We start from the raw sequence: 72,089 nt of genomic DNA on the forward strand, positions 1-72,089 counted from the left end.
GCATATTTTTTATGATTGATAGTAATTAGTTTATATAATTCCTAGTTTTTTTTACGAGCTCATACTTCAAGAAACCTTACTTATTTTGTTTTATCTTTTGATTCATGTATATTTTATGTACAATTTTAGTTTTAGTTATAATTGTTAATATTTAAACCAACAGATAACAGTTTTAAACCAGCATATTCTCCCCCTATTTGTCTTCACAAATAAAATAATGGGAGGGATAAAAACAGAATTAAGAAAGAGTTTGAGGATCAATAATACCCAACTCATTTCTTAAGAAGAATAACCTGTTTGCATTAGAGTTTTCCATCATTGAAAACCAACATAAATCAGTGCATATAGCAACACCATTTTAGCAACAAATATGTGATACCATATCAGAATTGCAGTAGAAATCTGTAGTGTATAAGACTTATGGCAGTAGCAGAATTAACGTACTATAGTGCCCAGAAATTACAACAAAGAAACCACAATTTCTCCCTCTTTCTTTACTTCATCCAACAGTTCTCCTTTAAGGAAGACATCAAAGTATTGCTTTATCAAGTTCCAAATTTGAAAACTAAAGGTACTAGCAATGCCAACAACACCAACACTGCCATGAATACTTCTTTTCTACATTTGTAGGATAGCAGTTGGGAAAAACCTTGTTGAATATTTTCAATTCCATATTGCAAGCATACTAGTCCAAATCTCCACCATGAACATGACTCATGTTTTATACCGACCCATCACAACATAGTACCGATACAGGAATGACCTAAGAATAACAAGTTGACCTTCATTAACATTTGTTTCTAAAGCCTTACATCTTTATCCTCAATATCAAAAGCCATCTGCTTCGCTGCAGCAAGTTCAACCTCATTAGACTAAACTCCAAATGCAGTACCAACATCAACTTGTTGTTCCAAGAAAATACAAACCTGGTTGTTTATGTATCATCCAGGTTCATATTCTTGGAACAACTGGATGATTATGCGAAACAACCAGTTGAAATTCTGCAACAAGATGATCTGCCAAAAAAAATTGGAGAATTAGAATTTGGATGGAGAGACCAACTTGAAAATAAACCTTTTGAAGTGCTCTATTGCTAGTACTGCATATGGTGTGCACCCTAGTGAGGTTGAACTTGCTGCAGCAAAGCAGATGGCTTTTGATATTGGGGATCTAGGAACAACATGTTGATTGTGAGAAAAAACCAGTTGAAACTCTGCAAGAAGATGATCTACCAAAAAAGTATGGAGATTATGAATTTGGATGGAGATACCAACTTGAAGATGAACTTTTGGAAGTGCTCTATTACTATTACTGCATAAGAATAAAATAGGAAAAAAATGGAGGGAAGTTAAAGAGAAAAATCTTATTTATATATAATTAATTGTAAGTAATTGATAATGTAAAAAATACAATATACACGAAAATTAACATCATATATTAGAATTTACAATTCAAACTTGAGAACTGAAGGTACCAACAATGCCAACAACACCAACACTGCCAGGAATACGTCTTTTTGACAACAACGATTCATAGTCACTGCAGAATTCCCCGAACATCCACAATCAATCAACAACAAAAAGGACAACACTAATTTTCACTCAACAAAAGATAAAAGTCAAAAGAGAGAGAAAAGAAACAACACAGACAACAACATGAAAAAAGAGCATGTGCCAATACGATTGTAAGTTCTTTGATTGAACTAGATAAAATGGTAAGAAATGACGAAATCAAATGAAAAACTGATCAATAAATCAAATATAAAATTTTTCATTATAACAAATGAAAATTGCTCCCTCACTTATTCAAACTGTGAAAAATAAAAGAGATGTTCGATGGGTTTATAAAGCCTTCAGTTTAGTTTTAAATTTAAAGATTTTGAACTTTTAAAATTTGAAAATTCAAAATTTTTAAATTTAAAAATTTTGAAATATGAAATTTTAAAATTTCAAAATCTGAAGAGATTCAAAAAGGCATTAGGGTTTGAAAATTTGAAAAATTTAAACTTTATAGATTTTGAAATTTTAAGTGTTTCAAAACAGTTTTAGAGTTTAAAAATTTAAAATTTAAATTTTTTTAAAAAAATAGAAAATGACGCAATGCCCTCAATAATGGAATAAAATTAAATATTAATATAAGGATAAAATAGAAAGAAAAAAAATTAAAGAAAATTAGAGAGGAAAATATTTTGAAAATTTAAATTTTTTGTAAATTTAAATCTTTGATAATTTAAAAATTTTAAATTTGAAGTGTTTCGAAAAGGTTTTAAGGTTTGAAAATTTGAAAAATTTAAAATTTTTGTAAATTTAAAAAATTTAAAATTTTTGTAAATTTAAAAAATTTAAAATTTAATTTTTTTTGAAAATATTAAAATTTGAAATTTTTATAGTGTTTCGAAAAGAGTTTAGGGTTTGAAAATTTAAGTGTTTCGAAACGGGTTTAACATTTGGAAATTTAAAATTTAAAATTAAAAAAAAAAATGACACAATGCCCATAATAATGAAATAAAATTAAATATTGATATAAGAATAAAATAGGAAGAAAAAATTAAAGAAAGTTAGAGAGGAAAATATTTTGAAAATTTAAAATTTCAAAATTTCAAAATTTAAAAAGTTGAAAATTTTAAAAAAAAATTAAATTTTGATTATCTAAAAATTTGAAATTTGAAGTGTTTCGGAAATGTATTAGAGTTTGAAAAACTAAACAAAAAAGACTCAATTAAAAAATAATAATTAAAAATCAATTAAAATAGTGAAATTTATTGAAACTTAATTAATCTATATTTTATAATTATTGTTATTTAAATATAATATTTTATTATGAAAAGTAGTTGTTGAATGTAGGTAAAAAAAAGTATGTGGGAGAAAAAATATTTTTTCTTTCATTAATGTTGTTTAAGGTTTAGAGTTTAGGGTTTATGTATGAAGATCGCGATGTTACTATCAACTCATAAGCTTAAATATGGGACAATCACTCACATGAGAAAGAGAGGAAAATCATGTGGAATGAAGTGAAAGTACTAAAATGACATTGTTTTATTTCTCTATAACAATGTTGAGCGCGAAGAAGATTTTCATAGAGAAATTTCTAATCTAATATTTTTATCAATTAAAAAAACAATTTGTAAATCACATCTATTACATCAAACACAAATTTTTATAAATTGTTTCTAAATTTATTTTTATATTTTTACTTTCTTTTCCACTCTCTTAAATCCATCTCCAAATCTAAATAAAATCTAAATGAATAAGAAACCACAAGTAGTGAATGAAAGTTCCACACAACCCGAGAACCATTATATTAGAGAGATGCATATACTGTAGTGCACATCTATTGAAACCCTGCATAAAAGGTAAAGAAGGTCACAACATGTGGACACAGTGCTAGGTTTGTCCACAGGGACCCAAATACCTCTCACATTGCTTTAAGCTTCAAATAAATAACAAATATAATTTTTTAAGGAGCCTTTGCAACAAACATACAATGTGTTTGAAAGACAATGAAAAAGGATGCATGATAAAACTTCTCTTCTTCCTTTCGCATTCACCACACCTTGCACATAAAATGTCAACTCTAACCCTTTTTTATTATTCTTTCTATAAGCTGCCACATTCCCAGTATGCCCAATTTTTGAATAAGGTCCCATGAATTGGGATCTGCATATGAAAAATTCAATTTCTTGGAACTTACTTGTTCTCTATTATCACTCCCCATATTCTTGTCTAAATTTCCATCCACTGTTAATGTCTGAAAAGGATTTGTTTCAACTACAATTTATCCACAATCAGAATACTGAAGTCAATCTCCACACAAACATGTGCAAATCGACCATATGTCATACTAGGACATCAATACACTAACCTAATCCAATAAAACATATCTAAATCTGTAGTGTCATGGTCTTGCCTGATGTTGCATACTAATAGAGCGTTCGTCGAAACTCATCGAAAAGTTATATTAACACAAATAAAAAAATTATGAATAATTAACCTTTATTATTGAATTAAGTCAGTATCAAGATTCAATAGATAGGGTAGATGTTTTGAGAGAATTCACCACAAAGGAAGACAAATTACATACTAGCTAAGAATACACTTATTCTTGGTTACACTAAATGTTCTAGATTTGAAGTCTTGTTTGAAACAAAACCAATGATATTTTAATTATTGCTTCTTAAGTAACGAAAAAACGTGGACAAAACATGATTTTTTTGAAAGGTATAAAATATAAGTTTACAAATTATCATTGTTATTAAAAAATTAGAATAATGAAGTATGATATATTTTAGACATTAAATTGTTATAAATTATTTTCGATACCATTGAATAATTTATTTCAGAAAAAGTACAAGTTACCTACCATAATTAGATTATATGTGTAAAAATTGAAAGTTGTTGCATAAAAATAAATAATTTTAATATTCAAAATTCTAAATAAATACAAATCTTAAATATTTTATGTTCTATTTAAATAAAAATCTAAAATATATAAAAATCTTAAAATATTCAAAATTTAAAATCAATACAAATATTAAATATTTAAAGCCTTATTTAAATAAAAATATGAAATATATAAAATTCTTGAAATATTCAAAATCTTAAATAAATAAAAAAAAAATTAATGTCCTATTTAAATAAAAATATAAAATATATAAAATTCATAAAATATTCAAAATATTAAATAAATACAAAATCTTAATATAAAGTTCTATTTAAATAAAAATATGAAATATATAAAATTTCTATAATATTCAAAATCTTAAATAAACACAAATCCTAAATATTTAATGTCCTATTTAAATAAAAATATATAATATATAATATTTCTAAATTATTCAAAATCTTAAATAAATACAACTTCAAAATATTTAATATCCTATTTAAATAAAAATATGAAATATATAAAATTCCTAAAATATTATAAATTTTAAATAATTAAAAATCCTGAATATTTAATGTCTTATTATAAAAATATGAAATATATAAAATATTTAAAATCAATTATAAGGATTTCAAACTTAATAAAAAAATAACAAAAAAACATACATTTCATAAATATATATAAGCTTATAAAACTATTATCCTTCCCTTAATCATTACGAAATAAAATCGAGTCCTTACAGTTGGTTTAAATAAAATTTTAATACAAAACAAGTGGTTGTAAATTATAACAATAAGTGCTATTTCTTAAGTAATTCACAGAATAGCTTCTAAAACAATATTTGTGTATGTTTCATCTTTGTATATCTACTTTTAACATGTCGTAATGATAAAGAAATACATGATAAAGTATTTTATGAGAAATGATTGATCTAAACATTTTTTTTTACAATAAATTTATTTTGTTTTGATTAGATAATAAATTTGAGAAAGTTAATTTGAAATTATTTATGGGAAAATTGTGAGGAAGGTGAGATTGTTTAGATTAAAATAAATAAAATAAAAATTGGAGACAAAATGTATGAAAGTTTTTTTTTAGTTATGTGATGAATATGATTGAAATTTTATATTTTTTTAATTGATTTTTTTTTACAAATTTATAATTGTATTTAAAAATAGTTGAAATATAAAATTTGATTTATTTATTAATATATTTAAGTTATTTGCAATTAAAAGGTTGACTTTGAAAAAAAATACGTATGTGAAATTGTGGAAATATAAAAAAAATTATATATATTTTTTCAATTAGAAATAAAATCTTAATATTTATAATTATAAAAAAAATAAAAATTTAATATTCGTAATTATAAAATATATCATAAAAAATTTAAAAATGTGATAAAAATTTAATAAGTTAAAACAAAGTTAATCCATAAAGTGCATACGTAATAAATTTAATTGTTAAAAACATAAAAATATAATTTATTTTTATCATAAAAAAATTTAAAATTATTTATGCATAAAATCCATTAAGATTAAAACATATTTTATACTACGAATATTTTAATTAAAAAATACAACTGATTTAACAACAATTTTTTTTATATTATATTTAAACAATATTACCTTTTATATTTTTTTATAACTAATATGTTTATTATATAAATTTATTTCTTATTATGAATAATTATATTTACTCGATTATATTATAATTATATTTTTATTATTGTTGTTTGTTTTTATTAATAATATTATTAAATTATTTAATTTAATTTTAGTTTATAATATAATTTAATATAATTTTATTTATATCATATTATATAATATTATGTAATATATATATATATATATATATATATATATTACAAACCTAACATATAATAATTATATAATTATATATTAAGTTAATAATATAATCAATTATATATATAACCAATTATATTATATATATAATAATTAAGTTAATATATTTTAAAAATAGTTTAATATTTAAAATAAAGTTATTATGTTTAACTTTTTTTAAAAAATTTACTGATACATGAACATATTGATAATCGGGTGCCAATCAGTGCCTTCTCGCAGCTCCTTAATAGCGTACATCTATATAACTTATGATGGTGATCACATACTAGTGGAAGCTGTTACATTCAATTTGGTGGAAATAGTACATCTACAATGGACACAAGAGTACATTGCTCTGCATCATTGCTTAAGATAAGCATACCAGAGGCAAATGTAGGAAGGCAGATATAGCTGACGATGAGGAGGAGGCATAAGAACTAAGGTGGCAGTTATGGTATAACTGCAGAAGTGGGTTCGGTCTATGTAGGTTCCTGGTTAGTTCGTGTGTAGTTCTGGCAGGGCGCGAAACTAATCACTTGCATCAAGTAATCTCAGGATTCTGACGTACTATCTTCAGCTATAAGTTGCATATTTGAGACGGGCAGGTGGGCTAGAGGGTTTGGTAGGGACTAGTGAGGAAGGTCAAAGTTTTAGGAAATAGAGGCTTCCACACGGAGAACTCTGTTGTTGTAGAAAAGACCAATAAGTTTTTTCTGGGGTACCTTGGACATAAGGCATGTAGCCCAGCTCTGCCCATAAAGAAACCAAAAGCTTGAATTAGCGTGGGACAACATCAGCACTTTCTCGTTTGGTCCTTTGGTCTCTTGGTTGCATTGGAGATTGTCATGAATTCAGTGCTAATGAGTTGGTTGTATACATTCGGATACATCACTCTGGCAAGGAAGTACAACTTGGATTATGGCCCTATTGGTAGATAACATATTTCTAAATCTGTAAAAGTAGGCTGGAAAATATGTGCGGAGTGTTTTTTTTTTCATCTATGGTAATAGTATAGCGGATGGGGAATGTGGCTCACCAAAGGGAAACATGTTGCAGCTGAGTGTATGGCTTCCTAACGGTTTGACGGGCTGTCTAAAAAGAACGTTTATCTATGGAGCAAGATAGATGAAAGATTCTGCATATCAGCAGCCAAAAACAACAGTTGTTAGCTAATTTTATTTATAGTTTTTGGAGGTACAGTTCTACCCAAATGTGCAAGGAAGTAGAATGATAGTTGATGTTGTAACGGCTCCTTATTTCAACTGCCAAGGATCAAATAATTCTGGAGATGGATCTATGTTGTTACCACATGCGCTGCGGAGGGTGCAAACATCTAGTAGGTGGAGTTAGCTATAGTGAACACATAAGAAGATGCTTGGTTGGGACGGATGAAGGAAAGGTCTTTGGGCTTGTGCTATGTTGCTGGGCACAACCATTGAGGGGTTGTGATCATGCTGTATCAATTTCCATCAAATTTTAAATGGTCTGGCCTACACATGAACTCTGCAGGTTTTTCCTTGAATCTTAGCCATGTTAGCCTGAGGCCCAGTAGCAAGTTTTTCCCTATCTTGTGTTTTAGCGTTGGGTTTTGGGGGGAATTACCTTTACAAGTATGTTAAGGTTTCCGTTTTGGTGCTGAATTTCTATACTAGGTAAGGAAAAGGGTTGGATAACCTTAAGTGTTCCTTCTTAATTTTATTAATTCATTGTTGTTCAAAAAAAATATTGATAATTAGGTACCAGAATATTCTTATAAGAGATAATCTATTATTTTAAAAAAATCATAATCAATTATATAATCGATATGTAAAAAAAAATATATTTCAAAAAAAAAATTGTTTATGTATAAGTATAAAAGAGAATTAATTATTTCTCCAATTTTTTTAAAATTAATTATGTATTAAAAATTAATTGGTTATTTTTTTTATGTATTAGCATTATAACGCATATCATAAAAAATTTTATTTAAAAAAAATTATTATCTTTTAAAATAATAATAATGATAATAAAATATAAGTATTAATTCGTGTTATAAGTGTCTTTCTTTACAATTTCAAACTAAACAGAAAAAATCATTTTATGTATAAAAAAAAGATTTTTTTTAGTAAAGCAATTTGATAAATAGTATTCACCTAGAAACAACACATTGTGAGATAGTAAAACCTCGTAGTGGTGGAGTGTATTTGACCTTACAGTTTTTATTATCAACAATAACAAATAAATAAATTAGAACTACTTCAGGGGTGGTTCAACCCTTATACATATTACACACCACCAATTCCAACGACAAATTGTCAAAACAAACAAAACAACACCTTGCCCTTGCTTAACCTAAAAAAAAAAACTTCAGGAAACTAACCTCATGCACTCCATTGGTTCCAAACACCAATAAGAAAATGAGAATGAAACTAACCTGGAATTTGTAGAGACCCAGGACCAAACCTTTACTTGTACCAACGCAAAAACTTCAGACGCATCAACCACTCCTCTTTTGAAAATTATTCTATTCCTGTGACTCCAGATTCGCTAACCACCCCTACCCATATTGTGTTCCAAACAATAAGACTCGTCTCAGAAGGTAGAATCAACCTGAACTGATCGAAGTTAAACCTCGGCTCAATATGAGCCACGAACAGAACCCCAAGCCATCTGTAGCATAAACACCAAACTCGCCAAGCGAAACTACATCCAAAGAACAAATGGCTACAAGACTCTTCCTCCTTCTAGCACAAAACGCACCTCAAGCTTTCTAACTGCACCCCTTTTCTACTAAGATTTACCTTAGTAGCAAGCTTGTTTTCTAACACCCTTTAAGCCATAAGCACTGCGGAAGGAACAACCTTGCACCTCCATAACTTACTAAAAACCGATGAAGGATCCGCCTCATTATCCTTCCTGACAAGGTTGTATGCAGAACTTACTGTAAAAGATTTGAGACCCCCATCCTTCCAAATCCATCTATCATCCTCTCCTGGGACAACCCCAACCCCAAGCAGAAGCTGACTCAACTGCTCCGCCATCGAATTCTCCCACTCAAAGAAAGACCTTCTTCAAGCTAGTTTCCAAACCCATCTTCCATTAGACCAAGACCCACACTCCAACAGTTTTGTGTCTTTGTTAGAGCTAATAGAGAACAGTCTTGGATATACATTTTTCAACACCTCGCCCTTCAACCAACTATCCTTCCCATCACCTACTTTCCACTCAAAACTGTCTTCGAAACTTCTCCCCCAACCCTTTGATGACCAAACTTCCTTCAAATCTTTCCACCAAAGAGAGCAACTCCTATCTTTACCTCTCCCAGAAATCTCCACCCACCGTACTTAGAAAATAGAACTTCCTTCCAAAGACCGACCTCAACCGAACCCAACCTCCAAATCCACTTCCCCAGCAAAGCCAAGTTAAACAGCTTTGGATCTATGATTCCTAGCCCCCCGAACTCACGAGGCTTACAAGCCAAGCTCCAGGAAGCCCAAGCAATCTTCCTTCCGTCTGCACCCATCCCCAGAGAAAATCCCTTTGTAACTTGACCAACTTCCCTGCCACCCCAGAAGGTAATTTGAATAACGACATAAAGAATAACGGAATGGAAGAGAGCAAAAACCTCATCAGACAAATCCTCCCAGCCATCGACAAACTTCTTCCCTTCCACCTGCTTAATCTCGCCTGCACTTTCTCAATCACCCCGTTCCAAAAAGCACCGCGCTTATGACTCCCTCCAACTAGCATACCCAGGTATATAAAAGGAGATACCATCGTATCACAGTTAAGAATCGTTGTGAAACGCTGAAGTGTGACCTGGTCCATCCCCGTCCCTCCGATCCTACTTTTCGCAAAATTAACCCTTAACCCAGAAGAGAGCTCGAAACACTGCAGGATCGCCTTGATATTGAATACACTTTTGGTATTTGCTTCGTAGAAGAACAAGGTGTCGTCCACATATTGTAACATATTTATCTTTACTTTATCCTTTCCAACCTCCAAACTGTCAATCAACTTCTTTTCTTTTGCCACCCTTGTCACCCCAGCTAACCCTTCCGCCACAATGAGAAAGAGAAAAGGAGCAAGCGGGTCGCCCTGACGAAGACCCTTTCAAGGAAAGAACTCCCTAGTTGGACTCCCGTTCACCAGGACAGACACCGATGCTGACTCCAAGCATCCCTTTATCCACCGAATCCAACAGTCGCAGAAACCCAACCTCCTTAGCATATAGTATATAAAGCCCCATTTCACCGAATCATAATCATTCTCATAGTCGACTTTAAAAAAGATACATCGCTTTCTCTTTCTCTTGTAATCCTCTAGAACCTCATTTGCAATGAGCACGCTATCTAATAAACCTCTTCCTTCAATAAACGTCGACTGTCTTATATTAATAATTTTTCCAATCACCTTTTTCAAACGCAAGGAAAGCGCCTTAGAGATGATTTTGTACAAGCAACCTACTAAAGAAATAGGTCTAAACTCCCCCAACTGTTGAGGATTTTCAACTTTTGGTATCAAACAGAGAAATGACGCATTTGATCCTCTTGGCCAACAGCCAAAACCAACAAAATCTTTTACTGCTGACATCATATCCTTCTTCAAAATGTCCCAACAAGATTTTATAAAGCCAAAGTTAAACCCGTCTAGGCCTGGTCTTTTTGAACTATCACACCCCCAGATCGCTGCCCAGACCTCTTCTTCAGAAAAATCATTGACTAACAAAACATTGTCAGCTTCCGAGATAGAATTGAATCTAACCTTATCCAGTCTGACCTGACAAACATCGTTCCTAGCGAACCTTTCTTCAAAGTACTTACAAACCTTATCCTTTACCTCCTCCTTATTATCACACCATTTGTTATTATCGAAAACTCCACGCAACTGGTTCCTTGCCCTCCTCCATTTTACCGTTGAATGAAAAAACTTTGTATTGAGATCCCCCTACTTTATCCATCTTTGTCTTGCTTTCTGAAATAAAATTGCCTCTTGTTTAGCCTTGAACTCGGTAAGTTTAGCAAAGAGAGACTTTCTTTCATCCCTTTCTGACTCTACTAACCCATCTTCTTCATCACGAGTGTCTAATTCGTCTAACCTTTTCTAGATTTCCTTACTAGCCTGATTCACGTCTCCGAAGACTTCCCTGTTCCACACCTTTAAGTCTACTTTTAGCCTTCTCAACTTTTCTTTAAACACAAAAATTCCCCTTTCTGTCACCTTGTAAGAACACCAACTCGAGCACACGAACTCCTTAAACTTGCTATCTTTCAACCACACATCCAAACATCTAAAAGGTTTCGGACCCCAATCAACTGAGACTTCCTTCAAAATAACTGCACAATGATTCGAGATTGATCTATTTAAGACGAATTGTTGAATGATTCAAAATTATAAAAAAGATTATAAAAAAGTGGTTAAATTTTCCTTATTCAGTAATAAAATTACGTCAGTTAAAAACGCCACTACTTACGAATATTATGGTGTCAGAATCTTCTTCAATGATTGTAAATTGCGACAGTTATAACTAACACTACTTATAGATAAAAACCGCCACTACTTACACTATGTTTAAAGTGGCGGGTGTTGCGGCGGGTAACATAAAACCGCCACATTAAACTTTGTGGCGGCCAGTTCTATGGCGGTTTGGAAAACCGCCACAAGCGTATATTGTGGCGGTTATAAACGCCACTTTATACGAAAAAAACCGCCACAATATACACTTTTTTTTGTAGTGTCCTTAGAGACCAACACCCTGTCAATCCTGTTTTTAACCAAACCATTGGGCTTGAACCAAGTAAACTTCCTGCCCACCAACGGAATATCTACCAACTCTAAACTTTCGATGAAATCATTGAAACCCTTTATTTATCTAGAGTAGTCAGAAGACGAAACCACACTTTTCCTTTCCTCCTGCCTTCTTATAAAGTTAAAGTCTCCAATGATACACCAAGCCTTTGATAATTGACCCTGTCTGAAACCACTAATCTCGTTCCACGTCTCTTTCTTCTCCCGTAGAGAACCTGAACAGTAGATATTCACAATAGTTACGTGGGTTCCAATGCCCCTCTTCCAAACCCCTTCTAACACAGAAAAATTCCTACCATTTACAAAGCTGGACAACTGAAATGCCTTGTTGCTCCACATCGTAATCACTCCACCTGCGCTGTTAACAACTTTGTTTTCCACCCATTCCACTTCGTTGGTTCCCCAAAGTAGACACACCTTTTCCCTACTAAATTCCGAACATTTCGTCTCTTGTAAACACACCATGTCCATCTGCTCCCTGCTAATCAAATCCCTGACATAATTCCTTTTAACTACCCCGCCTACCCCTCTAATATTCAGACTAAGAATCTTCATTGACAAACTTACTCCTTTCTTTCCACATCTTTCTCGTAGTCACTCCACCTTGATTAGATAACGAATAGAGACCATTTAAAACTACATCTTCTCGACCAGGAAATGAAAATCCTGCTTCTTTCCCTACTCCCCAAACACTTGCAACCACGTTCTTATCAGTCTTCACCCAAAAAATCCTGTTACAATTCTTAATCGCACTGTCAGAAGGGAGTAAAGAATTCGACGAACTGCCTGTTTGGTAACCCAAAAAAGCTTGGTCTACTATGGGATGTTTTCCTTCGACTTCTCCAACCAAACCTGGCAACCTGCCCTTCAAAGAAACAATATTGCCCCCGCCTTCCACACCACCTTCCAAACCCGTCCCCAACCCTGCTGACAACCCTCCTGGAGAAACAGTTCTCCCACACTCCTTCGAAGTTGGGACCTCGGGCCTCCTCACTTCCTCCCCATCTTCTAACTTATGAAAATCTGCAAATCCGTTACCAATCAATCTGTGGAAAACTGAAGGCTTTGAATGGTCTTTTAAATGTGTTCTCGAACACCCAACAACTCCTTCTCCAACCTCCCTGGCCCCGGACTGTTCTGATTCGTCCATTAAAGATCTTGTCCCTAAAGAATCTTAAACCCTACTCACAAAACCCGTATGTTCCGAATCGAGCCCAACTACAACGTTCTTGTAACCACCATCCTGGAAGCACTTACTCTTTAAATCCCTTCTAGAACTTAAAGGTTTCGGAAGTGTAATTTGGTCATTAAATGCCCAAACCTCTTATTTCCCACTCACTGCTCCTCTTTCCAAACATCCAATAAAAGGGGAGCATTTCTTTGAAATAGAATAGGGCCCACGGTCAGCATGCATCACGCCTTGCGCGTCTTTTACGTAAAACGATGCTCCTACCCTTTCGGAGACACTCCCTATTGAATGACTCTTACTGCCCTTATCCGCGCCTTCTCCAAAAGCTCTCCCTTCCTTTTCATTTGCTGCCTTGATCTCATTGGAAATATTCACTGCAGCATTGAAAGTTGATTCCACTTTCTCTTTCATAGAAGAACTAGAAGAACCGTGCCCAATCAATGATTCCACTTTCTTATAAGAGCTAAGAGAGCCGCGCACATTCAATGACTCTCTTAAATGTGCTTGAGCAACTACCCCGTGCAGTTGACGCTCCTTACCAAGAAAATTCGGATTCAGCTTGCCCTGGACCGTCTCTTCATTCCCCAACCTTCCTCCTCCGACGGCGCCCACGCCACCTTCTCCGGCCGCACCAAATTCTGACCCCACTGAATCACACAAGCTAGCCCCTAAGCTTCCTTCGTCTGAGCTTGCTTCAGTGTCTACCTCTGAGCCACCGCCATCCCATTTGCCAATACACATCTCCGGGAAGCTCACCTCTTCTTCGAAGGTCACCTTACACTGGCAGCCATTGATAATAAAATCCTTCTCCATATTGATAGCGGTGTTTACCGATGTTTTAGCCCTAACACGAGCGAACTCCAATGTTTCTCTCTTCTCAGTTGCTTCATCAATCTCCACCACCTCCCCCACCACGGCCCCTACTTTGGAGAAACTCTGATTGCACCACAACTGTAATGGAATTCCTCTGCAGCGTATCCATTCACAACGTTCTTTCAGTACAAAAGAACCATCCCACGGAGTAACCGACGAGAAAACTTCATCAAACCAAGATTTGTTGTTTGCTATGATCTTTCGCAGACTCCCTTCTTCTTCACATGAGAGCAGAACAAATCTTCCTCCAAGATATCTCAACTTGACTAAGCTGAATCCTCCCATCACAAAGCTCTCCTTAATCGATTGAAAGCATGGAATCTCCTTAAAACTACCAACGTAGCTTCCTTCTAGCCAAGAATCTTGTTCTACCTCCACTCTTATATGATAAACTGTCTCGTCCCTTGTGAACTGCTTGCATTCTCACCTGTTCCGTTATTGACTACACCATCTGAAACAACTTGAGCAAACGAAAACTGCTCCGTCTGCTTCCCCTTCACATTCCCCCCTTCCCTAGGATGCGTTGTGTTCAGCTTTGAGTTCCACCCGAGCCTTGACCCTTCATTCCTCTGCTTCCTTGGTCCATCCTTCCTCTGATATTTGGGAAGGTTCACCTGCAGCTTGCAAGTGCCAATCCAGATTGCATCCAGCTCTCTTTCCAGAGAAAAGACGTCATTCACTCCCTGAAACCTTACAAAGCCAAACTTCCGGTTCCTTGCATTGAATTTTCTTGAAACGAAAACGTCCAGAAACCTTCCCCACCTTTGAAAAACCTTCCAAAGATCTCTCTCCAGAAAATGTTCAGGGAAGTTAGTAAAGAAAAAGGAAGTGTCCGCTATTGACTGATATCGCTCCCCTCCCTCGCCGGAAAACCTCACTATAGGGTTTCACAATGCCTCCTTGACCTTATAGTAATTAGGGAATAAAAAGGTTTGGGAAGCATTGAGAGATTAGTATAAAAAGGTGATTCATTATTTGTGTCTGTTTCCACCGGGGAGGAGGGATGAGGGAAGAGATATTTTTTTTGTTTGTTTCAAGGATTTTGAGGGTGGGGAAGTGGATGGGGAGAGGGTGGATGATTTTTTTCATTCTTCAACAAAATATCCTTGTGCATCCATTTTATTACAATATACAAAATTAAATATTATATAAATTTATTTATTATTTATAATTTCAAAAATATTTAATTATACTATTAATAAAAACATAAATATAAATAATGAAAATAAAAAATAAGATAAAATTATAATATCAACAATATATATATAGTTATATATAGTAACAAATGAATATAATAATAAATATTATTTTCATAAATTTTAATGTATTTAATAAATTTATTTCAATTTAACACAAAAATATTTTTTATTATATTTTTTAATTTTTTATTAAAAAATATAAATAATTATGGATATTATTAAAAACATTTAATTAATTCAAACCTAAAAAAAATCATAATTCATTATTTAAATATTTTTTAATGACAAGGATAAATTTGTAAACTTACAATAAATCATCCTCACAAATCCACTCTATTATCTCTCAATCCAAACAACCTCACATATCCTTACATATTCTCTCTAATCCTCACAAATTCACTCTCCCTCATCACAAATCCCCTCCTCAATCTAAACAGAGCCTAAGTGTGTGTTTGGATTGAGGAGTGGATGTGTGTGAGGATTTGAGGGAGTGGATGTGTGAGGATGTGAGAAGAAAGTGAGATATGTTAGAGTAGATGTGTGAGAAAAGTTGATGGGAGTTTGTGAGTGATATGATGGTTGTGAGGGAATTTTTTTTTTTTTTAAATTCTTAAATGTTACTTTACAAATTTATTTTTGCCTATTAAATTTTTTTAATAATAAAATGAGTTATTTTTTTTTAAAAATAAACAACTTTTCACATATTTCGTAGATTTAAAAATTAAAATTAAAAAATAAATATATATATTAAATATAAATAGATATAATTTTAAAATTATAATTAGAAAAATAATTATTCAACAAATTAAATAAAAACAAAACTTGAAATAATTTCTTAAAATATTAAATATGCATTGTAAAATTAGAAAATAAATAAGATCTTATATAAATAAAATATAATATTTTTTATTATTAAAAACCCTATAGTAATAAAAAATAAAAAAATACTAAAAAAATATAACGTAATTAACAATAGAAAATATTTTCATAAAAAACTATTATCAAATAAATTACTAACTCATAAACATAATAATTATAAAAAATATATATTAATATAAACGCAACAACAAATTAAATAAAAAGAGAACTTCAAATAATTTCTTAAAATATTAAATATATATTAAAAAATTGAAAATAAATCACATCTTATATAAATAAATAAAATACTATTTTTTAATATTAAAAACCCTTGCAGATGAATGAGGGTAAATTCGAAAATAGCACATGATGATGTAGCTTTCTCTCTACATCTCTTTATTTTGAGGGGAGAAGATATTTACTGTTCACAGGTATATCCTCTCCTCCTCTTCACTGCAAAACTCTGGATCCAAACCATTGATATCCTCTCACTTCTTTCCTTGTGAACAGTACATCCATGGGAGTCTAAGACTCTGTTTGGATTAGGGAGAGGATGTGTGAGGATTTGAGGGAATGAATGTGTGAGGATGTGTGAGGATTTGAGGGAATGAATGTGTGAGGATGTGTGAGGAAAGTGTGAAGAAAGTGAGGGTGTTTGGATTGAGGTATGTTAGGATGGATGTGCGAGGAAAGTTTATGGAAGTTTGTGAGTGATGTGATGGTTGTGAGAAAATTTTAATTTTTTTAAAGGTGTGAAATGTTACTTTACAGATTTACCCTTGTCTATTAAAAAAATTAATAAAAAAATGACTTGTTTTTGTTTAAAAATGAACAACTTTCACATATTTCGTAGATTTAAAAATTATAAATAGAAAAAATATATATGTTAAATGTAAATATGTATAATATAAAAATTATAATTAAAAAAAAACATGTATTCAACAAATTAAATAAAAACAGAACTTCAAGTAATTTCTTTAAAATATTAAACATGTGCTATAAAATTGAAAAATAAATCAAATCTTATATAAATAAAAAATATTATTTTTTAAAATTAAAAACCTTGTAGTGATGAAAAATAGAAAATACTAGAACAAAAGAAAATATAACGTAATTAACAATAGAAAAAAATCATAAAAAATTATAACTCATAAACATAATAATTATACATAGAAATATATTAATATAAACACAACAACAAATTAAATAAAAACATAACTTCAAATAATTTCTTTAAATATCAAACATGTGCTATAAAATTAGAAAATAAATCACATTTTATATAAATAGAAAGTTACTATTTTTTAATATTAAAAAATCTCACAATAAAGCAATCCAAAAAATACTACAACAACAAAAATATAACTTAATTAACCATAGAAAAGGATTTCATAAAAAATTATAATAAAAAATGTTTAGTATTGTTGATGCACATGATCCAACCCAGGTAATATTTTCAATGTTAATTAGATATAGTATATTCTTTTCTTTAAACAAAATTAAATCCAACGACATTTAATAAAATATCTTATTAAAACTTGAAAAATAGGTATAACCTGATTTACTCTAATAACTAATATATAAATGGAAGATTTTATTTAAGTATATTTTTTTACACTAGTTTATCATTATTTACATAATTTATATTTTATAAAATAATAAACAAACTTAAAACTTCCTTAAAATTTATGATGATTTGTTTCTTCATTTTAAATATTATATATATATATATATTTTAAACATTGTACAATAATTTTTTTTTAAATACTAATACATTCAAATGAAGCAGTGTGACACATTTAAATGAGGATAAATTTGGAAATAATGGATGTTGACATGACTTTCCCTTTACATAGATGATATTTACTGTTCACAAGTATATTCTCTCCCTGCACACAACCATAAATCCAAATAGCTGATATCCTTATCACTTCTTTGCCTGTGAACAGTACATCCATAGAAACAAACAGGGGATAAAAGAAAATCTTATAAATAAGTTGAGAAAATTAATACCAATATAAGAATTGAAAAATAACTTTGACTTATATAAAAAAACAATATTAATAATACCATAGGTCAAAATAATAAACTTTGCTAAAACTAAAAAGTCCATCTAATACCAACTAAAAAAATCTCTATTAATATCAACTAAAAAATCATTTTTAACACGGAGAAAAAGAATATTATTGTTGTTGAGAAAATAATTAAATATTAGTTAAAAAATAACATTAATTCACGTAAAAAATAACTTAAATTATAAACAAAAAATAACAATAACCATGAAACTTAATGATATCCACACCTTAAATTGAAAGGATAGTTTGAAATAAGAGACATAATAAGTATAAAAAGAAAAAAAAAGTTAAAATTATATGATTGTAAAATACTCAATATTTTTTAAGATTTTAGTTTTTTGAAGTTAATTAAATAAATTATTTCATCAAACAATTCAAATTCTTTAAAAAAATATATTATACTCTTATAAATACTTAGTATGTTTTTTAAATTAAAAAGGTAAAAATGTACTTGTTGTAAAAAATGTTTATAATAAATATATAAAATGATGTACAATAAAAATATATGTATTTATAACTGTGATAGTTATAAATATGACACAACATAATTTTAAAAAATATTTAATTATTTATTTATCTAATTATAATTTGGAAGATTATAAACATATGAACACTCATGTAAAGTACGCACAACATTGGAATGGTGAAGGCCATAACGGTTGGACCAGGTTTCAGGTTTCAGGTTTCGTATAACATAAATTAAGAATAGAGAAAAAAATCAGCTATAGTTGGATAGGTTTGAATTTAAATTTTTAAGTATATTTTTATTGATCATTAGATCTAGTTTTTACATATTTTTTTTTATCAATTTATTCAATTGAAAAAAATTGTAACCACTTCCCTAATAGGGAAAAAAAGATTACAAGTTGGGCCTAATATTACAAATTTAACAATCCAAATTTAAAATGGATGGTAACGGGTTATAGTCATAGTCAAAGTAAATCGGTCCAATTGAGGGATCAGCTATAAATATACACATACTATATTTTCTCTATTTTATTTAAACACTTGCGGTTTGGTTTGGTTTCATTTTGCGATATTGCTCTCTTCTTGGTTGTTAGGGTTTTATTTGTCTCCGCAGAACGAGAACTAGGGTTTGTGTGAGGCAGGAATGGGCAGGTATCGAAGCCGTAGTAGAAGCTATAGCCCTCGGCGTCGAAGCAGGACCCCACCGCCACCGCCACCGCTGCCGCGCGGTCGCAAGCGCTATGTCGACGACCGCTATGGTGACAGCAGGTCATACCGAGACCGCCGCTCACCTCTTCCTTCCGGTTTGCTCGTTCGCAATCTCCCCCTCGATGCCAGGTCCTTTCTTCTTCCTTTCTTAAGGCTCTTTTTGAACTCATTCATTACCTGACGTCATACCTCACATTTCATTGCTCTTTATGCACCAAATTTATGTATATCTATAATCCCTAATTTATAATGGTAATATGGAAATCTAATACCATATTTTGGTATACACATTGTTTGGCCTGATGCACTTTAATTGCTCTCTCTAATTTCACATATTTTGGGAGAATTGTAGATTGGATATCCTATAAATTAAATGATTTCTTTCGTGTACTTCCCACTGCGAAAAAGAGACTGAACCAATGGGATTTTTTGGGGTAATTTTTATATTATTTTATATGTAAACCGATATAGGAAGGAGAAAATGTTCGCGAGGTTATATATGCCGCTTTGTCAGGAAGTGTTGCAACACCCACATTTCAGTGCCTGAGCTCTCATTTTGACTCTTTGAACTTTCTTTCGGTGCTAGCGAACACGCATTCAATGACTATTTCACGACCCTCTTTTACAATTATCCAATTAAAGTTTGAATGTGAAGGGATTCAAGAAATTAAACTGAAGTTTTATTGTTTGTGTTGCAGGCCTGAGGATCTTAGGATCCCTTTTGAGCGCTATGGTCCTGTGAAGGATGTTTATCTACCCAAAAATTACTACACTGGGTATTTTTGTTTTACCATCAAAATAATATGCTTTTGCTAGGCTTGTTACACACTTGTTTAATACATTGCTTTCACAGGGTATGTTTGGATAAGCTTCTACATAAGTTCCTTCCCCTAGGGGATAAATAAGAAAAATCTTTGAAATTAACTACTCCTTAAGATAAAATTGACTCGTGCACGAGTTAAATTTTACAAACTCTCGTGTAGTTTCTTTAATCTGTATTCTTAACTTGTGCCTAATCTAAATTTGCTCATGTAGAAGTCAAATCCATTTATTTTCTTCTTATTTTACTTCCCTGGAAGGGCTTATGGGAAACTCGTCCAATTAGATCCTTAAATATTATGCATTTTGTTTTCAGAACATTGAAATTTTATCGAATTGATTTTGTAGTGAACCGCGAGGCTTTGGATTTGTGAAATATCGATATGGTGAAGATGCAGCTGAGGCAAAACAACATCTTAATCATACTATCATTGGTGGACGCGAAATAAGAATTGTTTTTGCTGAGGAAAACAGGAAAACTCCTCAAGAAATGCGTGTTAGTTCTCGAGGAAGGTGTGACTACAGTTTGACTTGCTAATTTATCTCACTGTTGTAATTATGAATGCATCTTCAGTAAACTTCTTGTAATGTTTAACATTTCTTTTTGTGTTTCTGTTACAAGTTCTCGACATGGGGGTGGTAGAAGGAGAAATCGATCTAGATCCCCACAGCGCCGATATCGCTGTCAGTACATTTCTATTTTAGTTTCATAATGTGATAATTATCAAATTATATATTTTGTTTAACCTTTGTGCTTGAGCTCTTCCTTGTTTTTTTATGTTATTATTTCTCTTAATTTTGCAGCCTATTCTCGGTCTCCATCACCTGCTAGGGATGATTCAAGGTATGAGTTTTACAAAGTAACCGTCTAATTTTCATTTTAGTTTTTTTTTGAGCAAATCATAGTTTTGGGATATTTTTTTGCCTGAACTAATATCTAGTTTTCACTAAAATGATGATGGTGCTACATTTTATGGTATTTAGGTACTGAAATATTATTAATAGGACTTCAGAAATACTTTCATTTCTAAGCTGTGACTTGTGAATGTTTTCATTTGAGCTGCAATGTGATAGGTTTCTAATCACAGATGAATGATATATCAATTAGATATTTGATCGAATTATGGTCGAAGTTGGTCACCAGAGATTTAGATGGTCGAAGAAGAGTTTGCTTGCTGATTTTTGACATTATTTTATACATTCTTGCTGCCTGAAACCGTTTCAGGTTTTGTGTAATTAACTGTCTTTAATATACACCCAAAATTTCTCTTTGATCTGGATTTGTTCTCTATTATAAACAGTTTTGGTGCCATGGCCTCTACTTTTATGTTGTTTACGTTGCACAATGTAATGAAACTATTGTGTTATAGTTTAAGTAATTGATGTATTTCATTTGTTTTGGTGTTTATTTGCAAGTATCAATGCTGTCCTCAATCTTATTGAAATATCTTAATAGTACACTTACTGAGTTGGTTATTATGTTTGTTTACTAATTGAACAGTATGTCTAGGTGTTGTTTGTGTCTCTGTACTGATTGACATTCAAAGTAGCTAGTTGATTTATATTGATGTTGATAATTCTTCTACTTCCTCCAGCTAGAGTATAATTTCCAGGTTTACTTACAATTAGAACGGCTCCCAGTCATTTGACGTTAACAACACTCCTTTAATGTGTTTAAATGAATTGAATGATATCTGCTTATGGTCTTCTTTATGCAGATAATAAAGTGAAATGGAAGACTTTAAAGATGGATTAATAAAGATTAACGAGTAAAGAGGCTTAAAGAGATGCGCTACTTTGCTTATGTATCTATCAAAGTCTCCATAAGAAATATCGATACCAAATTTGCATAATTGTGCCAGTTGCATGGGCTTTCCCTACTTTGTGGTATTTGGTTTGTGCCTGAAGGAATGGTTAAAACGAGTACTCTTTTGATTCCCTTGTATAAATTTTATGAGGAAGATTATATAGTTTAATATCTTGTTTTGCGTATACTATCCAGTTAAGAAAGAATATAAAGCTTATAGTTGGCCAAAGAAAATCACATCCTCAAAGAATGGAAGCCAAAGTTTATACCGGTAGATGTATGATGACATTGTGCAAGAAAGATAGTTGTGATTTTAGAAAGTTGGAACAAAGAGAGCTATGAAGTTACCAGATGCTGATCTTGCAGTACATCATAACTCTCAGTGTTTGGATCCAAGTGTTATATATTTGTCCAGAAACTATTGAAAGGTACAGGTAAAGGTCATATTTTGGCTAATTAGATTTTGAAGAGGAAGTATTATTTCTCTCATAAAACAAAATAAAATTTTGGTTTTCATTTGAATCTCAGTGCTGGGATCCAAGTGTCATATTTGTCTAGAAACTATTGGAGAGGTAGGTAGAGGTCATATTTTGGCTAAATTAGATTTTGTAGGGAAGTGAGTATTATTTCTATTGTGAAATAAAAATTGAAAGTATGGTTCGAGTGATTTTCTGATAAATTTTATGTATTCTGGTGTAGTTCCATATCTTCAGATCTCGATTGGTTTGTGAAATGTTTATGGTTGGTAATTATTTTTCATGTGGGGTATATGTAGTTGTATTCTTTTGGCCGCACTTATATTACCTATGATCTATAACTAAGATTCCACACTGATGTGTTGACTTGACATATAGGGATGACAGGGGTAGGGATGATTATTATTCTCCTGAGCGATCAAGATCTTATTCTAGGTCTCTCTCCCCTAGTGGTGGGAAGGACTACAAGAAGTCCCCTCGTCCCAGGGAGAATGGTCGAAGTCCTGATGACAAGAAGGGTCAGACGCCTAGCAGATCCCAGAGCCCTAGGGGTAATGATCGCAGTCCATCAAGGTCTCGTTCACGGTCATACAGGTATGAATTTGAAGAGTATTATTGATTGAATTTGACATAATTGCAAGTATAATCAAATGAAATTTCTTTTAATTAAAATATGGTCGTTCAGTTTAATGCATTGAAGATTTTTTTTGAAAACGTAAAATTGTAGCAGGTCATATTTATATAAATAAGGCTCCGAGTTCTAAAGATGAATTTACCTTTAATTCATTCTTTTGATTTTAGAATCGAGCTCAGTTTAGAGATTTTAAGTGCTTTATCTTAAACATTGGAGACAACACCACATTACAGTTTTTGTGTGTAGTAAATGCATAATAACATTTGAGTTAACAAAATAACAAAGGCCACTACCTCCTTCCGAGGCTGATGAACACTTGTCATTCACTAGTTAAGTTTACTGATGGTATAATTAGTGTCTCGTGTCAGGATGTTTGCGAAGTTTTGTTTGAACAAACGATAACTTGTACAATGACTTGGATTTGTAATTTAATTATCGTTGAAATTCTAGTACAATGGTTGATTAGTTCTTTCTCTTTGTGCAGTCCACGCTGAATTGCCATCAATCGGATAGTTGAAGGTGGTCAATTCCGTCTTTCTGTGACCACATACTGTAGCTAAAAACTATGCCATTTTGAAAGATGCAAATGTAGCTTAGAAAAGACTGTGATGTGTTAATATTTAGGAGTCCGTTGGCGATAACTATCAGAAAGTAGTTTGGTTTGGTTTGTCGTTTTGGATGACTCGGATTAGACTTTGTCGTCAGTTTCAAAAATTTCAGACATTTGTTCATGAATCGTTTCTATATTTATAATATGTTTGGTTCATTTTTTTATTACTTAAAACTATTTGAAAGCTAAAAATTTGAAGTTTGTAGTTTTTGGCTTAAATTTTATATTAATTTTAAAGCTGTGTTTGGTTGAGGGAAAAAAAGTTGATTAAATTTACTAAATTGAAACTTTGTTGAGAAATCTATTTACAGATTGTCGAGAACTTATAGTGTAGTGTTTTTTGTTTTATTTATTAAAATCGTCATAACACCTAAATTTGTAGAGAGTTTTGATTTGGGTTAACTGGACTGTGAGACTGAGTATAGACAAGCCATTTTGTGAGAATAAAGCGGCTGTGTATTTTTGTGACTTTATAATTGGAAAAACTGGTAGAAAGATGTTTGACTGTATCACTCTGAAGAAGGAAGAAGGATATGGTGTGGGTTAGGTTGTTATATGCCCATGCTCACTGAGCATTTTTAAATTTCTGACTGGTTATTAAACCGATTGATATATTATGTTGATCATTGGTCAAACGGTGGGTTCGTAGTTAAACTAAATAAATTGGTATATATACATAAAAAATATATAGTAAATTGTGTGTATTCACAAAATTGGACACAGCGATAAAGTTTTTCTAGTCCACAGTTCTCAGATCAAATCCATACTAGTGCACTTTTTCAATGGAGTCTGATTTTTTTTTTGGGGTCTTTAGGTTGAAGTGTTAATCAATGATAATTGGCAAATTCAAATCAAAGTGATCTGTTCTTATCAACTCAAGATAGGACTACACCCACGCTATAAATTTTGCAAGCAAATAATCATTCTAAGTTTCGTACTCATTTAGGGAACAATTTTCTTCATCTTCCAGTGTAGGTTAAGGTACTCTACTTTTCATGGCATAATACCAATGTACGATGATAACGAATACGCACAAAGGATCCAAAAATAATTATTTGAACTAGTTTTGCCATGTCCTGTTCAGCCCATAAGGTAGGTTAGGATGAGTCAACTTTCCTCTACTTCCTTTTTAAGATTTATTAGGAAATAGTGATTGTGTTAAGATTTTTGAAGCTAGTTTCACAATCAATTTGATTTAAAAATGGTTTCAGGCATAGATTTTTTTAGATTGATGTTTTATTTATTTTGTCTTATTTAGTTATGATAATTTATATTTAGTTATTGGAACATACTAAATACATCCACAATAGCAAAAAATAAAAGAAAAAAGGAACAATGAATATAAATGTTAAATTAGAAATTTTACATTTCAAACACATGTATCACACTACTTTATTATTATTTATAGAACTGTTATAGTACTTAGTTAATAGTTTACTAACTATCTAACTAACATGTAATATTGACTCAGTTATCTACAACACTTTTTCTTAATTCATAGGAGTAATAAACCACAATCTCACCATCTCTCTAATCAACTTAAATTTGTTAACTTTGAGAGCCTTTGTTAAAATATTAGTAACTTGTTCATTGATTTGTGATATTTTAACTCCAATTTATTTTCTTAGTAAGTGAAATCTCATTTCAATATGTTTAATCCTTCTGTGAGCAATAGGATGTTTAGCCAAACTTATAAATGACTTGTTGTTTACTAGTATCTCCATAGATTCTTTTCTTTCAATTTTCATTTTTGTCATCAAGTTCTCAAGACACAAGTCTTGACAAGTTTCTATTGAGGTTGCAATGTATTCAACTTCACATCAAGATAATGTCACCACTAACTCCTTATTAGAACATAATGAAATAGGTGATCCACACACTATAAACACATAACTTCTATACTTTTTCCTGTCACTTTTATTACTACTCCAATTTGAATCACAATAATTAAATACTTCATAATTGTTTTTATTATGTTTTAAAATCAACAACCCATATCCTAAAGTGTCCTTAATATACCTCAATATTCTCTTAGTTACAAGCCAATGTGTTCTTAGTATACCTCAATATTCTCTTAGCTACAAGCCAATTAGAGAACCTTTGATGAACTATATACCTACTAATCAGCCTTATTCCATGAACTATGTTACTTCTATTGTTGCATAAAAATATTAGCGAACCAATAATTTTTTTATACAAGATTGCATCGGCTATCTTGTCACTTCCTTCCATCTCTAATTTTATACCACAACCATATATTGTTTGTAAAAAACTACAATCTAGAATATGATTTTTTTTAATATTTTAATTGCACGCTTTTTTTAGTGCATGAAAAATTCATCATTAGTAAATACAAATTTTATTCCCAAAAAAAATAGGATAATAATACCAGATTGTCATCTCAAAATGCAACATAATTCTCCTTTTAAACTCCTCTATTTTACAATATTACTGTCAATAACTAATAAGTCATCTAATAACTAATAAGTCGTCTATATAGACGCAAATCATCAAATCACTTATAATAACTCTCATATAAACTACATAGTCTATTGTACACTTGTTGCAACTCAACTGCAAAAGGAAACAATCTATTATTGTATTCCTTGTTCGAAGTGCAAGTTTTAGCTCATATAAAGCCTTCTTCAATTTATACACCTTATCTTCATGTCTTATCATTACAAAAGTCTATTTGCAACCATTTTTGTTTTATATTTTTATTTTTTTAGTTGGTTTTACCCCCATTTAACTCTAGTAGGCCTTTGGTTTGAGTTAATTTTTCTCTATTTTCCTTAACTCCTCCTCCATTGTTACCTTCCATTTAGGCTCTGTATTGGACCAGAGCGCTCAGGGTTCAGTGATCGTTGGTCGGAGCTTAGCATCTGCCCAAGATAGGTCATCTCGGCTTTTGGGCCAAGTTGATGGGCTAAGTGGTTGGGCTCAAGATATGTGTGTTAATTTTTTTTGTATACTTAACGTAACCCTTCGTGCGCAAGACCTAGGCGGTCAACAAGGGGTAGTAATGGACATAGTGGTGCGCTTAGTGTGTATGAGTCTAGTGCGAGTAAAACGCTTTCTCTAAACCTAAGCTCATGTGTCTTAGGGCACGATAAGTTAGGTTGCATGTATAGCATAACACCACGCTGAGGGTGGCTACGTAAAATAGATTGGACCCTTGATGCTGGTACATGAGTTGGTACCCTGGTGGTTATTCTGTTATGATTCTATGAATTCTAGAGAGGAAAAGTTTTGTTCGGTTGCAGCACCAAGAGAGTGGGCCCTTGAACAAAATATTTTCTTTTCGAGTACGCTTTCAGTTGAGATGATATTCTCGTGATAGAAAGCTGTTACAAGAGGTAGGCTATAAAAGGGACCTGAGATCCCAGGTTAAAGGGATGCTGTTACTAAGAATGAAACTAGTTACTTATTGTTTCTTATAAAGCCCTGTATTGACTTGATCGTCAGAGTGCAATAAATAGGTAGGCCCCCCTCTATCTCAACGAAGCCGCGTTCCAACGTACCAAAGAAAAGAATAAATTCCAGCAGAGATAGATGGAGTCAGAGCTTTTCTTCAGAGTCAATCGGCGAGCGGGTCAACCGGCAAGAACATCTGGCGCCCACCGTGGGACCCGCAGTTGTGCTCAAGCTTTTAGGTGTGATGAGGAATACGAGGCAAGATCCGGCATGACCAGAAGGGAGTGACAACCCCACCATACAACAACTCTTGGAGACCGGTAGTGCCCTTCAAGAGACAGTGGCGACATCCAGGGTTGACCAGGAGAGGCTCATGTGGGAGGTTCGAGCTGAACAGGTACTTAGGCAAGACCATTTCAGGGCAGAGCTAGATGCGTCACGAGCAAGCAACGAGGAGCTACGCAAAGCCAACGAGGAATTGCATAGGGACCTACAACGGTTGGGAGAGCGCTCCACAGGAGAGCGAAGCCCAACCATCCGAGCAAGGGCTCGCCCCATGCCTTTTTCACATGCAATCATGAACGATGTTGTACCTACTAGTTTCATGATGCCTAAGATTTTTTTTACAGGTACAGAAGACCCGGAAGCCCATCTCACAGCATTTAATGCCCAGATGATGATATCGGGAGGAATAGATGCTATGCATTGCAAGATGTTCATGGGCATGTTCACAGGCACATCGCTACAGTGGTTCATTGGCTTCCCAAATGGCCACATCACCTCTTTCAATCAGTTTTCTGCATTGTTCAGGGAACAATTCATCGTCAACCGAGCTCAACTGCCTGTCCCTTTTGACCTTTTCGGGGTGAAACAGAGGCAGAGAAAACCTTTGAAAGATTTCGTGAATAGGTTTGGGGCATTCGTGGTAAAACTCCATACCCAGGACAAGGCTTTAATGGTCCATGCTTTCGGGCAGGGGATCATGTTAGGGCCAGTGACTCATTGATCAGAAACCGGGCAAGGACCTTCAGGGAGATCCGACGACGAGTTGTTGCCCACATCGTCGCGGAAGAAGCTGTAACAGTAAAGCGCGGGAGCACGCACACAGGGCAGGCCAAACCCAGAGAAGGCGGTTGAGCCCAACCAATGAGAGTGCATGAAGTTGTGACCGAGAAGAGGTGAGACACCCGGCGAGCACCTTATGCGTCGAGAAAGAACCAGTCTAGGTCAAAAGCAAAGGACGACTTGCCTTTCTGACCCAAGTTCAGAATGACTTACAAGGAGCTGCTGGCTTCGCCAGGTATGGCAGACAAGTTGAGGTTCCCCCCGAAATCTGATAAGAATTTGGGGTCACACAAGGAGATCTGGTGTGATTTCCACAAGGCCTTCGGGCATGACGTGGAGCGTTGTATAGCCCTCGACTACCAGTTAGCAAGACTGGTAAAGGATGGGTTCTTGAAGGAATATTTAGAAGGGAGCCAGGAAGGATCGAAGGAGGAGCTACCATCAGGGGACCAAATGCACGAGGTGCCTGTCCATGGCGAGATTAATACCATCTCAGGAGGATTTTCAAGAGGAGGGTGCACCGCCTCTAAACGTAAGAAGTACGCAAGGGAGGTGATGACGGTAGAGGCGCGAGAGCCTGATCAGTCGGCCGAGCCCTACCTCTACTTTACCAAAGCTGATTTGAGAGACGTAGTCCCACACAAGGACGACCCAGTGGTGATCTCGGTCGTGACTGTGGGAAGAAAAGTACACAGGGTCCTCATCGATTAGGGGAGCTCGGGCGACGTGATGTTTTGGGTGACTTTCAACAACTTGCAGTTGTCGCCCGACCAGCTGAGACCATACAATGGTTGCCTGTTCGGTTTAGATGGGGACCAGGTGGAAGAAAGGGGACATGTGGAGTTGAGGACGACTTTCTCAGATGGCACCTCATCTCGCACAATTAGTATTAGGTATTTAGTTGTTAATGCAACTTCGGCTTATAACATGATTTTGGGCAGACCTGCCTTAAACAGGTTAGGCGCGGTAGCCTCAACGAGGCACATGAAGATGAAGTTGCCCTCCCTTGAGGGAAGGGTAATCATTATCAAGTCTGACCAGAAGGCGGCGATGAAGTGTTATGAGAACAACCTGAAGAACAAAAGAGGAATATGTGTGGTCGTCGCCCAACCACAAGGATGTGAAGGGACCAGCCGTGTAGAAATCTCCAGTGAGAGGCGACCTGAGCCTGCAAGTGAGGTTCAGGAGAAAGAGATTGAAGGAAAGAAATTCAAACTCGGCACTTCACTGTGCCAGGAGATTCAAGATCAGGTCACCGGGGTAATAACGAGACACTTAAACGATTTTGCATGGTTTGCCTCTGACATGGCCGACATCGACCCTGACTTCTTGTGCCACCGAATCATGATGAACACGAAGGTCAGACCCGTGATACAAAGGAGAAGGAAATTCAATGATGAGAGATGCCTGGTCATCTGGGAAGAAACCTAAAAACTTCTAAGTGCTGGCCACATAAGGGAAATCCAATACCTTGAGTGGTTAGAGAACGTAGTGTTGGTCAAGAAGGCCAATGGGAAATGGAGAATGTGTGTCGACTTCACAGATCTGAACAAGGCTTGTCCCAAGGATTCATATTTGCTGCCTAACATTGACGCCTTGGTGGACAACGCTTCGGGTTGCCGACTTCTTAGTTTTTTAGACGCATTTTCGGGGTACAACGAGATCTGCTTGCCCCCTGCGATTAGAGCAAGATTGCGTTCACGATGGAGCTCTCCAGTTACTATTACAAGGTCATGCCCTTTGGGCTGTAGAACGCTGGCGCAACCTACCAAAGACTGATGGATAGGATTCTCGCCCCTATGATTGGGAAAAATGTGCAGGCATACGTTGACGACATGGTCGTCACCTCAGAAGAGAGAGACCAACATGTTGCTGATTTGGAGGACTTATTTGCCACAATAGCTAAATATGACCTAAAGTTTAACCCAAAAAAATGTGTATTCAAGATAAAGGTAGGGAAGTTCTTGGGGTTCATGCTCACTAAACGGGGGATAAAAGCAAATCCCGATAAGTGCGTGGCGATCATAGGGATGAGGAACCCTACCACTGTAAAGGAAGTACAACAGTTAACTGGGGGAATGACCGGCCTATCCTGGTTCTTATCAGCAGGAGGAGATAAGGGGTATCTTTATTTCTAGTGTTTGAAGAAGAACAACCGCTTCGTGTGGTCTTGCGAATGTGAAGAGGTGTTCTCAAACTGAAGGAGTACTTGGCTAGCCCGCCTGTCCTTTGTAAGCCGCTGCCAGGTACTCCTCTTCGTCTCTACTTTGCAGTTACAGATCGAGCGATCAACTCGTTCATCGTACAGGAACAAGATCATGTTCAGAAGTCCATATACTTCGTGAGCAAGGTGTTGTAAGGGCTCGAGGTACGCTATTAGGCCATCGAGAAGGAAACCTTGGCAATTGTATTCGTAGCTCGGTGACTCCGTCACTATTTCCAAAGCTTCACAGTGATTGTCCTGACCGACCTTCCTATTCGCAAGGTCCTCCAGAAACCTGACGTAGCAGGTTAGATGGTACGCTCGGTAGTCGAACTGTCCGAGTTTGACGTACAGTACGAACCTAGGGGGGCTATCAAGGGCTAGGTTTATGCTGACTTTGTGGTGAAACTTTCCTCAAAAGTCCCTCAGGTAGACGGTGGATATTTCCAGTGGGTTCTCTCCGTGGATGGATCTTTTAACCAACAAGGTAGCGGAGCTGGTATAATCCTAGAGGGACCAAATGGATTGCTGATCGAGTAGGCCCTTAGATTCGCTTTTAAAGCCAACAACAACCAGGCTGAGTACGAAGCGCTGGTAGCTGGAATGTTGTTAGCCAAAGAATTGGGTGCTCGAAGTTTATTGGTAAATAATAATTCATTGTTAGTGACTGGGCAAGTCACAAGTGAGTACTAGGCCAAGAATCCGCAGATGCCTCGTACTTAAGGTATGCCACACTCTTAAGGGAGACTTTTCCCGTGTTTGAATTAGTGCATATCTCGAGGGAACAAAATGCTCGAGCAGACTTGCTGGCCAAACTCGCCAGCTCAAGCAAGGGAGGTCGCCAGAGGTTAGTCATCCAAGAGACTCTGAAGTCACCTAGAACCACTGCAGGTTGTGTGGAAGAGGTCCAACACGTGGGGGCTTTGGAGGTTGGAAGAAGAGGGCATCGATCGTTGACACAAGAAACGCTAAAGGTGCACAAGGTAAGTGCTTATGGCTTGTCGGGAGAGGAATCGTTGGACGTCTGTCAGGTCGACATGGGTGAAACTTGGATGACACCATATCAATGTACCTTCCTGATGGCATGCTCTTGGTAGAGCCTGTGGAGGCTAAGGTAATCAAGAAGAACTTAGGCAGGTATATCCTGGTAGACAAAAAACTGTTCAAACATGGCTACACTCATCCTATCCTCACCTGCATCAACGGGGATTAGTGTACGCGCATCGTGGCAGAGCTCCATGAAGGCATCTGTGGAAGTCATGTCGGGGACGGGCTCTCTCCCTGAAGGCTGTTCGAGCGGTGTACTATTGGCCGACCATGAGGGAAGACTGCATGAAGTATGCACAACGATGCGAGGAATGTCAGAAGCATGCTGATTGGCATCATGCACCCCCAGAGGATTTGCGATCCATACACAACCCCTGGCCTTTCCACAGCTTGGACCCATTCCCACTAGTGATTTGTTAGATGAAGTATCTGGTGGTGACCATTGAGTATTTCATCAGGTGTATAGAAGCTGAACCAGCTGCGCAGATAACTGCCTACAGGGTTCAACACTTTGTGTGGAAAAATATTGTTTGTCGTTTTGGGATCCCAAAACGTTTAGTGTCTGACAACGACACCTAGTTTGCGAGTCAGTAGCTGTGCAAGTTGTGCGCAGAGCTCGACATCAAGCAGGTGTTCGCCTCGGTAGAGCATCCTTAAACGAACGAACAGGTCGAGTCCACCAACAAAATCTTGCTCAGAGGCTTGAAGAGGAGGTTGGAGAAGGCTAAGGGGACTGGGCAGAATAAGTACCTCGAATCTTGTGGGCCTACCACACCACTACACAATCCACCACGAAGGAAACGCCCTTCAGTTTGGTATATGGATCAGACGTCATGATCCCTATGGAGATCCAGGAGAGCTTGTCGCGATTCCAGAACTTTGTGATAGAAGAGTCTAACGAAGGGAGGAAGGTGAACTTAGACCTACTCGACAAGGTGCGGGAGCAAGCACGCGTCAAAGCTGAAGCCTTGAAGAGAAGGGTGGAGCAGAAGCAAAAGTCCAAGCTCAGACCTCGGCAGTTCCAAATTGCCGACCTGATGATGCGAAAGGCTCACCCTTACCAGTTGGAGAATAAGCTCCCAAGTGGACTGGCCCATTCCGCGTGGTAAAGGCACTCGGAAATGGAGGATACAGGCTCGAGACTTTAGAGGGTGGAACTATACCCCGAACATGGAATGGGGCAAACCTTAAGTTTTATTTCAGTTAATATATCTTTGTCGATCTTTATGAACAATTTGAATAACTAAGGGGACACTCTTTTTCCCTTACGGGGTTTTTTAATGAGGTCACCCAATGAAAAATTATTCTTGGAAGATGATTTGCCAAAATACTCTGTTAACGCACAATAGGGCGACTTGACCGGTAATATATTTGAGTAAGCACAGTGTGTGTATGATTGACAATTAAACAAGGCCACCTATTCCTCTAGTAAGATTCTGGGGCCTAGGTGACTTGACGAGCATGCTATTCAGATGGGGAAACCTTTTCTCAGTAAGATTCTGAGTTTGGGCACCCTGAATGGACTCAAAATTATTTAACCGAGGGCCGGTAAGACAACCTACCCCGGTATTGAAGAGTAGACTTGGTGTGTAAGCCAACACCCAAGTCAGATACTCCAAGTAATAAAAATTACTTAAGAGTAGACTTGGTGTGTAAGCCAACACTCAAGTCAGATACTCCAAGTAATGAAAATTACTTAAGAGTAGACTTAGTGTGTAAGCCAACACTCAATCAGATACTCCAAGTAATGAAAATCGTTAAAGAGTAGACTTGATGTGTGAGCCAACACCCAAGTCAGATACTCTAAGCCACTAAAATCCATTCAAGGGCAGACTTGGCGTAGAGATTGGCTCCAAGTCAGATGCTCAAGTCACCCCTAGCCTTGGGGAAGGATGTGTGAAGAAAGCGAATAAACTTTCCAAGTGCATAAGTCCTACGCGACCAAGTCGAAAAACCTAATCCCTTGCTCATGTAGCTAATCAACGCTCGAGAAAGTAAGACATCCTTTACGGCTAGAAGGTATGGGTCGTCCATGAGATAGCTCCGCCAAAAGGACTATGATTTACCATGCTGAATCAATGTATCACATTGATAAGGTGGTCGGTTATATTATCATCAGTTGATTAAGTTACAATAGTCATGTTTACTAAAGCATGCATTGTTGATACACTAGTCGAGGTGTGACAAAGATAAACGAGTTAAATAAATAAAGGTACTGATACATACAAAGGTTTAAGAAGTTGTTAAAAGAGCTGCAAAAGGCAGTTGAGTACATGAAGACTCAAGACTCTACTCCTCCTCATCCACTGGTCGCCCATCTACCACAGTCTTTCCCAAAGCAAGTTGGGAGAAATCTATTTCAGGGTAGATTCCTGAAGCTTGGGCGACGACATCCTCAAAACCTGGCAGGTATGAGTTGGCAGCATCGTCAGTAAGAGCCTCCTTGACCTTCTTCAGCTTTTCATCCTTTCGGACCAGCTCTTCGCCCCTCTTGGCCAACTCTTCCTTCAACCTTTCCACCTCGGTCTGGAGCTCCACGTTCTTGTTAGATAATTCCAAGACCTCCTTGGACTTTGCAGTCAAGAGAGCCTTGGCTTCTTGCTGCGACCTCTGAAGCTCCTCATGAAGCTTAACTGTTTCTTGTTGGAGCCCACTAACTTGCTGTGAGAGCTCAGCAACCTTGTGGGATTCATAAGAGCATTTTATTCACAAATTTGGTGTTAATTGCAGATTTCTAGGGAGGATTGAATATTTAGAGTAAAGGAGAATAATTTGAGCCAAAAAGAGAAAGTTGGAAGGTCCCAGAATGGAAAAAGATGCAAAGAAAGATTGGGCCTTTTTTATGTTTTATCATTTAGCCCATTAACGCGACACAAGAAGCAACCTAACCCTAGAAAACTAGGATAAATAGAGGGCTAGAGGTTTAACCCTAGTGTGCCAGATTGATAGCAAAATACCATAAAGTGAATTGTAACCCAATTGGGAGAATGGAAGATGCTAGAAGTATGCGTGGCTAATTCTACCCTTTGGGATTGAGAGTAATCTGCTCAAACTCTTATGTATTGAGGTGATATCTTATATATTAATATTCAGTTCTTGATAGATTATTGGTATTGTTGTTATATTTTTAATTTTCCGTGACAAATTGAGAATCTTAAATCTTGTTGGGAGGTATTTTTAGGGTTTGGAACTAAACAAGAATACTTAACATATTTGAGTGCTAGGGATAGACTTGAAATGTTAATTGCCATTAACGTCTGAACTTCATTCTAAGTTGTTCTTATAATTATGCGAGGGATCGATAGTTAGGGAACATTCTTAAGGATTTTATATGCGAGGAATCAATATAAATGATTTTTATACGGGCATCAATTTCAATCAAAGAACTTAATATTGACATGCTAATCAAAATACATAAGAGTGAGAAAGATGAAACCTAATCCCTATTTTTCCAACTTGAAGCAACCAATTCTTTGTCTGTTTTCTTATTGATCAGTGCCAACACAATTAATTCAAAACTCTTTTTATTGTTCTGTTTTTATATTTAGCGATCATTGTACTCGATAATTCACTGTTCCTTGTGGGATCGATATCCGTCTTTAGGGACAATTATTACTTCTGACAAACGCGATGCACTTGCCATAAAAAGTCATCACCTTTCCACCCCCTTAGTTTAAAGATGGCCAGGCAGTTCATAGCCAAGGCCTGCCCCAGTTGCCTCACTGCTTGCTCCACCAGCCGGTCCTCCTCCAAGCTCTCTAGTTTTTCTTTGGTCTTGGCAGATAGCAGGATCTTCTCGAGGAAGGAAGGGGCATCCAAGGTAGGATCCCACAATCCTCCCACTGGCGCACTTACACCCGCACTCTCCTGCACCACTATGTCGTGAGAAGGAGGGGGACTGGGTGGAGGAGCTTGAGGAGAAGGTGCGCGACCATCTGAAGCAGAGTGTTCAGCAGGCTCAGTGGCAGACTTTCGCCTCCTCTTGAAGACAGACCCATAGTAGGTTTCTTCATCATAAGAGGGGACAACCTCAACAACAACCTTAAGCTTCAAGTCTTTCGTAGGGGAAGCTTGGGCAGTTGTCTTCATCTTTTTGGCCTTAGCCACCAACTCCTTCTTGTTAAGCATACCCAACATGCTGTCTGCTGAAAAATAGGGGAAATTTAGTAAACAGATATACCAGTCAGCACCAACAAGAGTAAAGCAGGAAGAGATACCAATATAGTCTTTAAGTCCCATTGGGGAGAACTCTTGGCTTATGAGGGTGGTTGTGTCAAAAACCACCTTTAAGCTGAAGAAGAAGAGGCACACCTCTCGCTCCTATTGGGGCATGTCCTCCAAGCATCTGACACCTTGGAATCTCGGTTTCTCAGTCCAATACAAGGGGAACCCACCTATAAGAGTTGGGTCCCTCTTATTACAGCGGATCTTTAGGAATTTGCCCTTGAATCCCTTGTAAGATTGGTGTGAAGAGTGACAACAAGGCTTTCCTAGCCACCCCGTTGAAGGACACACACAGTTGGCGACCTAGGCGTTTGGCCTCAAAGAAATGCAAGAAAACCTCTACTGATGAAAGATGGCTGAAGTGGGTGCAAAGAATGGAAAAACCCCGAACAAACGCCCAACTATTTGGATGTAGCTGGGCAGGGGCAACATTAATTTCGGTGATGAGTGCTTTCTCTAAATTATACAGGGGTAGACGAAGGAGAACTTTTTTGAAAATAGTGGTGTAGAAATAACAGAAAGGACCATCTGGGTCCAAGGATTCATCGCAGCAGATCGGCTCATCCTCCCTACAGGGCACTAGCTTAAGGCCTCTATCGTTCTCCCTACCAAAGATACACTTTTTTGGACGCTCGCGTGTGCGCTCACGATGGAGTGTGGTGAAACGTCCACTCAGAAACGCTTTGTGCGTCGCGTTGCATGCACCACTACCTACAAGACACATAAGCCACCAAGGGCGAGCAAGTAGCCTTTTCGCTGAAGCAAGCTCTGCTCGAGCCTAGGGGCTTGTGTACTGGACCAGAGCGCTCAGAGCTTAGTGCTCGCTGGTCGGAGCTCAGCATCTGCCCCAGACAGGTCAACTCGGCTTTTGGGCCAAGTTGATGGCCCATGTGGTTGAGCTCAAGATATGTGTCTTAAATAGTTTTTGTATACATAACCTAACCCTTCGCGTGCAAGACCTAGGCGGTCAACAAGGGGTGGTAATGGACCTAGGGGTGGACTTAGTTTGTATGGGTCTAGTGCGAGTAACACGTTTTCTCTAAACCTAAGCCCATGTGTGTTAAGGCACGATAATTTAGGTTGCATGTATAGCGTAACACCACGCTGAGGGTGGCTATGTAAAACAGACTGGACCCCTGATGCCGGTACATGAGTTGATACCCTGGTGGTTATTTTGTTATGATTCTATGCACTCTAGAGAGGAAAAGTTTTGTTCGGTTGCAACACCAAGAGAGTGGGCCCTTGAACTAAATATTTTCTTGTTGAATATGCTTTCAATTGAGATGATATTCTCGTATAAAAGGAACTTGAGATCCCCTGTTAAAGGGATGCTGTTTCTAAGACTGAAACTAGTTACTTTTTGTTTCTTATAAAGCCCTGTACTGACTTGATCGTCGGAGTGCAATCAACAGGTAGTGATGGAGTTGTGCCTTCATCCGTTGCAAATTCTTTGGTGGAGTGGTGGAAGCTTCAATGGAGGAGAATGAGCAAGGATCTCACGTAGAGAGTTGAATTCCTTGAAGGTGTATGCTAGGTGTGGAGAGTGAGTGGTGAGGCCATCTCACTTGAAATAGGTGAAAAATGAAGACTAAAATGTCTATCCTAGGGAGGTAGGAGACAAAGAGCAAAATTGGCACAATTTTAGCAGCAATTCACTCTAGATTTAATCTTGCCATTTCATGAGCCAAGCACCTCCTTTTATAGCAATGGAGGGCTGGAATTTACAAAGCCAAATTCAAATGAAATGATTTTGAAATTGGCGCCTAAATGGAAGTGAGCACATGGAGCACATGAAGCATATTTAACATGTGATGGAAAGCATTTAGCACATGTATCATATGGAACATGTGGAAAGCGTGTACTCTTCTCCATGGCTTGATCATAACCGACCTTGGTTAGAATGAGGTGTTTTTAGAAATCCTAATTTGACCAAGGTTGGTTTTTTTAGGTGCCAAATTTCATCTATGGAAAATTTCAAATGAAATTTCCTATTCTAATTTTGACAAGAAAATAAAATCTTCTCTGTACTATTTAAACTAGGATCTAGGCTTCTTCAAACATGCAGAGAAATGTTTCTTTGCCATTAGTAGCAGCATCCCAGTCCTCTTGTATCTTCTTTACCAAAGACCTAGTTGTGGCCATGATCTTCTAGTTGTTGGGCTTGCACTTGGGCTTGAGCTTGGGCCTTTTCTAGTAGTTGTTTATGTTTTGATGAATTGGAGGTCTTCTTGAATATGTTTGTACATTCCTTCAACCTAGAGTTGTCCTCTTGATTGGGCCTACAAAAGTAAACAAAAGCCCAATTTAGACCTATATTTGCAATTAAATCAATAAACAACCTCTAAGTCTTCATCCTCCTTATTGTATGGTTATGTGAGGCTGAACGGTTTCCATTAGGTAGGGACCCCTTTGTCTCAACGGAGCCGCATTCCAATGTATCAAAGAAAAGAACATATTCCAACAAGATAGACGGAGCCAGAGCTTGTCTTCGGAGTCAACCGATGAGTGGGTGAATCGGCAAGAACAGGCTCCTTAATAGCTTACTTAAAATATATTGCTTTGTCTTTGCCAACAAAGAAAAATGCACCATGTCTCATCTTCATTCACTGCATAGTCAATAATAGATGTAAAATTTCTAAAACTCTAAGGATGTTGTCAATGTCCTTGAGGTTTGTGGCTGAATCATACCTATTTCTACACAATCAAACGACACAGGTGGTTGATTTTAAACCATTCTACATAACTTTCATATTGCATTGCAAACTCAATTGGTACAAACACTTTATCACTTTTAATTGTAGACTCACTAGCTCTAACTTTATTTTCATCAACAATAATATATATGCTCATCATTAACATTTTGTTAATAAGGTTGTATAATTTGTTTATACTTGTTGAATGATATCCTAGAAACACCATTTTCTCTCCCTTGTCATCCAACTTTTTTTTCTTCTTCATTAGGTACATGTATAAAGTGAAGAGAACCAATAAATGACTTATTGCATGTTTTCTTCCTTACCATGTTTCTCCTGAAGTTACATCATGTAGGCTCTTAGTTGAACTTTTGTTCAAAATATAGGCAATAATATATACAACTTTTCTCCAAAATTGTTTGGCATATTCATTCCTTTAAGTATACATCTTGTTATATGATGGAACCCTGAGAGATAGAGCCACCACTGAGCTAGCCCAACTTTCTAGAAGGATAACCAGGAGCATGACACAAGACCCAAGGCTAGGTCAGGATCAATCAATAGCTAGTACATCAGATCCTATCATTCCTCAGAGGATTACCAAGAGCAAAGCCCACATGATTGGAGTTAAACACCAACTAGTTTCTTTGTTTTTAATTTCAGTAAGTTAGGGTGAACTTAGCATAAAGTGGCTGGAGTCAAGCCCAACTCTTCCTAGCTTTTAGAAGAACCTTGGACCACCCCCTATAGTCACATTTTACCCTAGATTCTAGAAGGAATGACCTAGCTTGGGTGACACACTAGGCTTGACATAGTTTCTAGAAGGTCTATCCTAGGCCGCCCCTCTCTCTCCCTCTCTTGCCCTCTAAGGCACTCTTCCCTATAAATAGGGTGCCTTACCTCATATTTTCACTTGATTTTGAATATTGAAGAGAAACTCTGCTTGGGTGATTAGTGAGCTTTGTCTCCTAAAGGTTTTTAGATCTTACCTTGTGAGTGTAGTGCACTTCAAGTGGCAGCTCTTCACCACTCATCTTGGAGTCTTCCACCACTCCAAGTGGCGTGACCACACCTCCCTCACCATAAGCTTCTCTTACTCTTTCTCTTTTCCTTCTTCATTTGCGTTGCTTCTTTCCATTTTTCATGTCCTTAAATATTATTTTTCCATTTGATCATATTTTGCCATTTCTATCTTAAATTGTTTTAAATTTTGCACCTCATAATCATCACCGTATAATTGTGCTTTCTCTTTTGCTCTCTAGAAGAGAACCTTCACACTTACTTAACCACTTGGTTAAGTTCATGTCTTGTGGCAATCTTTTTTGAGCTTATCACCATAATTGTTAATTAAAAAAAAATCCTAAACACGAGTGCAATTCTAAAATCTACACATATCATTATGTTCCTGAACATTCTATTTTTTCTTTCAACTTTTTCATCATGTCGAGGAGTATATAGAGGAGTAAGATGGTAGAGCACCCAACCACACCCAACCACACAATAAGGAGGATGAAGACCTAGAGGTTGTTTATGGATTTATTTGCACATACGAGTCTAATTGGGATTTTGTTTAGTTTTGTAGGCCCAATCAAGAGGACAAATTTAGGGTGAAGGAATGTACAAAAATATCCAAGAGGACCTCCAAGTCATCAAAACATAAATTAGAACTTTGGTCAGAAGAACACAAGAAGATTGAGTTTCTGCTGACTAACCAACATTATTTTTAGGCCAAGCTTTAGCTTAAATAAATTGTATAAAGTTGTTTAGGATTTCATGGGCCATTTATTGGACCTAGTAGCCTAAAATAATTGGACCAAATCTTTGGGAAAAGTAGCATAGGTTTTTGGGATTGTATTTGGGCCAATAGTAAGTTAGGGTTAAAAGTAACTAGTTAGGGTAACAATTGGACTTCTTTGAGTCCAATGTAACCCTAAAATGTCTAAGGTATATTGGAGGACGAAAATTACCTTGGCATGAAGCACATGGACGTCCACATGGCAATCTAGGAGTGGAAAGGATTTGGCATGGAAGGTGTGAGCTAAACATGGAAAGCATGACTCCACATGACACCTTCTCATTGAAGAGTTTTATTTTGAATTTTCAAATTTTGGCTCCAAAATGTTCAGCCATCTCTCCTATAAATTGAGGTGCTTGGCTCTTGAATTGGAAAGATCAATATATGAGTGAATTACTGCCCATGTTTGCAAGCTTTCTCACTCCCTTGTCTAGACCTCTCTAGGATAGACACCTTGATCTTCTTCTTCACCTTTTCAAGTGGTATGGCCTAACCAATCACTTACCCTACTCTTCATGCACCTTCAAGGAAACCATAACTCCATTGGAGCCATCCTTGTTCCATCTCCTTCATCAAGCTTCCGCCAACTCCAATAAAAATCTAAGGAATTTCAATCGATTATGAAGGCAACACCATCAAATTTCATGAATTATACTTTTCTTATCACTATAGTAATGAAATTCATTTAAGTAGTATTCGCCAACCCCATCTATTTTAAGAACTTTGATGGATTGCCTACATTCCTTCTCCACCATTGTCTTGAACCTTCTAAAACCTCAAATGCTTCACTTTTTTATTTTAATGAAATAAACTAACATCTATCTTGTAGACCCATCAACAAAGGAAATGAAATTGTGATATTTAATTTTCTCTTGTTGTCACAAACTTTCATCACATTGTACTTCATATTCATGGCATAATCTTTCTCCAATAATTTCCGAAGACTTAATAAGTTGGTGTTCATTTGTGGTACATAAAGAACATATGTTATAAATGATTGTTTTCAATCTTTTCTTTGAATTAAAACTTTGCCCATCCCTTCCGCTGTAGTAGTGCTAGTGTACCGACCAGTCCTTGGACATCGTTGACTGCTAGTAATGATGGGCCATGTAAGCTACGTCCCACGAGCGGCATGGGCCAGTGCCTCGCGAGCGACGACGAGCCAAGGTGCCGAAGAATGGAACAGACGTCCATCACTAGGATGTGCTGATGTGTCCTCGACAATAGAGTGAGGGCGATGTGACATCGGTCATCGGTGACTCAAACAACAGAGCTGGGCCACGAGAGGTGAATCCCAGACAACACACCAGTTATCAGAAGGGAGAAGCCTAGATCACGAGGGGTCCATGCGTGTGGTGTGAATAACACATTCAGGCGTAGCACAAGTAAAGAACCACCGGAAGAGCTAGGGCCCATGAGGGTTACGTTCTAGGGGTAGGCTGCATGCATGGCACGTGAACAGCTAGGGTACTCCCAGGACGAATGGCCTCAGAGATCAGGTGCACGAGTATGTACCTAGGTGGCCATCCCGTTAGAGGTTGCACTCCAGTAAGGGAGTCTTACGCTTGCCCTAAGAGTGGGCGATAGCGGCGCTAAGGCATACCTTCAGAAACCCTAAATGCGGGTGACGAAAACAACGAAAACCCTAAAGTATATAAAGGGTAGTAACAAACCTAACAAGGTACACAACATTTACGCGATACACACACAGTTTACACAGAGCTTTTACGAGCTAAGAGTTTTGGTGTTTCCTAGCCCCAGTATTGACTTGAGCGTTAGAGTGCAAACGACCTCTAGGGCGCCCGTTTGTCTTTGCAGGTTCAGGTGTTTGATCGAAGGAAAGCACGAACGAAGGCAGAGAGAATTGGGCGTGTGATCGTCATTAGACGTACAAAGGCAATTGAGTCAACCGACAGGAACATTTGGCGCCCACCGTGGAGCACGATCTAAAACTTTGTCCCATTCACAAGAACAGAGCGAAGATCCATCAAGATGAGAAACACAAGGCAAGGATCCGTTACACCAAATGGAGGCGAGAGCCTCACCCTGCAACAGATCATGGAAACGATACGCGCCCTCCAAGAAACGGTGGCGACATCAAGACTAGCTCAAGAACGCATCCAGATTGATTTGGCTGCGTCGCAAGCGAGAAATGAAGAACTGCACAGAACTAATGAGGAGTTGCGCAGGAATTTGCAGAATCAGGCACGGGAACGAGAGGTGGAAGAGCAAGAACCTGCCACGCCACCCAGGGTTTTCCCAATGCCATTTTCGCAACCAATCATGGACGCCGTGATACAAGCCACGCTCGTGGGTCTTAAAGCCACCTTCACAGGTGTAGAGGACCCAGAGGCTCATCACGGCCTTCCACACACAGATGATGCTGGTTGGGGGCTTTGACGCAGTGCATTGCAAGCTGTTCATGAGCACATTGGCGGGAACGATGCTAGATTGGTTCATCAGCCTCCCTGATGGGCACGTGACATCGTTCGCGCAGTTCATAGCCAATCGGGCTCCCCCACCGGTCTCTTACGATCATTTTGACGTATGGCAGTATCAGGGAGAGTCTCTGAAGGAGTTCCTCAATCGTTTTGGGGCACAAGTGGTGAAGCTGAACACAAAGGATGAGACTATGATGGTGCATGCTTTCAGGAAGGGAATCGTGCCGAGACCCTTTAGCGAGTCGCTCATTAGGAACCGCCCCAAGACTTTCGACGAGATTAGGCGTCGAGCGTTGGCCCATATTGTCACGGAAGGAGAAGTCAACAAGAAGCGCACCTGCGTTGTCCCCACACGCCCGCGAGGGCCAGGTCGACCTCAGCCAATGAGGGTACATGAGGCAACGACGGAGAAGAGGGCCCCAGCGAAACAGCAGCCTTACGAGCCCAAGAAGCCCCAAACTAGGGGGCGCACAAGGGAGAATATGCCATAAAGGCACAACTTCCTAGTGGAATTGAAGGAGATGATCACTGTCTCCAACATAACAAAGAGATTAAAGATGCTCGCAAAGACTGACAAGAGATTGGGGCCTAACAAGAACGCTTGGTGCGAGTTTCACCAAGCGTTTGGCCACCCCATACGCATCTGTTTGGTGCTCGGAAACCAGTTAGACGATCTGGTGAAGAATGGTTTCCTAAAGGACTTCTTGATGGAGTCACAGGGAGCCTAGACCTTGACATCGCCAAGAGGGGACCAGGGGCATGAAATGCCCGTTCATGGCAAGATTCACACCATTTCGGGGGGTTCTCAGGTGGAGGGTGCATCGCTTCTCAGTGAAAGAAATATGCATGAGCGATGATGACGGTAGAGGCGAAGAGGCAGATCAGGCCTTTGACGTCGACCTTGTCTTCACCAAGGCCAACCTTCGAGATGTCGTCCCACACGACAATGACCCAGTGGTGATCTCAGTAGTGACGCAGGGAGAAAGGTACACCGTGTATTGGTGGACCGGGGAAGCTCGACCGATGTGATGTTCTGGTCAACTTTCAACAAGCTGCAGTTGTCTCCTGATCAACTGAGGCCCTACATTGGCTGTTTGTATGGTTTTGCGGGAGACCAGGTGGAGGTGCGTGGGCACCTAGAGCTGAAAACCACCTTGACAGATGGTGTCGCTTCTCGCATAGAGAACATCAGGTACCTTGTGGTTAACGCCCCCTCAGCTTATAACATACTGTTGGGTAGACCCGCACTGAATAGGTTGAGGGCAGTGGCGTCGACGAGGCACATGAAGATGAAGTTGCCCGACTTGGGAGGAACGGTGATCACCATCAAGTCAGATCAGAAGGAGGCTAAAAGATGCTATGAGAATAGCTTCAAGACAAAGAGAAAGGTGTTCACAGTCACCACCCGGGAACCAAGTGAAGAAGGGGTCGCCCGGGCAGAGATCGCCCGTGCAAAGATTGCCCGGGAGAGGCGACCCGAACCAGCAGGAGACGTCTTGGAGTGGGAGATCGGAGGCAGGATGTTCAAACTTGGCAAATCACTAGGCCAAGGGACACATGACCAGATTGCCAAGGTCATAGCGCGACACCTGGATGCCTTTGCATGGTCCGCCGCGGACATGCCTAACATAGACCCTAACTTCCTATGCTATTGCCTCACAATGGACCCCCAGGTCCGACCTGTCCGTCAGAGAAGAAGAAAATTCAACAAGGAGAGGCGACAGGTCATCAAAGAAGAGACGAAGAAGCTGCTGAGTGCCGACCACATATGGGAGATTCAGTACCACGAGTGGTTGGCAAACGTGGTCCTGGTGAAGAAGGCCAACGGGAAGTGGTGGATGTGTGTGGACTTCACGGACCTTAACAAGGCATGCCCAAAGGACTCTTATCCTCTTCCAAGCATTGACGCCTTGGTGGATAGCGCCTCGGGTTGCAGATTGCTCAGCTTCCTGGATGCTTTTTCTGGGTATAACTAGATTAAGATGCATCCTAGGGACAAATGCAAGACTACGTTCATGACAGAGTTGTCTTGCTACTGTTACACAGTGATGCCCTTTGGGCTGAAAAATGCAGGTGCGACCTACCAGAGGCTGATGGACAGAGTTCTCGCGTCCATAATAGGGCGCAATCTACAAGCCTATGTGGATGACATGGTGGTGACCTCACAGGTGAAGGATCAGCATGTCGTTGATTTAGAAGAGCTATTTACAACAATAGCTAAGTATAGACTGAAGCTGAACCCCGAGATGTATGTATTCGGGGTGGAAGCGGGTAAGTTCATGGGTTTTCTACTCACCGAGAGTGGGATAGAGGCGAACCCCGAGAAGTGCACTTCAATCCTTGTAACGAGGAGCCCGATCTCAATGAAGGAGGTGCAACAGTTAACATAGCAGATGACCGCTCTGTCTAGATTTGTATCAACTGGAGGAGACAAAGGTCACCCTTATTTCTAGTGTCTAAGGAGGAACAACAGGTTCATCTGGACCAGGGAGTGCAAGGAGGCGTTCCTCAAGCTGAAGGAGTACCTGACCAGTCCCCAGTGTTGTGCAAGCCAACCCTGGGTACTCCGCTTCGCCTGTACTTCACTGTAACGGAGCGAGCGATCAGTTAGGTCCTTGTGCAGGAACAAGACTAAGTGCAGAAGCCAATATACTTTGTGAGCAAAGTATTGCAAGGGCCTGAGGTGAGATACCAGACCCTAGAGAAGGCAACCCTGACAATAGTGTTCTCGGCAAGGAGACTTCGCCACTACTTCCAGAGTTTTACTGTAGTGGTGATGACAGATCTGCCTATTCGCAAAGTCCTACAGAAGCCGGACGTGGCGCGAAGAATGGTACGTTGAGCAGTGGAACTATTAGAGTTTGATGTCCAGTACGAGCCCAGAGGCTCTATCAAAGGCCAAGTCTACGCAAATTTTATGGTAGAGCTCTCCTTGGCAGATGCACACCAAGAGGAAGCCAACTTCCGATGGGTGCTCTCTGTAGATGGGTCCTCTAACCAGCAAGGTAGCGGAGCCGGCGTCATCTTGGAGGGACCAAACGGGCTATTGATCGAGCAGGCCCTACGGTTCGCCTTCGAGGCCAACAACAACCAAGCGGAGTATGAAGCCCTGATTGCTGGCATGCTATTAGCCAAGGAGATGGGTGAACAGAAATTGCTGGCGAAGAGTGACTCTCTACTAGTCACGGGTCAGGTAAAAGTAGAATACCAGGCCAAAGACCCTCAGATGGCCACATACCTCAGTTACGTGCAAGTTCTGAAGGGGTGGTTTGCGGTGTTTGAGCTTGTGCATGTCCCTAGGGAGCAGAATGTCCGAGCTGACTTGCTAGCTAAGCTCGCCAGTTCAGGCAAGGGGGGTAGACAGAGGACCGCCATACAGGAAACCCTGAAGACACCTTGAACCTTCACAATAGATAATCTGGTGGGGGTCCATCAGGTCAGCACGTCGAAAGGGGAGACGAGGAGTCATCGGTCACTAACTCAGGAGACACTGAAAACTCCCAAGATAAGCACATATCCAGTTTTTGGGGAGTAAGGATTGCAGGTTTGCCTGGTCGAAGGAGGAGAAACTTGGATGACGCCCTACAAGCGCTACCTGGATGATGGGATACTCCCATTGGAACCCATAGAGGCCAAAAAAATAAAGAAATATTCTTCCAAGTACACTCTCATCGACGGAGAGTTGTTCAGACACGGGTTCACCCACCCAATCTTGGTATGTGTGAGTGGCGACCAATGCGCAGGAATAATGGCAGAACTCCACAAAGGGATATGCGGGAGTCATATCAGTGGTCGATCTCTAGCATTGAAGGCCATTCGTGCGAGATACTATTGGCCAACCATAAGGGAAGACTGTACGAGGTACGAACAACAGTGCAAGCAATGTCAGCAACACGCTGACTGGCACAAGGTGCCACCGGAAGAGCTCAAGTCGATTTACAGCCCTTGGCCATTCCATACTTGGGGAATCGATATACTGGGACCCTTCCCTTTGGTGATACAATAGATGAAGTACCTTGTGGTCGCCATAGAGTACTTCATGAAGTGGATAGAGGCTGAGCCAGTGGCGCAGATCACGACCCACAAGATTCAGCACTTCGTGTGGAAGAATATAGTCTGCCGCTTTGGGGTACCGAAGTGTTTGGTGTCTGATAATGGCACCCAGTTTGCAAGCCAACAACTGGGAAAACTATGCACAAAAGTTGGAATAAAGGAGGTGTTCGCATCAGTCGAGCACCCCCAGACGAATGGGCAGGTCGAGTCTGCCAACTGAGTCCTGCTCAGGGGTCTGAAGAGAAGACTTGAGAAGGCCAAAGGGACTTGGGAAGAAGAGGTCCCTAGAATCGTGTGGGTTTAACACACCACTCCCCAGTCCACCACCAGAGAAACACCCTTCAACTTGGTGTATGGGTCGGACGTGATGATTCCCATAGAGATCCAAGAGAACTCACCACGCTTCCAGAACTTCGTGGCTGAAGAGTCCAACGAAGAGAGAAAGGTGAACCTGGACCTACTGGATGAAGTCATGGAGGAAGCAAGAATTAAAGCTGAAGCCTTGAAGAGAAGGGTGGAGTACAAGTATAGCTCCAAGATGAAGTGATGTGATTCCAATAGCCACATAGAACAAGATTCTTGACACTTTGAGGAATCACCTCGAGCTGGAAAATATAGAGGCACTTTCTTAGAAGTTGGATCATGGTTCTAAAATCAAGAACTCACCAATAACAAGTACCAAATCCCAAACTCATTTGGATGAACCAAATATTGTCAAATTGAATCAACAAAGGAAAATAAAAAGAAGAGACCGAACAGAAATTGAATCAAAAACAAAAGTACCGAACAGAATTAAGAAACAAACAGAATAAAGGTGCTGGAAAATTAGAGGAACCGAAACAATAACAACTCAAAACTCAAGGCAACATGAACAAATTGAAGAAGAAGAAAGGAAGGAGAAGAGAATGCTCATGAAGATGGAAGATAGGTTGGATGATCACGCCACTAGAAGTATGGATGCTCCTAGATGAGTGTGCAAGCCGCCACTTGAGGAAACCATGGTCCTTCAAGATAAGACTAGAGTAGAAGCTCAAAAGCTCTCCAAATGCTCACTCCAATTTTGAGTATAGTTTCTTTAGATGAATTCAAATCTGAATTTTACAAGGAAGGCACCTCTATTTATAGCCTAAGGTGCTGAAAAAGAAAGCTAAAACAATTCAAAATTCCCTCCCAAAACCATCTAGAACCGGCGCTAATTTGCAAAGCAAGGAAGGTGTGATCCTTTCCTTCACTTTGGCACCCCCTATTCTACTCCTACACCTATCTACTAATACACCCCCCTAAAGCTCCTAACTAAAACCTAAAAGATGCTATAACAAAAGAGGTTTCTAAGGTTTCCCTCTAAGCACCTTCAACTAAAGACACTACAAAAAGAGAAAATAAATGTCCTCTAGCTCCCAAGGCTTTGAACATGCTTCTTGTAATCCTTTGAGGTGGACTTTGACCTCCATGGGCGTCCTCCATTTGTGCCTCCACCTCTTCTTGAGCTTGATGAGTGGTCTCCATGTTCTCTTGGGCTTGATCTCCATCATACTCCCCGAGTTGGAGAGAATTCGACCACGAATTCTGGAGACCTACAGAAAAAGGAGTTAGATCGCTGACATTAAAAGTATGACTACCTAAGAATGTATCAGGCATATCTAACTCATAAGCATTGTCATTAATCCTCTTGAGGATTTGGAAAGGTCCATCCCCTCGAGGCATTAGTTTGGACTTCCTTTGAGTAGGAAAACGATCCTTCCTCAAGTGAAGCCAAACCCAATCGCCCTCATCAAACAACAATGCTTTTCTCCTTTTATTGGCAAGTTCAGCATACTTGCCAACCTTCTTCTCAATTCTCTTCTTGATGTCTTTATGCAAAGTTTTCACAAAAGAAGCCTTTTCATCCCCATCTTTGCACAAGAAATCTTCAAGAAGGGGAATAGGAAGAAGATCAAGAGGTGTTAGGGGATTAAACCCATAGACCACATAAGGAAATTATTTATTTTGCCTTGCTTGTGTTTGATCACATAAGGAAATTGCTCAATGAATTCCACCCACTTAGCATGCCTCTTGTTAAGTTTGTTTTGGCTTTTCAAATATTTAAGAGATTCATGATCACTATGTATCACAAACTCTTTGGGAAAAAGATAGTGTTGCCAAGTAAACAAAGCCCTAACAAGTGCATATAATTCCTTATCATAGGTGGAATAGTTGAGATGACTTCCCTTCAATTTCTCACTAAAATAGGCTATGGGGTGGCCCTCTTGAAGGAGAACAGCCCCAATGCCTATGCTTGAAGCATCACACTCAATCTCAAATGTCTTAGTGAAATTAGGAAGGGCCAAGATGGGAGCATTAGTCAATTTTTCTTTCAAAGTATCAAAAGCATTTTGTTGTGCTTCTCCCCAATGAAAGACCACATCCTTTTTCACGATGTCATTGAGTGGTGCGGCAATGGTACCAAAGTTTGGGACAAATCTTCTATAGAAAGAAGCAAGCCCATGAAAACTTCGGACCTCATTCAAAGATTTCGGTGTAGGCCAATTTTGAATGGCCACCACCTTTGTTTTGTCCACATGGACCCCTTTACAACTCACAACAAACCCTAGGAATTCTATATGATCAAGAGCAAACATACATTTAGCAAGGTTAGCATACAAATGTTCCTTCCTAAGGGTTTCCAAAACTTGCCTAACATGCAACCTATGGTCATTCAAAGATAAGCTATAAATGAGAATGTCATCAAAGTAAACCACAACAAACTTACCAATGAAAGGTCTAAGAACATGATGCATGAGGCGCATGAAGGTACTTGGTGCATTAGTTAAACCAAAAGGCATAACTAACCACTCATATAAACCAAAGTTGGTCTTAAAAGCCGTCTTCCATTCATCACCCGGTTTGATACGGATTTGATTGTAGCCGCTTTTAAGATCAATCTTTGAAAAGATTTTAGAACCATGTAATTCATCCAACAAATCATCTAGTCTAGGTATGGGATGCCTATACTTAATGGTTATGTTATTTATGGCCCTACAATCCGAACACATTCGCCATGTGCCATCCTTTTTTGGCACTAAGATGATAGGCATAGCACAAGGACTCATGCTATCTTGCACCCACCCTTTCTCAATCAAAGCCTCAACTTGTTGGCGAATTTCCTTGGTTTCACTTGGATTGGTCCTATATGCGGGACGATTTGGTAAAGAAGAGCCCGGTATCAAATCAATTTGGTGCTCAATCCCTCTCAAAGGTGGAAGTCCATTTGGAGGATCTTGAAACACATCTTTGAACTCTTCTACCAAATTTTCCAAGCAATGAGGACTATCAACAAGTGTTTCTATGCTAAGAGTTCTAGGGATGGCTAAAAAAAGAGGATGATGAGCCACTATTTCCCTTTCAATGTCACGCCTAGACACAAGGAGTGTAGGCTTAGAACTCTTATCTTTTTTATCTTTTTTATTTTTTTTCATCTTTTTCACTCTCCCTCTTTTTCTTCATGATAACTTGGTCCTCATGGACTTCTCTTGGAGAGAGAGATTTTAAAGTAACCTTGTGACCATGGAATTCAAAAGATAATTTGTTGGTAAAGCCATCATGTAAAACTTTTCTATCAAATTGCCAAGGCCTTCCCAAAAGAACATGAGTGGCTTCCATGGGCACAACATCACATAATACCTCATCTTTGTATTTTCCAATGGAGAAATGGATGAGGACTTGTTTATTAACAATTATTTCTCCTACTTCACTAAGCCATTGTAACTTGTAGGGCTTTGTATGAGAGATAGTAGGCAATCCAAGCTTATCTACTACTCTTGTACTAGCCACATTTGCACAACTACCCCCATCCACTATCAAGGAACAAATGTTGTTTTGAATAAGACATCTTGTATGGAAAATATTTTCCCTTTGACTTTCATCAAAAGATTGTGAAACTTGTCCAAGAAGTCTTCTCACAACTAACAAGTCCCCTTCAAGTGGACATTCGCTCTCTTCCTCACTAGATGCATGAGAATGCAATGAATGCTTTGGAGAATCCGAATCATGCTCACTAACTACAATGCCCTCATGCATGTACATACTTCGTTTGGAAGGACAATTTGCAGCAATATGACCATAACCCATACATTTAAAGCATTTAGTGTTAGATGTTCTAGTGGGAGACTTAGGTCTAGAAGTTGATGGCTTAGATTCCTTGGGTTTGAAAGAAGAATCTTTGGAAGGATGTTTAGAAAAAGAAGTTTTGTTTCTCCAAGACTTGGAGTAGTATCCATCATTGGAAGCATTTTTAAAAGAGTTTTTCTTAGCAAGTTGGGCTTCCACCTTCATTGCAAGATGAACTAAAGAGCCCAATGATGAATACTCTTGTAACTCAACAATGTCTTGGATATCCTTCCTAAGACCACTCACAAACCTAGCAACCATGGCTTCTTCACTTTCTTCTAATTCAATTTTAAGCACAAGCGTCTCAAGCTCCTTATAATATTCATCCACATTTAGCGTGCCTTGTTGAAACCGTTGGAGTCTCAACATGAGGTATTTCCTAAAATGTGGGGGCACAAACCTAGCGCGCATATGATCCTTTAAAGAGTTCCAAGAGTCCACGGGAGGACCCTTGTGATAGATAATGTCCTTTACAATCCCATGCCACCATTTCATGGCATAATCACTAAACTCTAGGGTGGCTAGCTTGAGCTTATGCTCATCTTGGATCTCATGGATCTCAAAAATTTGTTCACACTTAGCCTCCCAATCTAAATACACATTTGGATCACTAGAACCATTAAAACAAGGTAGTTTGACCGAAGGAAGCTTGGACTTTGCATCATGGTAGAAGCCATTGCCGTAGTGAATTCTTTCCCCTTGGTGATGATGTCTTTGTCCATGGACTTGGGGTGGAGGTCTCCTTCTCCTATGCTCATCTTCACGGCCAACATCATTTGAAGAAGCTCTTGAAGATGGTCTATGAGAATGATGTCCATCATGGATAGAAGGAGATGGTCTAGTTTGTTGGACCTCCATCTTTTGCAATTTCTCCTCCAACCGTCTAATTGTTCTTTGAGCTTCATGTAATTCACCAATAATTGAAGCTTTGGAAGGAGAATTCTGCTTGTAGGATGCATCACTTGAAAATCCAGCCATTTGTAATTAAAAACAGCAAACACACAAAAACAGCAAACAAGTTAAAAATTAGCAAAAAAAAAACAGTGAGCTATAATGAAACTGCCGAAGTGAACTTAAGGCTGAAAAAGATATCACTCTCAGAGAAATAATGTTCTTGCTCCAATCTGATCTTGAGGCCTTGGAATCCTCAAATGAAATATGTCAAAGCAAGCACACCAATCTTAAGAGCAAACCACCACAAAACCAAAGAAACAATAAAGACAAACAAGAAAAGGTATAAGCAAGGAAAGGTAATTGCAAAAGGAATACTATATGTAAGACAAACTCAAAGAATAAGAATGAAAGACAATCAAGAAAATAAAGAACTCAATGAGAAAAGTAGGCACAGAAAAGAATACCTAAGGAAAAGCACTAGAGTAGATGAAGAAAACAAAAAAATTTAGCTACTGGAAAATTTTTTTTTATGCAAACTGTGTTTGATATTCACTGATTTAACTGGAACGTTGTAGAGCGAACTTGATTATGAAATTTATACCACAGAAACTTCAAGATGTTAACTCAATAATGGCACTGGAATCAATTAAAAACAGTAAGCCAATTGAGAGAAATAAAGTTTTTAAAATCACTGCCAGATTACCGTATTTTTTTCGGCAGGAATGTACACTTTTTTTATTTTATTTATCATTTTTTGTGTACTTCATATTTTTGAATGATTCTTTTTTCTATTTTTTTCTAACACTTTGAATATCTCAAATCCAGAATTTCAAAATTTTACAGTACGTAAATCAGTTGCAATAAGGAAAAACAGTAAGCACTTTTTCAGAAACAGAGGAATCCTAATAGGAATAAAAAACAGGATGATGAACTAGCAAAGACATAATAGAAAATGATGTATTGGAACTTGTATAGGTCTAGAATACAAGTATGAACTCAATTCTAAAAAGAAAATGCACAAAGGATCAACATCAATTCAGAAAATTATATGACACCAAAGCAAGAAACAATCAAAACAATAAAAGTACTACTAGAAGTAATGACATATATGGAATAACATGACTAAGACAAAACTTGACATGATTCAAAAATTAAAAGACACAACACAAATTGTAACAAGTGAAAGGAAGCTTAAGGTAAACTCTAGGAAGGATAATGCCATTCCAAAAGAGCAACCATACTCATAAGAATTATGAGTGCCATAAACCTTTCCACAAACACTTGGAGCAAAAGAAAAACAGCAAGAATACTCAATTAAAATTCTAAAACAGAAACTTAAATTGCAAGAAATTAAAAAGAGCTCTTGAAATAAAGTGCACACAACTCAACAATTAAACAAGAATGAACCTAAGACTCATGATACCACATGATGTGATTCCAATAGCCACATAGAACAAGATTCTTGACACTTTGAGGAATCACCTTGAGCTGGAAAATATAGAGGCACTTTCTTAGAAGTTGGATCATGGTTCTAAAATCAAGAACTCACCAATAACAAGTACCAAATCCCAAACTCATTTGGATGAACCAAATATTGTCAAATTGAATCAACAAAGGAAAATAAAAAGAAGAGACCGAACAGAAATTGAATCAAAAACAAAAGTACCGAACAGAATTAAGAAACAAACAGAATAAAGGTGCTGGAAAATTAGAGGAACCGAAACAATAACAACTCAAAACTCAAGGCAACATGAACAAATTGAAGAAGAAGAAAGGAAGGAGAAGAGAATGCTCATGAAGATGGAAGATAGGTTGGATGATCACGCCACTAGAAGTATGGATGCTCCTAGATGAGTGTGCAAGCCGCCACTTGAGAAAACCATGGTCCTTCAAGATAAGACTAGAGTAGAAGCTCAAAAGCTCTCCAAATGCTCACTCCAATTTTGAGTATAGTTTCTTTAGATGAATTCAAATCTGAATTTTACAAGGAAGGCACCTCTATTTATAGCCTAAGGTGCTGAAAAAGAAAGCTAAAACAATTCAAAATTCCCTCCCAAAACCATCTAGAACCGGCGCTAATTTGCAAAGCAAGGAAGGTGTGATCCTTTCCTTCACTTTGGCACCCCCTATTCTACTCCTACACCTATCTACTAATACATCCCCCTAAAGCTCCTAACTAAAACCTAAAAGATGCTATAACAAAAGAGGTTTCTAAGGTTTCCCTCTAAGCACCTTCAACTAAAGACACTACAAAAAGAGAAAATAAATGTCCTCTAGCTCCCAAGGCTTTGAACATGCTTCTTGTAATCCTTTGAGGTGGACTTTGACCTCCATGGGCGTCCTCCATTTGTGCCTCCACCTCTTCTTGAGCTTGATGAGTGGTCTCCATGTTCTCTTGGGCTTGATCTCCATCATGAAGCCTCGCCAGTTCCAGGTCACCGACCTGGTGATGCGAAAGGCCCACCCATACCAGTTAGAGAACAAGATGTCCCCCGAGTGGACTGGTCCTTTAAGAGTTACAGAGGCCCTTGGGAATGGGGCGTACAGACTTGAGACGCTGGAGGGAGGCGCGATTCCTCGTACATGGAATGTGACCAACCTCAAGTTTTACTTCAGTTGAACTTTAGCATTGTACATAGTTCTTAGGGGACACTCTTTTTCCCTTCCAAGGGTTTTTAACGAGGTCACCCAATAAATTTCGATTGAAGTATATTCTCGAATATTTTGTACAATGCAGTTACGAACCGTTCATTTGGGTTAGAAGTCTCGAGAGCGGGAAAGGTAGGTTCGCAGAGAACACCTCCCCCTCGAGTGAGAACGCTGAGGCTGAACAAGTATGGTTCGCCAGTGAAATTCTCCTTCGCCTTTGAACGAAGACGAGGTCAGTACGAACCGTTCACTTGGGTTAGAAGTCTCGAGAGCGGGAAAGGTAGGTTCGTAGAGAACACCTCCCCCTCGAGTGAGAACGTCGAGGCTGGACATGTATGGTTCGCCAGTGAAATCCTCCTTTGCCTTTGAGCGAAGACGAGGTCAGTTATGAATTGTTCACTTAGGTTAGAAGTCGCTAGAGCGAAAAAGGTAGGTTTGCAGAGAACACCTCCCCTTCGAGTGAGAACCCTAAGAACGAACAAGTATGGTTCATCAGTGAAACCCTCTTTCGCCTTTAAGCGAAAATGAGGTCAGATAAGAGTTGTTCCCTTGGGTTAGAGGTCTCGAAAGCATGAAAGATAGGTTTGCAGAGAACACCTCCCCCTCGAGTGAGAACGCCAAGGCTGAACAACGCAGTTCACAGTTAAATCCTCCCTTGACTTTATACAGCAAGGGCGAGGTCATTTCAGAACCTTCCCCATGGGTTAGAGGTCTCAAGGGTGGGCAGGATGGTTCGTAGAGAATGCCTCCCTCCCCCTTTGAGTGAGAACACCAGAGGAAAGAAGTAAGGTTCGCCAGTTAAATCCTCCCCTAACTTTATATAGCAAGGACGAGGTCAGTTACGAGTTTCTCCTTGGGCTAGAAGTCTCGAGATTGGGCAGGACGATTCGCAGAGAACGCCTCCCTCTCTCGAGTGAGAGCGCCGTAATGGAGACAATATGATCCAGAGGGTGAACTCTCCCCAAACCCATTATGGACAGATCGGGGATAGACACAGACTTCTCCTTGGACTAGAAGACTCGAAGCGGGATAGCATGGAGTGTGCCTCCCTCTTGAGTGAGAACGCCAAGGCGAGGACAACACGGTTCACCAGCATCATCAGCGAAACATCTCTTTACTCAGTGAAGTAGGGGCAAAGTAAGTCAGTGGGTCTCTCAAAGCAGTTTTGGAGAGTGACTAGAAAGAGTCCACTCTCCTTTGCGTTACGGAGGTGAGGTAAGTTAAAGGTTCGTGTGCACACTACCGCTACCTTAAGCCATAATGAAGAGAGTAAGGCAGGGCGGGGGTGGATAGACGTGCTACCTAGAGTATGAATGATCATCAGAAGCGTTGTTGGCAGAAGTTAGTGCGAGCGACGACAGTTAACGATCAAGACGAAGAAAGCACGCTAAAGCAAAATAAAGGCGTAGAAACTAACAAGCCAAGATCGAGAAAGCAGTTAAAGTTGCATTCATAAATATAAAGTAGATTGTTCATCAGTAGGCCAAATACAAATTAAGAAGGAGGGGCCCTAGGCACAACCTGCCCATCTACTACCCGGTTTGACGTTGCGAAGGGTTAGGTGTCCATCTCAGGATGCACGCAGGCAACCTGAGCAAGGGCATCCTTGAACCCTGCTGCATAGGCGTCAACGGCATCTTCGATGAGCTCCGCCTCGGTCTTCTTGAAGGTTTAAGCTTGTTGGGCAAGTTCACCCTCCACCCGACCAAGTTGCACCTCTTGGTTGGTGGCCCTCTCTTCAAGCTTAGCCATCTTTGCCTTGGTTTCCTTCGCCTCTTCCTCTAGCTCGATCACCCTGATGCGAAGGGGCAGAATCTTTGCCTCCAGCTAGATAGCCTTTTGACCCTTATCAAAGAGCTGCCTCGTGGTATGTTTTTCTGATTGGTGCAGGCTGCTCAGCTCTTGGGTCAGGGCGGTTTCACGAATGGCAAAGACCTGAGCCTGCTGGGCCAACTCCTCCTTCATCCTCTGCTCCGCCAGGGCCAACTCTTCTTTCATCTTAGCCTTCAATAAGGCAAGTTCCTCCTTCCCTCTCGCTTCTGCTTGGGTCGCGAGGACGCTTGAGTTGATGAGGAACTCGCCGAGGCCGTGACCCATACGCTTCCTCAGTGCGTCTTCGTCCAAAGCCTCTGCCGCCCTTTTCTCTTAGAAGCTCTTGAGGGTGTATTGGAAGACAGCGGGCAGCTAGGGAGTAGGTGGCACTTGGTCGTCTCTGGGTGCGCTCTCCCCACCACCTTCAAGCACGATGAGGGTGCAAGGAGAGGAGGCACTGGGAGGATTATCCCTATACAATGGAGGGCGACCATCAGTGGTAGATTGTGAGGTCGCCACAACGGCCACCCTTCGCCTTTTAAAGACGATGCCCTCCCAGTGTCCTCGTCATCGTCCGAATCAATTGCCACCGCGCCTTTTTTCTTCTCAAGGGGGGTTAGCGTGGGCGAGGCTTGGGCGGTGGCGAGGGGAACAACAACAATAGGAGCAACGACGGCTGACCCACTAGCGCCACCAAGTGCACCTTGACGACGGGCAAGCACATCAGCCAGCCTAGCCCTCTTTTCCTTGTTGAGCACCATACCTGCACAAGATAAGCATAAGAAGACAATCCTATGCAAGGTGCAACCAAACCAGAAACACAATAATAACAGTACAAAACGTGTAATGTGTACATTAAGCAAGCGAGTGTAAAGCAAGGTGGAGAGAAAGTGGAAAAAAACCAATATAGCCCTTGAGGTCTGAGGGACTATACTCGTTCTTGATCAGCTGGGCAGTGTTGAACACTGCTCCCAAGCTCGTAAGGACTTGGCATAGTTCACGATCGGGGGGAGCTAACTCCTCGAGGCCCCTGGGTTTCCTAAATTCAACTTCTCCACCCAGTAAAGGGGGAATCCGTCCAGAAGAGTAGGGTCGTGATCGGTGCAGCATACCTTGAAGAACTTCCATTTGAAGCCCTTGTAAGACTGTTGTAACAGGGTAAGCAGGACTCTCCCCGCCACCCCGTTGAAGCTTACCCAAAGCTTCTTCTCGGGACTCTTCGCCTCGAAGAAATGGAGGAAAACGTCCACAGAAGGAGGATGCCCAAAGTGGTTACACAAAATGGAGAAGACCCTTACGAAGGCAGAGCTTTTGGGGTGCAGCTGGGCAGGGGCCACGTTGATCTTCGTCAGAAGCGCCCGCTCGAAGGGCGAAAACGGCAAGCGGAGTTTGATACGCTTGAAGACGGTGGCGTAGAGGAAGAAAAAGGGTTCCCCGTAGTTGGTGCGATCATCGACACACATGGGCTCACCCTTCGCGCAGGGCCTAACGGATACGTATGCATCACATTCTCTCCCGAACACGCGACTCATACAAGCGGCCTCGTCCTCCCTATGCTTTATCAAATCTCCACTGGAAGTAAGTGAAGAGGCCCAAGGGTACAGGGCTTTATACTCAATGCTGGGAGGAGCGTTGGGAGGAGGGTTGGAAGTGGTTTTTGTTCGAGCCATTTCAATGAGAAAGCTAAATAAGAGAAAAAAGAAGGAAGAAACAAGGGTTTAGTAGAAGGCGATGGCGCGACTCGAAGAAACCCAGAAAAACAGAGACTCAGAAGGAAAAAACAGAGAAAACCTAAAATGCAGAAATTTAAACAGTCCCAGGCAGTTATCGAGCAGCGAAATCGAAAGATAAGGGCGATAATGCATAAAGATCATACCTTTCGATCGAGGGGGGTTGGAAGTTATGTGCTTTGAAGAAGGAAAGGTGAGAGCTTTCAAAGAAAAGATGAAACGATTGAAAGAAGTTTAAGAGAAACTGATGGAACAGTGACGAAGCACGCGTTTTTGAATGCTTAACGTAAACGAGGGAGCGCAAGCGGCATTAAGTCCTGACCATTGATCTAGACACGTGTGTGCAGATTAAAATGGGCACAAAGAAGTTTCACTTCAGTGCACTGTTCATGTCTCGTCACACAGAGCCACGTAGGTCGCCACGGGCGATGACTTAGTCTTTTTGCTGAACAAGTTAATAGCTCAAGACTGGGGGGCTTGTGTACCGACCAGTCCTCGGACGTCGTTGACGCGGCATGGGCCAATGTCTCGTGAGCGACGACGAGCCAAGGTGCCGAAGAGTGGAACAGACGTCGATCACCAGGATGTGCTTATGTGTCCTTGGCAACAGAGTGAAGGCGATGTGCAATTGGTCATCGGTGACTTAAACAGCAGAGCTGGGCCACGAGAGGTGGATCCCAGAAAACACATTAGTTATCAGTAGGGAGAAGCCTAGATCATGAGGGGTCCATGTGTGTGGCGTGAATAGCGCATTCAGGCGTAACACAAGTAAAGAGCCACTGGAAGAGCTAAGGCCCATGAGGGTTACGTTCCAGGGGTAGGCTGCATGCATGCCACGTAAACAACTAGGGTACTCCCAGGATGGATTGCCCCAAAGATTAGGTGCACGAGTAGGTACCCAGGTGGCCATCCCGTCAGAGGTTTCACTCTAGTAAGGGAGCCTTACGCGTTAGATTGCCCTAAGAGTGGGCGATAGCGACGCTAAGGCATACCCTCAGAAACCCTAAATGCGGGTGGTGGAAACAGCGGAAACCCTAAAGTATATAAAGGGTAGTAACAAACCTAACAAGGTACGCAACATTTACGCGATACACACACAATTTACACAGAGCTTTTACGAGCTAAGATTTTTGGTGTTTCCTAGCCTCAGTATTGACTTGAGCGTCAGAGTGAAAACGGTCTCTAGGGCACCCGTTTATCTTTGCAGGTTCAGGTGTTTGATCGAAGGAAAGCACAAACGAAGGCAAAGAGAATTGGGCGTGTGATCGTCGTTAGACATACAAAGACAATCGAGTCAATCGGTAGGAACAACTAGTATCAACAAAATTCATCTTTCTTTTGACTTCTTCACCAAACTAACAGGCCATTATCTATTTCATGTCATATGATTTGAACATCTAGTGTATGAATATCAATAATAAAATTGTGTACATTTTGATGTTGTCACCATTAAAAAAACATGATTTGACTCAAAATCTTCACTATAACCTTGTGTCATTTGAGTTTCATCCTCTTTTACTTGATTTCATTTATAGTTGTAGCATTCATCTACAAAATTTTCTTATCAATTTTTTTTTCGTCTTCCTTCATTTTGATCACCTCTGTTATTGACAAAATTTCCATGACCTCCATTCTTTTTATGATTGTCATCACTAAAATTATGATTTGAGAGCCTACCAGAACCTTCACTAGAATCGTTCATTTTGTTCTTCTACTTTCCCTTGTTTTTGCCACCCCGGTAATTTCTTCAAAATATTTGTACTTGCAAAGCCTGGACTACAACCCTCTCAACATTAATCTCAATAATCCTTTGATAAATATGATTTTGCATCTCCTCCATCTCGATGTTTTCAAGTTCCTTTGAGTCCTTAATTATCGCTACAATATACTCAAATCGGGGAGTCAAAGTTCTTAAAATCTTTTCAATTATTTGTTGATATGAAAACATCTCACCAGAAGCTTTCATTGAGTCAAGTAACAGTTGAATTCTATTGAAGTAATCCTTTACTAATTCTTGACCAACCATGGATAACAACTCATATTATTCCAACCTTTATTGCTTTTATCAAAGATATTTTCTCAAAATTGAACAATTGATAGATCAAGAGGAGACCTTCGAAATAATTCTTCTAGATTCCCTTTTAATTTCCATATGCACCTCTGTTGCACCTTCTTCCAGTTCTTCAACATCGTTATTTACAATTTCCAACACTTCTTGAAAACCACAAATGACACCCATTTTGACACTCCCTTTGATCAAAGTTCTCGCTACCAAGAATTGGCCAGTTGGTAGAAAAATTCCATCAGAACCTACCATGACTCACACTCTAAACCATGTTGAATTCCACACCAAAAGGAATTTTCAAAATAAATAAAAAACACATAGAGGAAGGGTTTACAAGCTAGTGGACGTCACACATAGGTCCTCTATCAAAAGAACCCTGGATACTACTTGTTAGAATCCACTAAACCCAATCACAATAGTAGAGAAGAAAATGAAAAGAGAACAAAAGTTATGGATATTGAATATGAAATTTTACATTTCACACATCTATCACAATACATCATTACTATTTGTAGAACTATTATAAAGAGTTAGTTGACAACTCACTCACTAATATGCAACACAAATTGAATTATTTGCAACACTAGTAATTACTTATATATTATTTTAAATTTTATATACATTTAAATTTAATTAAAAAAAATTAAACAATAGATAATATGTGTGTCAATATACAATTTTTAAATGAGTCAAACTAATTATCTTATTTTTTTAATGATGTAACCTGCAACGAAATGAAATGGATATATGATGAACCATAATTGACATAGTTTTTTATAAAACAATAATAAAGTGACTAGTGCAAAATATAAATATTACAACAAGCTATTAAATCGGTTAAATGAAAATTAATGTAAAGTATCATGCAGTGGTATTTTTGTAATTTCTTGCATAGATGTTACATCAATTGTACTCACAACTGATATAATATGTTTAAGATCACATTGCTACACATTAAATAGTAACCTTTTGTATTTTATGCCATAGATATTACATCGGTTGTACGGACCATCGATATAATATGTTCAAAATCACATTGTTACACGTTAAACAATGACATTTTTGTAACTTTTGCCATAAATATTACATCGGTTGTAAACTCACAATTGATGTAATAAGCACATATAACATTAGTTGCATGGGGAACCAATATTATATGTGTTGTTTTAAAATTTTAGGTTTCGCGTTTTGACGTTTATTTTCCTCTCACGCGCTCGTTTGCTTTCTCTTCTTCCCCGTTGCATTGTGTACTCACGGTTCTTTACATTTCCATTTTTTGGTTCGTTATTGTTGGTTAGGATTTTGTCTTCTTGTTCTGGTGTTTTCTCTCATCACGACGCGCTACAGTCTCCATTGTTGTGTTGTATTTTTTGTTTGTTGGGTTTGGCTTTTTGGATTGAAGGGTTTGGTTTTCGTTTTTGTTGTGTTACTGCTACTTACACTCTCAATTGCCTCCTTTTTCAGGTTGTGTGTTTGCCTTTTTGGACCACAAAGATATTTGGTGTTGGGTTGTGTTGTTGGGTTTTGTTTCATCGTTGCTTGCAAAGGTGTTTTGGTGTTTAGAACGAGTTAGGTTGATTTCTCATTTTTTGTTGTCTCCAATGATTTGCATTTGGATTGCTTCGATCTCAAGTGAGTGTTTTACATTATTTTACTCTTATTATTTATGTTATATTAATAGCTACTATTATTGATGATAATGAATATGTCTAAATATTTTTAATTTAATTTTAAATATGCTAATTTTTAAGATTATTTTTGTTATGTTTCAATTTTTAAAATACTATTTAGATTAAGATAAATAGATTAGGTATTTGGGAAGTTTAGATTGAGAAAATTTGTATTTAATTTTTGATAATATTTTTGCTTTATTGAACATATATATTTGAGATTAATATTGTAATTAAAATTATTTTTTTATATTATATTTTTATTGATAATTTTTCTTGTGATTTATTATTGTTATTCATATCTAGTATGTGTTTTAAAATTATAGGTTGAGAAAATAATAATTTTTTTAAAAACTTTTTTAAAAAATGGTACTTATTACATTAGTCAAAATTTTAACCGATATAAAATGTTTGGAACCGATGTAATATGTCTTGCAAAAGTAAATAAATCAAACAAACAAGGGCTATTCATTGATTCTTGTCTGAAACCATTGTAATATGTCCCTTATTACATTGGTTCTCCTATCATAACTGATATAATTGGTACTTCCCTAGTTGAAATTGAGTGTTTTTGTACTCTTTAATCCACTTTTTTAAATAGACTAATATTTAAATTTGATGTAATTTTTTGATACATTACATTAGTTATATAATTGATGTAAAATGTAATAGACTGTCTAATCATTGACATCTATATCAATGATGGAACCGATGTAATAAGTCTCATAAAATTGATGTAAAATATATTATTTGCGCTAATGAGATAAACTAATATTTTGTTAATTTTAGCTAGTTGATTTGGGTTAATAGGTTTGTTTAGCCAGGTTAAAAATAATTTAATTATATGATAGAATAATTTTTTTTATTTTATTTTTTTTTGGAAGTGTTTATGGAATTTAACATGCAAAACAAAGAAAGGGTATTGAATTTAGTGCAAAATACCATGATAATGTAAAAAAATAAATTAAATAGGGTAGGGAAAGTAAGTGTAATATGTTAATGGAAGGAGATGTAATTTTAGCAGAAGTTGGTGATAGAAGGCTATTACAAACTTTTTTGATATGTTTAATGTACTTAAGGCTTACCCAAGGTCAACATATAACTTTTAAATTTTGTATCCATTTGAGTACTGTAATCATTATTTTAAAACTGAATGCATATATTTAATTTTAATCTAATGACATTTTTAAATTTATTTCATTGGAGTCCAACAATAGAAAGCACTTTAAATAAAAAAAAACAAAACTTTTGTATGATGAAAAATAAATAATATATTAATTAAAATTATTAATATTTTATCAACTTGTTAAATATTGTAATAATTTTAATAAATTTATTATGTTAATAGTGTAATATATGTAGTAAATAAGGTTTTAAAAACAAACAATTTCCTCAAACGTGGGTGATTATTGTCTGTAAGGACTTATCCACGGTGTATCGCGCAAGTCTTCCAGGATACAACAATAACTTTTTCAGAAAATTTTGAGGTTCAAAACTAGTAAGTAAACTCCTCTTAGAGTAAGAACCCAAAAACCCAAAAAATTATAAAGTAAAAGAAAAAGAATAAAGGAGTGAAGAGGAAGAGGAGAAGCCGTGAGTGAGTTGTGATTTTCGGAGCAGAGGAAGACAATATTTATAGATGAAGGAAGAGCAACAATCCATTGCGAAGATATGGAACTACTCCATATTCAACGACCAAGGAAACAGAACCGAAAGGGACCACTAGAAGTGTGGGGGAAGACCGTGGGAAAGAAGGGATGTAGAGAAAAAGAAGGACATGAACCTTCCCGGTTGTGCGACCACGATTCTAGGAGAAGAAGATCAACGTCGCGCGTCAACCTTGGAGCAAATCCAATCTTCGCTGCATGTTCCGAGATCTCTTTTAACGACACCGAAAAAATCACTCACTTCCAGGGTGGTTTTTTGCGCATAACTTGTTTTTCCTTTTGCAATATTTGTTTATACGATTTTACAACAATCTCACACATATTGCAAAAGGAGACAAAGAAAGAAAGAAGAAAATCCTGGATTCATATAAGATATAATGCATTAGAGCTGGTATAGCAAGCTATATGAACCAGTCTTAGATAGATGAACTTAACACACAATGTAGTTGGTATAATAAGCTATATAAACCAAGACACTTAGTATGTGTTAGCAGGTTATCAATCACATTACACCCCCATAATACTTGTTGTTATCGCTGTGTTGCGATTAAGTGTATGGTGCAAATCATACACCACCCATAAGGGATATGGAAATCATTAAAATTTTGTAAATCGTTAAAACTCTTTTACCTCAGAATTTTAACCACAAAGTTTATCCTCTCGATAATGCAGTGTCTATCACTTTCACACACACCATAGGATTGGAAAAAAATTGATCTTAAATCAATTTTAGTGCTAGTAGAACTAACAAGTGACTTGATTTTACCCATATGAACCTTATTCATGGGATCTCCAATAACAAAGGTTGGTTTCTATCACTTATTTGTTTGCAAGTGGCTTAAGTCCCATTCCTCTCGATGTTTCTAAACTCAGTTTTCTTCCTAGGAGTTTTGTCAAAGGATTTTCCAAATTCCATTTTGACTTGACATAGTCAATAGAAATCGTTCCACTCTTTAGCAGTTGCTTCACTAAATTATGTCTCAATTGTATATGTTTGTTATTTCCATTATAAGTTTTATTTTTAGCTATAACTATTGTCGATTGGAAATCACAATGCATTGATACATATGGGGTTGGTTTCATTCCTAACGGAATGTTTGCTAAGAAGTTTTTCAACCACTCAACTTCATTACCAGCCATTTCAAGAGCAACAAACTCGTATTCCATTGTTGATCTTGCAATAATATTTTGCCTGGATGATCTCCATGTAACTGCACCACCCCCAAGTGTAAATACATAACCACTAAGGATTTTGTCTCATCTGAATCATAAATCTAGTTAGCATCACTGTACCCTTCTAGCACAACGGGAAATCCACTATATTCAATGACATAATCCATACCTCTCAAGTATTTCATGAGTCTCGCAAGCGCATCCCAATGATCTTGACTAGGACATTGAGTGTAACTACTCAGTCTAACTACTACATAAGCAAATATCTGATATAGAAAAGCTCACTAAATGCAATAAACTCCCAATTATTTGGGCATACTGAGTTTGAGAAATAGATTCTCCTATATTCATCTTTAATTTAGAGTTAGCATCATAAAGGGTGCTAATTGACTTAAAGTCATAGTAACCAAACTTCTTAAGAAGTTTATCAATGTGTTTTTCTTGGGATAGTAATATATTATTTCCCTTTCTTATAATTTTAACTCCTAGAATCACACTTGCTTAATCCATGTCTTTCATCTCAAACTTAGATCCAAGAAATAGTTTTATTTTAAAAAAATATCATTGCATGTACCAAAACATAGCATGTCATCCACATATAAACATATAATGACACATTCCCCATTTTCAGTTCTAGAATACACACATTTATCATCATCATTGGTAGAAAAACCTTCACAAAGTAAAACATTATCAAGTTTTTCATGTCATTGTTTTGGTGCTTGTTTCAAACCATACAGAGATTTTAAACGTTTGCATCCTTTTCCTTTTGACCTGGAACTACACATCCTTCAGGTTGAGTCATATAAATTTTCTCTTTTAGTTCACCATTCAGAAAGACTTTTTTAACATCCATTTGGTGAATTACTAACTTATGGATAGATGTTAGGGCTAACAACACACAGATATAGGAAATCCTAGTAACAGGGGCAAAAGTATCAAAGTAATATATGTTATGCTTTTGAGTAAAACCTTTAACAACTAATCTTGCCTTATATTTCTCTATGGATCCATCAGGATGGTACTTCTTCTTAAAGATCCACTTACAACCAATGAGTTTTGCTCCTTTAGGAAGATCTACTAAGGGCCATGTATTATTTTTCTTATTGAATCAAGCTCAGTTCTAATGGCCTTATCCCAATGTTTAGCATCAAGAGCATTAGTAGCTTTTAAAAAACTTATTGGATCATTTTCTACTAATATAAGTGTAAAAATTATCTCCAAATGAGGTTTCCTTTATCTATCTTTTACTTCTCCTAACATCCTCACTCATGGCATCACTAGCAGTATCTATAGGTTGTTCAAATGTACCACTACTATCTAAAGGAAAGATATGCTAAAAAAACTCAACATTCTTCGTCTCTACTATAGTGTTATGTTCAATTATATCACTATTAAGAACAAGAAGTCTATAGGAAACATTATGTTCCGCATATCCTAAGAACATGCAATCAATGTTTTAAAGCCTATTTTCCTTTTCTTAGGATCAGGTAACATCATTTTAGCTAAACACCCCCACACTCTTAGGTATCTCAGATTAGATATCATTTCCACAACTCATACGGTGGTTTACCAACTTTCTTATGTGGTATTCTATTTTGCAAAAAACACGTGGTAAGCAAAGATTTACCCCACAAATTATCAGGAGCATTAGAACTAATAAGCATGACATTCATGATTTCTTCAAGAGTCCTATTTTTCTTTTCAGCTACTCCATTAGATTTTGGTGAATACGGTGGGGTTCCTTCATGAATAATAACTTCTTTAACACAATAATCATTAAACAAAACATATTCACCAGCTCTATCTGATCTAATTATTTTAATTTTCTTATTAATTGGTTTTCTACTTTCGCCTTATAAGTTAAGAACATGTCAAAAACTTAATCCTTAAGTTTGATTAAATACACTTTGGGGCATCTAGAAAAATCATCTATAAATGTTACAAAATAATTTTTACCACCTTTAGACATGATTTGTTTTAAATATGCAAGATCGATATGAATTAAACCAAGAAGTTTCGTTTGACGTTCTACAAAAGGACATATTTTTTTTCTTCGTTATTTTAGATTCTACACATATATCACATTTACTATTTTGTTTGTCATGCATGTTGATTAATCCTAGTCGTTGCAATTTCATAACATACGAATAATTCACATGTCCTAATCTAGCATGTCATACATCATACAAATCAACAATATAAGTAGAAGATTCATATTCATTAATAACTTAAAAAATGTTCAATACATAAAGACCTTGATCACAATGTCCCTTTCCCACAGAAACATTATTTTTTTTTCATAACAATCTTGTCAGATTCAAATGACACTTCAACCCCAACTTTTCCTTGCAATGCTACAAAGATCAAATTAACTCTAATTGATGGCATATGTAGCACATCACTCAAAGTCAGAATTTTCCCAAATGTGACCTTTAGAAGAACCTTTCATTTTCCTAGGACAGGAGTTATCATGGAATCACCGAGATAAACTTGTTCTTCTCCATCCTCCACACTTGTGTAGGAGGTAAACACATTTATGTTTGCACAGATGTGTCTGGTAGCCCCAGAGGCTACCACCCATTTACTCACATTGGTCACAAGATTTACTTGTGAAATGACTACAACAATGGTATCTTCCCCTTCAGCTGGATTTGTCTTATGAGGGTAGTCATTTTCGGCCTTATGTCTGCACTGAGGTACATGATGACCTGACTTTCCATAGACAAAATAATTTTCCTTTTTCTTGAAGGTGGGGTTAGTTCCATTGGACGAGATAATTTATTATTATGTTTCTTTTTGTGATCAAATTTTTTCTCATACCTTTTTGGAGCTGGTTTGTCTTCTACCATGTTTGCTTTGACAGAAATTTTTTTGGCCTTGCAGCAGCACACTCCTTCCTGTTTGTATCTTCAATGATGATGTGGGTGATCAAATCCGATAGTGACATTTGTTTGTTCCTGTGTTTTAATTGTTGTTTGTAATCAGTCCAAGATTGTGGAAGGTTTTCGATCAACAGTTCGAACACAAATTCATCAAGCAATGTTATGCTCTCAGCTTTGATATCTTCAAGCAGCTTATGGTATTCGTTTATCTAAATTTTTATGTCCTTGTCTTTGATCATCTCCCAACGATAGTAGTTTTCGATGACGAACCTTTGTCTAAGGATGTCTTCGACAGTATATTTGAGGATAGGGGAATCCCAAATATCTTTTGCTTCCTTGTAAGAGCAATAGGCATTGAACAAATCATTAGATAACATACTGAGTAATGTGTGATGACATACCTTATTCGCAGGTGTGCTTAAGTTGGGTTTAGAGGTCGTAAGTAAAAAAACGACCTTGTACATGTCCAACAGGGTGGACATGCGTTCTTGCCAGTGTCAGAAATTGTGACCGATGAAGACTTCAATTTTCGAGACGTCCAAAAATGGTTTCACAAAAATGGTTTGTGTTGCGGAAATAACGTTTGACGTCTCCAGAGTAGAGTTGTTGTTCTTGTCTGTATTGTGAACCATAAATCCTTATGATTGTAGTAAATAAGGATTTAAATATGAACAATGTTGATTTCCTGAGGCGTGGATGATCACTGCCCGTAAGGACTTATCTGCGGTGTATCATGTAAGTCCCCCAAGATACAACAAAATCTTCTTGGAAAATCTGAGGATTAGAACTACAAGTAAACTCCTCTTAGAGTAAGAATCCAAAAACCCAGAAAATTATAAAGTAAAAGAAAAAGAATAAAGGAGTGAAGAGGAAGAGAGGAAGAGGAGAAGTCGTGAGTGAGTTGTGATTTTCGGAGTAGAGGGAGGCAGTATTTATAGATGAAGGAAGAGCAAGAGTCCACTGCGAAGATATGAAACTGCTCCATATCTAGGGGTGGCAATGCGGGGCGGGCTCATTAATCTAGCTCGCGGACCCATTTTGGCTCGCCCCGCATAACCTGCAGTCCGCACGAGCCAACAACAAAGCGGGTTGGCCCGTTGGCCCACATAAATAAAAAAATAATCATTTTTTTTGTAAAAAAACCTCATTCACCAATTATTGCAGTGTGACCTTTATTTTATTTTATTTAAAAAAAAAAATTTAATGTACTAAAAAAATGAAGGAATGTTTGATTTTAACCATCTAAAAGAGTTTGTATTAAGAGTGACAATAGATTTAGTTTTAAGTAAAGTCTTATATTTAAATTTTTTTTATAAAAAAATAATATAAAGAAGAGATTTCAATAGGATAGTTAAAAAATTAGTCATCTTCATTAAAATATTTTGTAACAAAACTTTGATAAAATACTCTTATACATTTACACACACACACACACACACACACATATATATATATATATATATATATATATATATATGAAAAAATAGACGCAAAGTAAAACTTTAATTATTTTTAATCAAGCCTTCTGACAACCCTCACACTTAAATTTATATATTTTTTTTATCTTAATTGAATGAATTGAAACATAGATAAAATTTTAATTTTTCAGTAGTAGGAATAAGTTTTTTTTTTTTATAATTAATGAAATTTTAATTTAAAAAAATATTTTTCTTATGCGGGCTAAACCACAGGCCCGCGGGTCACCTTTTATGAGGTGCGGGCCATTGAAATGAGCTCGCACTCTTTACGCGGGACGGACCAACCCGACCTACATTTTGCGAGCCAAACGCGGGGTGGGCCAGCCCGCATTGCCACCCCTATCCATATCCAACAGGCAAGGAAACAAAAATTGTCTTAAGTGCTGACTGCCGCAAGTGGAAGGGACCACCAGAAGTGTGGAGAAGATCACAAAAAAGAAGGAATGCAGAGAAAAAGAAGGGCGTGAACATTCCTGATTGTGCAACCACGATTCTAGGTAAAGAAGAAAAACGTCGCGCGTCAACCTTAGAACAAATCCAATTTCCACTAGAAGTTTCGAGATCTCCTCCAACGTCACAAAAAAATCGCTCACTTCCAAAGTGATTTTCTGTGCATAACTTATTTTTCCTTTTATAATATTTGTTTATACAATTTTACGACCATATACGGAATCATAATAGTTTAAGTTGTGATGTTATTGCTAATAACATAATATGTTACCATTATTTACTTTTTAAGTACTAATGAAATTTTGTGATTTAAAATTAGTAACATTTTAAGTTGTTTGATGGTAAAAAATATTTGATAATAAAAATTGAAAATTGAAAATAATACTGAAAATTGAAAATAATACTGAAAATATATTTTATTATGATCATACGAAAAATTCACAAATTCAAATTAAAAAAAAAAAAAGCTAACAGTGAATACAAAATAGAAAAATAAATCCACAAATTTATCAATAACAAAATATATTATTACTTAATTAATGTAAATTAAATTGATCAAATAAATAATATTTGTTTAGAAAGCTAAATTTTCAACAGTTTTGGGTTTTTGAAAAATAAAATAAAAAAGTTAGGTAGCATTGTTAAAGAATATTAGAAGAAGATGTAGGAGAGCATTGTGATTCTCATCATTACCAAACCCAACCAAGGAAGAGAGGAATTGGGAGAGACAAAGTAGGAAAAGAACAACTTAGGAGGATGCTATCTATCCAATGATTCTATCCATTTGTGATTTCTTGTGTGACGTGGTCCAATCGCACACATAACTAATCACTCACCATCTTTTCCAACTCAATTAAACAAATTAAATCACAAACACTCTTCCACTTTCCTTCTTCATTCTCACACGAACCATGCTTCTCCGCTCCTTTTATTCATTTCATCTCTCTCTCTCAGCCACTCGTTGCCACACGTCTTCTCTCTCTCTCTCTCTCTTCTTCATCCTTCAAATGTCAAATATAATAATGTGATATTAAATTCATCCACCTCCCCACAATCTGTCACTGTTAGTGCCGGCTTTCTGCCTCTTTATCTTCTATAAAGATTCTTCTTTCGCATTCTATTCTCTTCACTTCTCCTTTCTCCTCATCATGGATATCTACGCGCTCATTTCATACCCTTCTCTCCTAAACCCAACCACACCTTCTTCTCATTCTCCTACATCACTGCTTCATCTTCCTTCTCACTCTCTGCGTTCCCACCACACTCACAGGCTTAACCAGGTTACCGTTTATCCATGCAATGCCTCTCCCTTCTTCTTTCAAATCACCTTTTTTGGTCGGGAATGGGACTCTAATTGTAGCTTTGTTTCAAAAAATTTCTAAGTTTTTTTATAATTGCTGAATAAAAGGGTATGTGTATGTGGTGTTATGTGTGTAGACAAAGAAGAGATCAAGTGGGGTTCATGCTTCAATGTCAGAGAGTGGGGAGTATTATTCCCAGAGACCGCCAACCCCTCTTCTCGACACTGTAAACTACCCAATTCATATGAAGAATCTCTCTACCAAGGTACACTGACTGGAATTATGTACCTAATTTTTGCTGCTTGTTTTGTTATAATAAAGTTGCAATTGTATTATTATTATTATTATTATTATTATTATTATTATTATTATTATTATTACTATTATTATTATTATTATTATTTAAGCTGTAAAAGTACATGGTATGACAAAACGGGGATGTTGATTGATGCAGGAACTGAAGCAACTAGCGGATGAACTGCGTTCTGATGTTATTTTCAGTGTTTCTAGAACCGGGGGGCATTTGGGCTCAAGCCTTGGTGTGGTGGAACTCACTGTTGCCCTCCACTATGTCTTCAATGCCCCTAAGGACAAGATATTGTGGGACGTTGGTCACCAGGTTGGTTATCGACTTCCTTGGTGCTTTTGCTTTAGTTTGGATGTTCCTTGTTCTAAATTGGACAACCTTGTGTGAATTTGCAGTCTTACCCACATAAGATACTCACTGGTAGGAGGGATATGATGCATACCATGAGGCAGACAAATGGGTTATCTGGGTTTACCAAGCGTTCTGAGAGTGAATATGATTGTTTTGGCACTGGTCACAGCTCAACCACTATTTCAGCAGGACTTGGTACTTCTTCTGTCTGTTCTCTGGGTTTCAAGTAAAAAATTGGTTTAATAAAATATGAGTAAACCGTCTATGAATTCACACTGTCATTCATTCATTCATAATTTGTCATTCACAATAAGTTTATTGACTTTTTTCAGTCGTTATCTCGGAAGTCATATTATTGACTTTTTAATTGGTTGACAGTGTAAAGATTTTTATGTTCACAATGCATATAAATTAAACTTATAAAATGTTATATGAATAGAAAAAGTAGAAGGTGGCATGAGTTTGTTCCTTTCATGTTTAACAATGGGATTTTGAGATTTGGCTTTAACTTTTGATGTTTTATTGAACCAATAGGAATGGCTATTGGGAGAGATCTGAAGGGAAGAGGGAATAACGTGATTGCTGTTATCGGTGATGGTGCCATGACAGCAGGGCAGGCTTATGAAGCCATGAATAACGCTGGATACCTTGATTCTGACATGATTGTTATTCTGAATGACAACAAACAGGTCTCTTTACCCACTGCTACTCTTGATGGACCCATACCACCTGTAGGAGCCTTGAGCAGTGCTCTCAGTAGATTACAATCAAATAGGCCTCTTAGAGAATTGAGAGAGGTTGCCAAGGTGGGTACTACAACTTCATTAGTTTATCAATGAGGGATTTACAGCC

At 37.7% G+C, this 72,089-nt stretch overlaps 5 protein-coding genes and 1 long non-coding RNA gene across 6 annotated transcripts in view; all 6 read left to right on the plus strand.

Moving 5' to 3' along the window:
• Positions 1 to 19,130: 19,130 nt before the first annotated feature.
• Positions 19,131 to 23,898, plus strand: LOC137806936 (serine/arginine-rich SC35-like splicing factor SCL28). Its single transcript, XM_068607334.1, has 7 exons — positions 19,131 to 19,507; positions 20,077 to 20,154; positions 20,546 to 20,710; positions 20,820 to 20,881; positions 21,002 to 21,041; positions 22,859 to 23,074; positions 23,599 to 23,898. Exons 1-7 carry the CDS (start codon positions 19,314 to 19,316, stop codon positions 23,606 to 23,608), a joined length of 765 nt encoding a protein of 254 aa, XP_068463435.1. The 5' UTR covers positions 19,131 to 19,313; the 3' UTR covers positions 23,609 to 23,898.
• Positions 21,937 to 22,341, plus strand: LOC137806937 (uncharacterized). Its single transcript, XR_011080452.1, has 2 exons — positions 21,937 to 22,084; positions 22,200 to 22,341. It is a non-coding gene; the product is annotated as an uncharacterized lncRNA (long non-coding RNA).
• Positions 23,899 to 28,407: 4,509 nt separating the features above from the next.
• Positions 28,408 to 28,914, plus strand: LOC137839436 (uncharacterized). The gene has a single exon (XM_068648551.1). It carries the CDS (start codon positions 28,408 to 28,410, stop codon positions 28,912 to 28,914), a length of 507 nt encoding a protein of 168 aa, XP_068504652.1.
• Positions 28,915 to 43,634: 14,720 nt separating this feature from the next.
• On the plus strand, positions 43,635 to 44,582 carry LOC137839438 (uncharacterized). The gene has a single exon (XM_068648552.1). The coding sequence runs from the start codon at positions 43,635 to 43,637 to the stop codon at positions 44,580 to 44,582; it is 948 nt and encodes a 315-aa protein (XP_068504653.1).
• A 1,598-nt stretch (positions 44,583 to 46,180) lies between these two features.
• LOC137839439 (uncharacterized) lies at positions 46,181 to 46,612 on the plus strand. The gene has a single exon (XM_068648553.1). It carries the CDS (start codon positions 46,181 to 46,183, stop codon positions 46,610 to 46,612), a length of 432 nt encoding a protein of 143 aa, XP_068504654.1.
• A 23,517-nt stretch (positions 46,613 to 70,129) lies between these two features.
• Positions 70,130 to 72,089, plus strand: part of LOC137806938 (probable 1-deoxy-D-xylulose-5-phosphate synthase, chloroplastic) — a 4,024-nt gene continuing 2,064 nt past the window's right edge. The window contains exons 1-5 of the mRNA XM_068607335.1: positions 70,130 to 70,558; positions 70,716 to 70,844; positions 71,034 to 71,198; positions 71,282 to 71,432; positions 71,772 to 72,043. Coding sequence (XP_068463436.1) covers positions 70,427 to 70,558; positions 70,716 to 70,844; positions 71,034 to 71,198; positions 71,282 to 71,432; positions 71,772 to 72,043 — 849 coding nt within the window. The 5' untranslated portion in view covers positions 70,130 to 70,426. The remainder of the gene's footprint in view (positions 70,559 to 70,715; positions 70,845 to 71,033; positions 71,199 to 71,281; positions 71,433 to 71,771; positions 72,044 to 72,089) is intronic.

The sequence above is a fragment of the Phaseolus vulgaris genome, chromosome 3 (genome assembly GCF_000499845.2).
Source record: "Phaseolus vulgaris cultivar G19833 chromosome 3, P. vulgaris v2.0, whole genome shotgun sequence".
NCBI classification, from domain to species: Eukaryota; Viridiplantae; Streptophyta; class Magnoliopsida; order Fabales; family Fabaceae; genus Phaseolus; species Phaseolus vulgaris.

Bases quoted from the DNA above. Each gene is read 5' to 3' on its own strand.
- LOC137806936 (XM_068607334.1), top strand. From the start codon at position 19,314: ATGGGCAGGTATCGAAGCCGTAGTAGAAGCTATAGCCCTCGGCGTCGA. The intron at 19,508-20,076 runs GTCCTTTCTTCT...TTTGTGTTGCAG, and splicing joins AATCTCCCCCTCGATGCCAG to GCCTGAGGATCTTAGGATCC. The intron at 21,042-22,858 runs GTATGAGTTTTA...CTTGACATATAG, and splicing joins CCTGCTAGGGATGATTCAAG to GGATGACAGGGGTAGGGATG.
- LOC137839436 (XM_068648551.1), top strand. From the start codon at position 28,408: ATGACTTACAAGGAGCTGCTGGCTTCGCCAGGTATGGCAGACAAGTTG.
- LOC137839438 (XM_068648552.1), top strand. From the start codon at position 43,635: ATGTTCTGGTCAACTTTCAACAAGCTGCAGTTGTCTCCTGATCAACTG.
- LOC137839439 (XM_068648553.1), top strand. From the start codon at position 46,181: ATGACGCCCTACAAGCGCTACCTGGATGATGGGATACTCCCATTGGAA.